Below are 64,112 nucleotides of genomic sequence, written 5' to 3'. Positions count from 1 at the left end.
CGTAGGCTTTCCGGGACTCGCATCAAACACGCTACAAGCCTCCAAACTGGGCCTCCCAAAAGCCGCAATTACACACTTGACCCACCCTTCCTATCTTGCCTTTGCTTTTAAAATCTATGTTGAGTTCGCAAAAATTAAGCCAAGTCAAAACGGTATTACGATCTATAAACAGTGCTTCTCAACCCGTGGTTGTATCAAAGGACCACTGGAAAGCACAGATATTTACATTATGATTCATAACAGGAGCAAAATTACAGTTATGAAGGAGCAACAAAAATAAGTTTTATGGTTGGGGTCGCCACAACATGAGGAACTGTATTAAAGGGTCACAGCTTTAGGAAGGTTGAGAACCACTGATCTACAAACTCATACTCAAGAATTGCTCGATCAAGTTATCAATCATCATCATAGAAAAAGACACTCAACGTCTTAAGTAAGTTTATAATTTTGTGTTGGTCACACTCAGAGCTACTGGTCTCTGTGGCCAGTAGGTTGCACAGGCCTAAGCAGGAAAAAGTCCGTAAGTACCATCCCTTCACTTCATGGGGCCCAAAGTAGACACTCTAATCTTTGCCTAGAGAAGTTTGCCACTAAGTAGCTGCTATCTGGCTCCAGTCTTCTCGATTCTGTCCCATCCAGACACTCACCAGAAAAAGGCTATCCTCGGAGAGAACCTTCTAGAAGCACCACCGCTTTAGCTGTCTGGGGATGCTATAGGTTTCACATCCGCCAGGGGGCGCTGTGTAGCAAGTCCCATATAGCACCCCCGGATGTATTTGAAATTTATTCAAGGGAGTCCCAACTGCATCCTTTAAACTCGGCCATCATCCAAGCATGAGCACTGAGCAAACAGGGCAAGGGTTTCTCTCTTAGCCTGCCTATGAGCCTGGCTAATAAAGGTATTATCTTACAGTCACTTAGAACTTCAGAATCTATGGCCAGCAGGATGGCTTAAGGATAAAGACTCCCTCAAGCTGTTCTCTGAACTATACACAGGCACACACACATACACACTAAATGACTAAACAAATGTTTAAAAAAAAAGAACTTCTAAGCCGGGCGTTGGTGGCACACGCCTTAAATCCCAGCACTCGGGAGGCAGAGGCAGGCGGATCTCTGTGAGTTCGAGGCCAGCCTGGTCTACAGAGCTAGTTCCAGGAGAGCCTCCAAAACAATACAGAGAAACCCTGTCTCGAAAAACCAAAAAAAATAAAAAACAAAAAAAAAGAACTTCTGAATCTTGGGCACCATCCACAAATCTATTCTGTTCCATAAGGGTTTTAAACTTTACCAAGATCTGGCTATGAAGCTAATTTTATGTCACAGGCTAGAGGCATCTAAGATAAGGGAGACTTCAACTGAGAAAATGCTTCCATAAGATCATGAAACCATGTCCAGCAGTGGTGGTGCATGCCTTTAATCCCAGCACTCGGGAGGCAGAGGCAGAGGCAGGCAGACCTCTGTAAATTTGAGGCCAGCCTCGTCTATGGAGCAAGTTCCAGGACAGCCAGAGTTGTTACACAGAGAAATCTTGTCTCGAAAAACCAAAAAATAAAAATAAAATATCAGGAAACCGGCAGAACTAAAAAAAAAAAAAAAAAAAAAAAAAAATTAACCTGGCCAAGGAAACCCAGATCCAGAAAGACAAACATGATATGTACTCACTTATGAGTGGATATTATCTGTAAAGTAAAGGGTATTCATGCTTATGATCCACAGACCCAGAGAGGCTAAGTAACAAGGAGGCTGTAGGGGGAACACATGGATCTCCCTGGATGAGAAGGGAAAATAGACAGGTGGGCAGTGCTTGTACTTTTTTCTCAACACAAGGATTATCACTGCCTAGGGGGTCAGTCTCCAGCAACCAGCACCACAGGGCTCAAAGGGGATCCATGGAGTCAGTGCATATTATGATTTTTATTTGAGGGGGTTAGGGAAAAAGACACACACACTCTCTTGATGGTTTCCTTCTTTATTCTTCTGTGTTCTTCATTCGGTGTTTTAGATTCTCTTTTCTTATTTCCATCCAGAAATATCCCTTCTGTCTCTCTTGATGCTTTCCTTGTCTTTCTGTCTCTCTTGATGTCCTCCTCCTAATTCTCTCATTCTTGATGTCCTCCTCCTAATCCTCTCATTCTTGATGTCCTCCTCCTAATCCTCTCATTCTTGATGTCCTCCTCCTAATCCTCTCATTCTTGATGTCCTCCTCCTAATCCTCTCATTCTTGATGTCCTCCTCCTAATCCTCTTATTTTTGATGTCCTCCTCCTAATTCTCTCATTCCGGATGTTTTCCTTCTAACTCATTCTAATGCTTTCTTATTCTTTCCCTTACAGCTTATATACACCAGCAATTATTTCAGGCAATATAAAAAGTATAGTGTGGGGACTGGAAGAGCACTGACTGATCTTCCAGAAGTCCTGAGTTCAATTCCCAGCAACAACATAGTGGTTCACAACCATCTATAATGAGACCTGGAACCCTCTTCTGGAATGCAGGTATAAATAAATATTTTTAAAAACTTATTAAAAATTATAATATTGTTACATTCTATTTTTCAAATGAGTGATTGCAATGAATGCAAATAAAAAACAGCATGTTTTCCATATCCTTTACATGATTAAACATTTTACACATTACAGGTGAAAACAAATTATTCCGAGAACCCACCTACATTCATGCTCAAGCAACTTGTTATAGATTAATGTGTAGGCAAGCAAGATATTCTTCTCAGTCAGGTCTTTTACCAGCAGACTCAGTTTTGCAGTTACAAAGAAAGGGCCAATTACTTTATTACTTATCTTGAAAGGTAATCTTGTAAGGAATCTTAAAGGAATCACAAACCTAAACTTTTGTATTTGAAAAAGCATCAAAAAAAAAAAAGCCAGGCGTTGGTGGCACACGCCTTTAATCCCAGCACTCGGGAGGCAGAGACAGGCGGATCTCTGTGAGTTTGAGGCCATCCTAGTCTACAAAGCGAGTTCTAGGACAGCCTCCAAAACAATACAGAGAAACCCTGTCTCGAAAAACCAAAAAAAAAAAAAAAAAAAAAGAAAAGAAAAAGCATCAGACAAGAGAGAGCATGTCTCTTTCCCCTCAGCTCTTTTATCCCCGTACCTTCTACGTACCTGTGACCATGCCCAAATGGGCGTGGTCAGTGCTACAGGTATATAAGATCTCTCCCTACAGTATCATTACCTGCCATTGCTCAATCCACACTCCCCCTCTCTGATATGAACCAGGCAAGTCGGCTGAATCCAAATGAAGCCCCCCAAAGACAGGTTTTTACAGATTGACGCCCAGCATGGGACTAGTAAAGATGGCAACTACAGATTGTCACAGCAACGTGGACCTCAGCACAGGAGATAGAAATGGTGGACACTGCAGAGGAATAGACACTGCTGATGTACAAGTCTGAAAAGAGCTCTCAGATAAAAGAAGTGAAGGGTGGTGAGTGAAAAACTTGGGAGTAAAAATTGTTTATATTTGTAGATATGGGACAAAGAAATGGCAGTCAACTGACTATAAAATTGATTAGAGATATTTTAAGAATCAAGGGAATAGAAATTGAGCAGCAACAAATATATAAAGTTTTAGAATTTATGAAGCAGGTATGCCCTTGGTTTTTCAACCATGGGACTTTAGACTCAAGCCCATGGAACAAAATTGTGGAAAAATTCCAACAGCATTATTACAAACATGGACCTGAAAACGTCTCTACAGGTACTCTTTCGTTATGGGCAGTTATGTAGGAGAATTTGGATTTAGGCACCAGATGCCAGGAGGTATCTCCTCCTAAACCTGTTAGAAGTGAAACAAAACCCTCCATGCCACTGTAGGAGCTGCTAGATAAGGAAGCATTTATAGGACTGTGTGATTATGATCAGGCTGAGGGAGAACCTGCTAAGTACCATAATGATGAGTTTTCATCTCCCTCACTTCTGATCAGGGACACAGAAAGGCAGAAGCCTGGAAGTGGGATTCAGTAGGAGCTAAGGGCCTTGACAAATTTAGCAGCATATTTCACAGAAGATAGAAACTCTGCAGGTCTCCTCATATCAAAAAAGTATTTCTCTTCCTTCTGTAGTGGCTGGGTTAGATCTGCCTATGATGCAGGGAACCCCCTCCTCAGGGCATGACAAACACTCACTGTAGGTTGTGCGTCTCCTCTGCAAGCTAGTATTAGAGAACCTGCTAGCAAAGGAGAAGATGTGCAGAGGTTTCAGGGGTTTCCTGTAACAGAACAAAGGGATGCTCGGGGGAAACTAATCAGGGTACATACCCCAACACCATTTAAACAGCTCAAGGAATTTAAAACTTCACGTCTTCAGTACAGACCAACAGCAGCTCTTGCCCAGGCGCTGATGGAGAATATTGCTCTACAAGCTTTACCCCAAGGAGATTGGAAACAGATAGCCAAAGATTGCCTGTCAGGAGGGGACTATCTGTTGTGGAAAACTGATTTTACAGAACAATGTCCGGACATGGCTGAGAGAAACAGAGCTCAACAGCTGTCCATTTCTTATGATATGCTTGCTGGTGACGGCAGTACAAATATACAGATCAGCAGCTAGGTTTTGAGGTGGCAGTGTATACCCAGGTTAGCACAGCTGCCAAGAGGGCCTAGAACAAGCTTCCAACTGCTGGAGCACAGACTGAGGACTTATCAAAAATAAGGCAAGGACGTGATAAATTATTTCAGAACTTTGTGTCTTGGTTAATGCAGGCATCATCCAGGTTCATAGGAGACACAGAAGTTGAACTCTTAATTGTTAAACAGCTAGCCTATAAGAATGCTACTGCAGTATGGCAAACTTCTTTAAGACATTATAGAAAGAAAGGCGACATAGATGAATTTATTCAAATTTGTTCAGATATTGGACCCTCATACACTCAGGAGCCAGCTCTCGCAGCTGCATTACAAGAGATTTCAGTTAAGGATATTTTATTCCAACCAAGGAATCGAGGCATAGGGAGAAAGAAGACCACAAACCTTCTGGAGGTTGCTTTAGATGTGAGCAAAAGAGGCACCAGGTCAGGTAGTGTCCTAACAGAGAAGTGAAAAAGGAACCTTGATTGTGCCCGAGATGAAAGCACTGGGCTAATTAATGTAAATCTAAGAAGGATGCACAAGGGAATCTCCTGCGGGGAAACTACCAGGAGGGCCACCTCAGGCCCCAAGACAAATATACGGGGCCATCCAGCAGCAGTTCTCCCACAAGGAAAATAATTCAGGACCTTTGCAGAGTCACAGTAGGAAGTGCTGGACTGGATCTCTGCTCAACCACCTACTCAGTTTTAACTCCAGAAACAGGGATATAAGCCCTCCCCACTGGTATTTATGGGCCTTTGCCAAAAGACACTGTACGATGGTTATTAGGAAGAAGTAAAACCTCCCTGCAGGGAATCTTTGCTGCTCCCAGAGTGATTGATGCTGATTTTGAAGGAGAAATCAAGGTTATGACTCGTTCACCAAATGGAATTTCTATGGTAAAGTCAGGCCAGAGACTCGCACAATTGATTTCACTTCCCCAATTGCAAAAAAGAACCAGGTTAAGTGGGATAAGAGAGGAAAATCTGGGTTAGGGTCATCTGATGCCTAGTGGCTACAAACGTTAGGACCATAGCACCCAGAACTCACTTTCATAAATGGCAAGAGCCTTTAGATAGTGGTACAGATGTGTCTGCTATCACAGCCAGTCAATGGCCTTCAAAATGGCCAAAGACATAAAGCATTATGCAGCTGCAAGGAATTCGTCAGATGCAAAGTCCTGTGCAAAGTAGCAATGAACTTGCCTGGAAAGATGAAGAAGGTGATGGAGGGACTTTTCTTTTTGTTTGTTTATTTTGGTTTGTTTTTTGTTTTTTTGAGACATGGTTTCCCTGTGGCTTTGGAGGTTGTCCTGGAACTAGCTCTTGTAAACCAGGCTGGTCTCAAACTCACAGAGATCTGCCTGCCTATGCCTCCCGAGTGCTGGGATTAAAGGCGTGTGCCACCAACACCCAGCTATGAAGGGACTTTTCAACCATACATTGTTCCTCATTTACCTATAAATGTATGGGGTTGAGACATTATGACCCAAATGGGAGTATTTTTATGTAGCCCCAATTCAGTTGTTGCTAATCAAATGTTCCAACAGGGATTGTTGCCCAATCAAGGGCTAGGCAGGATATTTTTTAGGAGAGGTCACTGAGAAGCATGCGCTCCATGCAGACCCTACCATTTGGAAAAGTGATGAGTCAGTATGGACAGATCAGTGGCCTCTATCAGAAGAAAAATACAAGCTTCGCAGCAGTTAATGCAGGAACAGCTGGACAGTGGTCATATGGTGCCATCTAATTCCTGCTAGAATTCTCCTATTTTCATGATTAAAAAGAAATCAGGAAAGTAGAGATTGATACAAGACTTGAGAAAAGTTAATGATATCATGCAACTAGTGGGAGCTTTACAGCCAGGACTTTCTATTCCTGCTGCCATGCCAAAAGATACCAATAAGATTGTTTTAGATTTAAAAGACTGTCTTTATACCATCCCTTTGGCTCCCTAAGACTGTCATAAATTTGCACTTAAGTGTTCCATCAATTAATTTCAAGGAGCCCATGTGGCAGTATCAGAGGAAGGTCTTGCCCCAGGGCATGCCTAATAGCACGACATCATGCCAGACATTTGCGGCTCAAGCTATACAAATTATTAGAGATCAATTTCCCCAGGTTTATATTGTTCATTATATGGATGATATTTTTCTTTACCTGTAAAGATAAAGAAAGATGAAGACATTTTGCTTGCAACATATGGACAGCTGCAGCAGAACCTTGCCAAAGCAGGATTTATAATTGCCTCTGAAAAGGTGCAAAGACAACTAAGTCTCAAGTCCAGCATTGGTGTCACACCCCTTTAATCCCAGCACGCGGGAGGCAGAGGTAAGTGGATCTCTGTGAGTTCGAGGCCAGCCTGATCTACAGAGTGAATTCCAGGACTGGTCCAAAACAATACAGAGAAACCCTGTCTCAAAAAAAAAAAAAAAAAGAAAAAAAAAGAAATTAAGCCTCAAAAAATTGGAAATTAGGAAAGATATCTTGCTATCTTTGAATGATTTTCAGAAGTTTTGGGGAACTATTCAATAGTTATAATCTTATTTCAAAGTGCCTACTGGAGATTTGGAACCTTTAAGCAACATTCTAAAAGGGGACAGTGATCCCAATTCACCTACACATTTAACTGAAGAGATAGACAGGTTCTCTCACAGGTTGGGAATTCTATCCAATATCAGAAAGTATGCTATATCAGCTATGCAAAACCATGAGAAGCTTTTATACTTCCTGTAAGAATTCAGGCATTATGCTGGCCTGCCCCTATCACCTGGCAGAACGCACTCAGGAGGTACCCCCTGGTCAGCTCAAGGTTCTATGGAGGTGCAAGGGACCCCTTTAAGAGAAAGACCCCGCTTCTTCTACTTCAGGAAAACACCAAATGGCGGATGATGCCGGTGCAGCGGGAGGGCCTGGAGGCTCGGGGGCCCGGGATTAGGCTTCCTCGGAGGCTTCGGCAGTGGCCTTAGGGGCCGCAGTCGTGGTTGAGGCCGTGGCCGTGGTCGAGGCCGCGGGGCTCGTGGAGGTAAAGCCGAAGACAAGGAGTGGATAAACGTCACCAAGCTGGGCCGCCTGGTTAAGGACATGAAGATCAAGTCCCTGGAGGAGATCTACCTGTTCTCCCTGCCCATTAAGGAATCCGAGATTATTGATATTTTTCTGGGCGCATCTCTAAAGGATGAAGTTCTAAAAATCATGCCAGTACAGAAGCAGACTCGGGCTGGCCAGCGCACCAGGTTCAAGGCTTTTGTCGCTATTGGGGACTACAACGGTCATGTTGGTCTTGGTGTGAAGTGCTCCAAGGAGGTAGCCACAGCCATCCGGGGGGCCATCATCTTGGCTAAGCTTTCCATTGTCCCTGTGCGGAGAGTTACTGGGGGAACAAGATTGGCAAGCCCCACACTGTCCCGTGCAAAGTGACGGGCCGCTGTGGCTCTGTGTTGGTGCGTCTCATCCCTGCCCCCAGAGGCACTGGCATCGTCTCGGCTCCTGTGCCCAAGAAGCTACTGATGATGGCCTGTATTGATGACTGCTACACGTCAGCCAGGGGCTGCACTGCCACCCTGGGCAACTTTGCCAAGGCCACCTTTGATGCCATCTCCAAGACCCCTGACCTCTGGAAAGAGACTGTGTTCACCAAGTCTCCTTATCAGGAATTCACGGACCATCTTGTGAAAGCCCACACCAGAGTCTCTGTTCAGAGGACCCAGGCTCCAGCTGTGGCCACCACATAAGGGTTTTCATACAAGAAAAATAAAGTGAATTAAGTCTGTTAAAAAAAAAAAAGAGAAAGACCCCACCCACCTAATGGTCTTTTTTGCCTGCTCATCTCTTTATGCTCTTTCCCGCTCTTCTTTTTCCACTCTTTCCTGCTCCCTTTCCTGGTGTTTCCCCTGGGCAGACGTCCAGGGGAAACACTGGACCTGTCTCCCTCTTCTCTCTTGCCTCCCCCTCTTCCCATTTTTCTTTTCCTTCCCCCTTCCATCTCTGTTCCCAGTTGGCCAACACCTATCCCTCACTTTGATTCCTTTCTCAATAAACTCAATGTGGGTTTGTTGAGTTTTGTGGCTCGTGTTTCATCAACCGCAGCAGCTGCAGCAAAAGAACAACACTTCCTACAGGGCATAGTCTGCCTACTGTCATATGGCAAGGGGACCATTATTATGGTTGAACCTACCTGTTTCCTCAGCCAAAGTGTTAAACTCTTATTATGAAGCAGCAGCTTGTGTGGTACAGAAGTGCCATATGGAATCTAGGAGATATTTTGGCAGAGAACCAAGTGTAATCTATGTTACTTATAACAAACAACAAGTTGATTGGTTATTTCAAAATAATGATTGTTGGGCAATTGCTTTTGCTCCATTTTTGGGCCAAATTGACAATCAGTTTCCAGCTGATTGACTGTTGCAATTTGCACAAATGCATCCGTTTTATTCCCTAAAATTGTATGGAGAGGTCCTGTAAAAAATGCTATGCTAGTTTTTACTGAAGGTTTTTCTAATGGAAAAGCAGCTTATGTTATTGATGGCAAGGGATATGTAGTACAAACAACTCCAGCTTCAGCTCAAATAGTTGAGTTATGAGCTGTTGCAATAGTTTTTCAGCTTCTTTTGAATAATTTATTTAATTTGTATACTGATAATCATTAAGTTTTTAAAGCTCTTCAAGTAATAGAGACAGTTCCATGCACTGGAACTAGTAATGGTCAAGTTAAAATACTGTTTCAGCAAGTTCAAATGCCATTCATCAAAGAAAATCACCACGCTTTGTGGGTCATATAAGGGCTCATTCAAATCTTGCTGACCCACTGGCTGAAGGTAATGAGTCAGTTGATAGACTAACACAGATGGTCACTTTATCCCAGGTAGAACTGGCTCAGCAGTCACGTGCCTTTCACCACCAAAGTAGCAAAATTCTAAGAAAACAATTTGGGGTCAGGCGGTGGTGGAGCATGCCTTTAATCCCAGCACTCGGGAGACAGAGGCAGGTGAATCTCTGTGGGTTCGAGGCCAGCCTGGTCTACAGAGGGAGTTCTAGGACAGCCTCCAAAGCTACAGAGAAACCCTGTCTCGAAAAACCAAACAAAAAAAGAAAAAGAAAAAGAAAATAATTGGGTTTAACAAGAGAAACTGCTCATCAAATTGTCAAACAATGTGTACTATGTGACCACAATATTTACTTGTGCCTAATTCAGGAGTAAATCCTTGAGGCCTGCTTCCTAATCATTTATGGCAAATGGATATTACTTACATTGCAGAATTTGGCAAATTAAAATATGTGCACGTGGCAGTCGATACATATTCAATTCTTTTTTTCTTTTTTAACTTTCTCACTTTTATTTGTGACAAATATTCCCCCATCTCTTCTGGTCAAAAGTTCTTTGAGACAATTCCACCAGCCTTGGCCAGTTGGAGAATAGAATCATCTGACTCGCCCATCCTGCAAATGGCCCCGTAGACAGCATAGGTTTTAAACTGACCATTGAACCGGCCTGTGCACCTGTCAACCTCGGCCACATTCATCTGGATGGATGCGTGGTCCTTGGCGACGATGATGCGGTTGCTCGTGGAGCATTTCCGCGGCACGTACAGGTCCACGAACTCGCCGGCGTCGTTCTGCATGTCGAGACCGTGCCTGCTCTCTAGGCCAGCGAAGCTCAGAAAGGACTATATTCAATTCTTAATGGTCACCGAAAAACTGGAGAAGCCACTATGCATGTGATAACTCACTGCTTAAAATGTTTTGCTTACATGGGAATTCCTAAAATTATAAAAACAGATAATAGACCCAGATTATTAGTAAAGCATTTCAGCAATTTTGCTCCCACTGGAAAATTGAACACAAAACAGGCATTCCTTACAGTCCTCAAGGACAAGGAATTGTGGAGCATGACCATAGCTCCTTGAAAACACAACTTCAACAAGTAAAAGGGAGTTGTGCCCCCAGTCTCCACAAAATGCACTCTTCATTTTAAATTTTCTGAATGTGGATGCCAGTGAGCAATCTGCCTCAGATAGACTCTGACACGGCACTTGAGTGTCTTTTCGCTCAAGTCAAATAGAAAGATCCTTGCACTGGGTTATGGAAAGGACCCAACTCTGTTTTAAACTGCGGTCAAGGCCATGTTTGTGTTTTCTCTTAGGAAGAAGACAACGTTTGATGGCTGCTGAAACATCTGGTGAGGTGTTGGAGCAGAGGAATGCCAGACCTGATGACACCATGACTGCTGGAGCACCACCCGCACCCCGCCCCAGACTGGGTATTCCTGACCCTCTGATGTCGTCATTCTGCAGTCTGAGAAAAGAAGGAGATTATAATGACGGCTGGTGATTTCCAGTTTCTTGACAAACCTGCTGCATCAACTTCCCAGACCTCTGTGAGCTTTAATTATTCTGGATCCGGCCAAGGACTGAATGTCAAGCAGTATATTCACACCACATCTTGGGACATAGAACTCATTTTTGCCAGTAGAAACTACTGTGGCCTCAGATACTTCCCCTTTGGGGTTAAAGGATTCATTAGAACAATCGAACATTATTATGCAGGTGACATGTGGCTAAAGCCCCTCTTCAGTATATTCAGGACTCAAGGACTTATCTTTGTAAATTAGAAGCAACAGTGCATTGGACTTTGACAGAGGAAAAAATAAAAGATTCAAAATTGTGGAGTTACTCATACTTCACCCACCAAAAGAACATTTTGTCCTTTGATTGAATTGAAATTATGAGAATTGTAATCTAGCCAATTATGTGTCTATTGTTAATAATCACACTGGAATTATTAATATTTCAACCTGTGCTATGCTATGTAAGTGTTAATGGATGAAAAAAGTCAGAGTTCATTTTGATAGGAATTTGACATGATGATGATTCTTTTTTTTTTTTTTTTTGGTTTTTCGAGACAGGGTTTCTCTGTGGCTTTGGAGGCTGTCCTGGAACTCGCTCTGTAGACCAGGCTGGCCTCGAACTCACAGAGATTCACTTGCCTCTGCCTCCCGAGTGCTGGGATTAAAAGCTTGCGCCACCAACGCCCGGCTGATGATGATTCTTTAGATACAATGTTTCTAAAAAGGCAGGTTTAGATTTTAATACAGCTAAAACTACTGGAAACACCATAGACCAATTTAAAAAGGGTATTTCATCTCCTTTAATAGAAGATGTTGCAGCCATAAAAGCACATGCATTGCTTAGCATGATCAAGCTTGCTGGTGAACTCTCAATGAAACGTTGGCTCAGAGGTGCATGGCATCAAGCTATGCACTCTCCCCTACCTGTTTTTTATTACAGAGGCTCGGAGTCAAAGATGGTAAGATCTCTTTGCCTGCAGGGGACCTAAGACAGGTCACGCATGATGGGATGTGTGTTCCAATGACAGCTACGGCTGGAAGGTGAAAGAAGACAACCTAAGACAGACACCGTCATCTGAACTGTGGCAGAAGCACGGGTATTAATTAAATTTAGAAGGGGGAATTGCCGAGGTCCATAAAAATGGCTTCGCTTCATGTTGACTTAAGGTCAGAGAGTTCAAAACTATTCTTACTCTTCCAAGGTTAAAGTCATAAGACCTGCAGGTCTAAGGCGTAGCTACTGTAAGATGTTTGGTCCAAGCTGAGCATTGGTGTAGCATGTCTTTAATTCCAGCACTTGGGAGGCAGAGGCAGGTGGATCTCTGTGAGTCCCAGACCAACCTGGTCTACAGAGCGACTGCCAGGATAGGCTCCAAAGCTACACAGAGAACCCCTGTCTCAGAAAAACAACAGCAACAACAAGTTTGGTCTAAGGTGTGGATATCTTATCTAAATAACAAGGTGTGGTTACCCTTAACCCTCCAAGTAAGTTAATGAGAGATTTAGTCTACTGAACGTTTAGAAAATTAAGGAAGTAAGTCTGTATCATAATAAAGAAGTTTCTTGCTCATTTTCCTCTTTTTAATTTGGATGTATTAAAATGTTGAAAGATAAACTTGGGGTGTCCAGTATTCACTGGAATTCCCTCCTGACTGTATTCAGTCGGCTGGATCCGACTGAAGCCCCCCAAAATTGGGATCCTACATATTTCAATTACTCTAGAGTCCCTTTATAATCCCATTTGACAGAAAGAGAAAAAAGAAAAAAATGGTGTTTTAGCAATCTTGAAATTAACTTGATAGCTACCAAAATGGTATATATGACTGATATTTAAACATATAATGGCCACTCTCCCTTGAGAAGGTCACATCATACTGGGTATCTTATCTTAGTCTGAGTCTCTTCCTCTAGATACCTTGCTTAAATCTATGTTTTTTAAATAATTGAGCCGGGCGTTGGTGGCACATGCCTTTAATCCCAGCACTCGGGAGGCAGAGGCAGGCAGATCTCTTGTGAGTTCGAGGCCAGCCTGGTCTACAGAGCGAATTCCAGGACAGCCTCCAAAACAACACAGAGAAACCCTGTCTTGAAAAACCAAAAAATAAGTAAATAAAATTACATTGTGATGATTTGAATAGGAATCGCCCTATAGGCTCATATATTTGAATGTTTAGTCACTTGGGAGTGGAACTGTTTGAAAGGATTAGAAAGGTTAGGAGGTGTGGCTTTGTTAGAGGTAGTGTGTCACTGGGGGTGCCTGTGAGGTTTCAAAAGCCGAGGCCAGGCCCAGTCTCTTCATCTTGCTCTCTGCCTGTTGCCTGCAGATCAGGATGTAAAGATTTCAGGTATTGTGCAGGTGCCATGTCTTTCCGCTTCCTGCCATGATAATCATGGACTAACCCTCTGAACTGAAGCACGCCTCCAGTTAAATGCTTTCTTATATAAGAGTTGCCTTGGTCAGGGTGTCTCTTCACAGCGATAGAGCAGTGACTAAGACGTGTGTGTGTGTGTGTGTGTGTGTGTGTGTGTGTGTGTATGCACATGTTCACGTGGAGGACAGAGGACTTCTTGCAGGAAGCTGCTTTCTGCTTCTACCATGTGAGTCTTGGGATCAAGTCTGATGACTTGGAGCAAGTGCCTTTCCTCCTGAGCCGTTTTTCTAGCGCTGGGAATCTTTACTAAGAAATTGACATTTATGGTTTCTGGCGTGGTTTTTCTTCCTAAACATCTTTCTGCTGTGGAATAATCCCTTTATACATTAAAGATCTGTCACTCAAATTGGTTTTAAAAGATGCTATTTGACCAGTAGCAGGGCAAAAAGTATAGATGGGACAGTCAAACTGAGAATTCAGGTAGGAAGAAGGGCAGACTGTACTGAGTTATTATTTATGATTTACTAAAGCTTGCCTGAACACAGAAGCAAAGCAGCCAAGCCAGTAGATCTTACCTCTACCAAGCTGAATTGTTAATCCTGTAGTCATGAATCCTCAGTGGCAAAAGGTTTCAGCTCCTGTCTCCTCCTCCTTATATTGCTTCCTCAGCACAGCCACACCATCCTGCCTCCTCCTCCCTAGTGCTGGGATTAGAGGCCTGTGATCCCAAGTGCTGGGATCAAAGGTGCGAGCTCTGAACTCTTTACTCTTGTGTAGTGATCTTAAACTCAGAGATCCCTCTGGCTGCCTCCTGAGTCCCACTGCTAGTATGGCTGCCGGGATTAAAGCTGTGGATCACCACTACCTGACCTCTATAGCTTGCTTTCCTAAATCATAAATAATATATCACCACAATTATCACCACAGCAGAGTTCGAGGAGATTCCAGCCAGCCACAGAGGAAGTAGGAGGCATAGAAAACTAGGTTACAAGCCATGAGCTACGTGGTATAGATAAGAAATGAGTTAATGTAAACGCAAGAGTTAGGCAGTAACAAACTTGAGCTACCAGACAAGCATTTGTAAGTTATAATTTGGGAAGTGTTTGCTGGTTGTTTGGGAGCAGCAGTCAGACCTGGAAAACTCTGCCTTCATCTATTTTAATTGACACTCAACTCTTGTTTCATGCTCGCCTGTCCTAGAACCATGTCGAAGCTACAAATATTGTCCAAGTCGTGGTCCCAAAATATTTGAGGTCACTAAGAACAGTGTGGAGCTGTGACTCTGTTCCAGTCACTGTCCCTGGAGACTAAACACCCTGCCTGACCCAACCACGGTAGCCACAGGCCTCCTTCTTGTGCAGACTTTCAAAGCCAGGATGAGTTCTCTCCTGGGGGTCTCTTCCACATCTCGAAGATGTTGGCCCTGAGCTCAGTGTCTGAGTAATTGCCTAGCTACAGGAGACCTTGGGGTTCATTTCCAGAACCAAAAACTGATGTGGTCCTTCCACCTATAACAAATATAAATCCCCCCATCTGATAAGGTTGCTTTTTAAGGGCTTACAATGTACCATCTGCTACTTGGGACTTTCTCTCATTTAATTATATAGTAATTCATTTCATCCTTAAGAGTAGGTGCTACTGTTTTGTTGATGGCGATTATTCTGTTTGTCATTGGGTCAGGATCTTAATTGTGGCTTGCCTGGAATGCCTACACAGGCCAGCCTTAAATGAAACTTTGGGCAAGTCTCCTGCCTGTGCATCACTAAGTAACGTCTGCACCCCTCCCCCTTCTTCCCTGTACATCACTGCATCTCTCTTGCAGATGGGGAAATGGACATAATACAGCCTGGGAATGTAACTCAGTGGCAAAGAACATGGCTAAGCATGAACAAAGTCTTGGGCTCTGAAGCAATACCCCAATCCTAAAGGCCATAACAAACACTTTTTGTCAAAACCCAGTAAAGTCGATATGCAGACAGTATTCTCTGAGTAGCCCCCAGCTGTCTTGAACTCATTCTGTAGACCAGGCTGTCCTCAAACAGCCTGTGCCACCACCAACTGCCTCAGAACATGCAACTTTAACTACATGCTCTTAGGAAGAGAGACAAGCTGAATTGTGGCATATGCCTGTAATCAGGACACCTGGGAGGTGGTGGAAGCAGGAGTTCAAAGTCAACCTCAGGTTTTATAGGCAGTTGGAGTTGAGCCTGGGCTACATGACACCAGGTCTCAAATCAAAACACACACACACACACACACACACACACACACACACACACACACACACACGGCAGACAGAAATAATCATCAGGTCTGTGATCCCAGCTACTCAGGAGGCTGAGGTCAAAGGATCACAAGTTCAAAGTAGCCTGAGCAACTGAATGAGTTCCATGGCTACCTGGGCAATTTCTGAGAACCTGTTTCAAAATAAAAAACACAAAGCTCTGAAGATATAGCCAACTGGGATGGTATTATAGTGTTTGCTTAGCATTCATGAGTCCCTGAACTAAAATAAACCATCTACCTGGTATTGTGGTACATGCCTATAATCCCAGCACTCAGCAGCCTGACGCAAGGGGATCAGAGGTTCAAAGATGTTTTCAGGCCAGCCTAGGCTAAAAGACAGCCTACCTATTTAAAAAAATCAACCAATCACCATGAAGATACCTTCCTTAGTCTTTTTTCGCCTCTAGCAATTTAGGGTTGGCATTTCCTACACACTGTGGCCCCAATCACTTGTTTATCTATTGTAATTTCCCAGTACAGAGAACAAAACAATTCCCTTGAGGGCCATAGGTGGCCCCACCACAAGGGTTTCTTTTTAATGATTCATTTGTTTTTCATGTTTGGATGTTTTGTCTGCATGCATGTCTGTGTAATACATATATATGCACATGGTCTTTGGAGGCCAAGAAGGCACTGGGATCCTTGGGAATCAGAGTTACAGGTATGAGCCACCACACCTGGGTTCTATGCATACTGTGAATTAGGGAACCATTTCTCCAGCCCCACTTAAAAGAAAGAATTGTGTATTTGTGTGTTTCAGGAGGGAAGAGGATGTACATGAAAGTTCAGACTAGAAGAGAATGTTAAGACTCCCTGGCAGTAGTAAGCTACCAGGTATAGGTATTGAGAATTAAACCTATGTTGCCAGTTAGATAAGCACTGCTGTTAACCGCTAAGCCATCTCTCCAGCCCCTCATAAGGTTCTCTTTGCTTGTTTTTTTACATTTACATATTGGTGGAAGAGCATGTGGGTGAGCCATGGTGTGTGTGTGTGTGTATGTGTGTGTGATTGTCTTACTGTTAGGGTCATGTGACCCAGCAAGTTAAGGTTTTACTCACGTAGCCCAGGCTCTCCTAGACTTCACGTTGATGCACCTGGTCTGGGTTTAATGATAGTAAAACCTGGCAGTAAACCAAGCTCCACGACTCAGAGAACACATATTCTCCATGCATGTTAGCACACATTGGCAGGTGAAAACACAGGAAATTATAGAGAAATACGATTTTAATCAAACAGAAAGGTAAACTCTAGGCATCTATTATCTTTCTGCCTAAAACAGTGGAGACAAACTGTTGAAACAAGGCAGTTTCCCCACACTTGTGACACCGCTCCAGTTACCAAAGAAAACTTTAGTCAAATTGTTAAACATGAAAATAGAAGTCTGAGAGCCATAAAAAGTGTATAAAAACCCCCAAATGTGTCAAGGTTGTCCTTTTTCTACAAAATAGCACCAGTAATTAGAGTAAAAGGTGTTAAAAACCACTGCGAAGCATTTCTGAAATGCAGCTTCTCATCTCCAGTGATGCACTAAAAAAGAATGCCCCTTAAAAAGATAATACATCATAGGGTAAAAGGGTTTTAAAAATCTCCAGAAGATTGTGGTTTCCCCATCATCTCTTAGATAAGGGAAAATAATGTGCTTCTGGCCATAGCTTCTCATAAAGTATTAGAGGACCATACTTATCTGGGGACCTGAGCTTGTGGGGAAAGAGGTCCATCATTTGGAGAGGGCATGGCAAATGGTTTAGCCAAGCTCCCTCTTCCTTCATGTCCCTCATACATAGAAGAGGGGCCACACCCCCTTCCTGAGCTCAAAACATTCTATTCCAGTCTTCTTGAGGATTAGCTACACGGGCCCCTGCCCAGGGAAATCTTGGGGGAAATAGCCCTGAATGTGATGATGATATCATCCCTGCTGACATCATCATCCTGGGAAATGCTACAAGACCAACAGGACTCCAGCCTTTGTACCAAACAAGGGGAAGGTGCCAGTAAGCCTTACATCATAAACATCACCTTTTCATCTTCCACTATCCATAGGGAAAAATTAAAAAAAAAATTCTGGCCCCTTGACCTTGTTCATCTGAGCCCACACTGATATTAGCATCCTCTAGCAAATGTGGAGTCAGGTTACTTAAAAACAAAAATCAAGTGATTTTGCAGCATTACCCCTGAGTACTGGGAGAGCTATCGTTTTGGTATCTTAGCCATCACTTCTGACTGATTAACCCAGGAGGGGAAAAAAAGCCATTTTACTATCTACTTCAAGTTTTAAGGTTTCAGGATAAGAAAACATGAGCACCATATTGGGCTACTCTAAGCAGCCAGTTCTGAGTTGTGCACATGGTGGGAGCACCTTGGCTCCCCTGCAGGGGCCAGGAGGCTCTGCTCCCACTGAGCAAGAGAAAGCTGAGGTACACAGTGAGGTGAGGCCCCGACAGGTGAGCTGAGAAAGGGGACGTGAGGCGCCTTCAGGAAGGGGTGACTCTGGGGACCTGGCTCAGTACCCCAGTCCTGAGTAGAACTATTCACACGCAAAGTAGTCCTTCAGGGGGGCAAAGAGGTGTCTGATGACCGGCACACTCCAGGACCTTCCCAGCAGCTTCTGGCGGGCGCCACGTCCCATGTTGGACACATCTGTGTAGTGTGCAGGAAAACCGAAGATCCTGGGAGAATACAGAGCGAAAAGACATGAGGTTAGAAGGGCCCATGTCCCCAGCACACCCAGAACAGCTGTGTTCTGGAAACCCAGGCCTGGGAAAACCATGAGACTTCAGTCAGGACCATTGGGCTCAAAGGACCGTCTGGACCACCAGTCCAATTGTTGGCTCAGCTAAGAGCTGACGGTGACAAGGACCCAGTGCTGTGTATCCTCCTCACTGGGACTATGCTCCTTACAAGCCATGCAAGGACACTTCTTAAATGCCTAGTGTAAATTAATGCATGAGTGATCAGTCAGTCAGCAGACATGGTCCAGGACCATCCTTCAATGCATAGTGTGCACTGGTCTACGATGATCACCAGGCAGCCATAGATTTGGCTTGAAAACATGAGCAGTCAAGCATGTTTTCAGGGTGAAGAAACAAAGACAAGATGTAATGACAAACACAGGGGGCTCATAAGATACCAGTTTTTCTATAACCAACTGAGCACATATACACACAGCACTCTCGCTCTCTCTCAAAATGAGAGAAAAATAATTCCAAAGCTTGCCCAAGGTGCTTCATCAGGATGCGGAAGAGGACAAAGAGCGAACCTCAGCATTACAGGGTTTTGACAGCTCTAAACTCACCTGTAGAACAGACCTTGCCATTCCTGCCATAGACACAATACCAATCACCCCTCAAGAACCACTTTAAACATTCAAATTCCACAACAGGCTACACAGCATGGACATAAGAACAGTGTTCCCAGCCCGTGGCCCAGGGACCTTTGCAGAAGAGGGCACTGAGTCTTTTAAGAGCCCAAAGAGGTTATAATATCCTGAAACAGTTTCCAGACATAACAGGGCTTAAGCACCAGACCTATGCAAGTTCCCACCATATAGTGGTAGAAGGTAAGAATCCCAGTATTAGGGAAGGGGTAAATATGCTCAAATTTGGAAAAAAAAATAATTGGTTAGAAATTTTTAAAGCCATTTTTAAGGCCAACATTAGCACAGGAGAGCCTAGACTATAGGGAGTCCTTGCTCTGCCAGATCAGAAAAGAAAACATGCAATAAAATATGGAATATTAACTTCTTCATGAAATAATAAAAATATATGGAAAAGGGGACAGGTGGTGGTGGTACACACCACCCAGCACTCAGGACGCAGAGGCAGAAGGATGTTTGCGTTCGAGGCCAGCCTGATCTACAGTGTTTGTTCCAGGATAGCCAGGGCTACAAAGAAACCCTGGATCAAAGCACCAAAAGAAATAAGAATGGCCATATACATAGTCAGCCCAAGGCCACCAGATGTGTCTCATCCTCCCTCTCCCACCTCCCCCACCCCCAAGCCCCACCCACTCCCCAGGAAAAACATGCACAACTGAAATCCAAGAGATGGCTGCTCCATACAAGCAAGGTAGAGATGAGAGAGACCGGGGAGAGAAGGAACCATTGGAGGAGAAATCCTGGGACAAAGGCCGAGTTTCCATAGCTTTCTCATTTGAAGCAGATTTTGGGACCGGAAAATATCAGGGAAGGCAGACAAGTGTTCACCGTCTGTCTCCCACACCATGTCCCCTTCTTGCCTTTGTTCCCATGGCTTCCCTCTCCACGTGCAGCTCACCTTTCGAGCTCAGTACACCACAAAACATCGTCCTTGCCATTCATGACTACAGGTAAAAGCTGGTTTTTCCCCTGTCTGATGGAGTTCGACTTGGTGGTTATTGTCTGTACCTTCTTTAACTGGAGAACAAAACAACATCGACGGGTAAGCGCAGAAGGCTTCCAAGTGGAACCAGGCTCAAGGGCATCCAGAGAACAGAGGGCGGGAGACAGGAATTTGGAGAGGTGGCATATACGAAGAAAGGACAAAGAGACTTGGACAGATTCTTTATGCTTCCCTCAAATACCACATATATTTAGCCAAAGGTAACCATGAAGGATCACATAGTGGCCAAGACACCAGTTACTGATGAAAGGGGTCATTAAGAGCAAAAACCATCCAGACTCAGAATGGCCAACTAGAGCTTGAGCAATAGGCCTTTGCTTTTCACAGACACGGAGGAGCAGGCACCAGACTCTGCACTGTGCATCTGTGACTGTGCACAGCCTTTTGTAACAGCGTCCACCACTGTTGCTACTGCAAAGACCACCTGCAGCACAGCGTCTATGCCTCCAGCCTTAACCAATGCAGAACCCGGTCGCATTTTCTCACTGGAATTATTTACCAAGAACATCTCCTACTCTGCACTTGAAGAAGAGACAGAACAATCCTGTGGGGAAAGAGGCCCAGCACCAGGGGTCTGTGAGGGAATGAGCGGGAGCCACGTGGATAGAGCCAAGGTCACAGTTTTCCAGAAGGTGCAGCACAGACCACTCAGCGTCTTACCTTTGCTGTCCTACTGAACTCCAAGCAGTCCTGCAGCTCGAGCTTATCATTCTTTGAAGCTATCACAGGCCTGGGAACAGCCAAAACCCATTACTCTCCAGCATCTGCCCTGGAGGTCTAAGCTAGAGATCTCGCAAGTCAGATGAGGAGAGAACGTAGCTTTTTAAATAAAATTTTTAAAAACTGTGTATGAACATCTGTCTGTATATGTAAGAACCATGTGCAGACATGGTCCTAGGATGTAAAAAGAATGTATAAGCTGAGGCTACACAGTTGTGAGCTGCCATTTAGGTGTTGGGGGTGGAACCAAGAGCAACGAGTGCTCTGAACTGACAGTTCAGAATCTGCTTCCTAATTGTGCTTAGGTAATGATTAAGTCACAGACATTGGATGAAAACCATCCTGGTGAGAGCACAAGGATATGCTGAAGTCCCCCAAAACTGCCCATTACCCACAGATAGTATAGTGCCGATACCACTGAATGACATGCATTTAGAGGAAACCAAGTCCTGTGCAAACCAGAAAGAATTCCTCCACTGTTACATATAGGCAGCACTATCACCTTGGTCTAGATCACCATGGACATCCTTACTGTGAGTCATGCACTGCTAGGAATGGAACCTCAGGCTAGCCTAGTAACAGTAAATATCGCCCTCCCATGAAAGTGATTGCTCTTTCTAAATAGCACCAACTGATCAGCAAATGTGGCGTCAAACATCATGAGCTGGATTTCAAAGCAGAAACTGTCCACATCTGTACATAGAAGCCATGAACTATGGCGGCCCCATTAGAGGCCCCAAATACCTGAGACCTCACAATGGAAGCAGTTTAATTAAGGAAATCACACATAGCCCTGACAGCCTTCTAGCCACGCAATGACAAATACGGGAGCCTAAACCTGAGACCAAAAAGAAAAGAGTCAGAGGAAGCCTAGATCTGTACAGGGATCCACACAAACCATCCACACAGGTAGTGGAGTGTGGACAAGTCTAACCCCAGGAAGCCCTTAGTGGAGCGTGACAACCACAAGATTTCACAGACTCACAGGTACACATAAGTATAATTTAAAAAAATAAGGAGTTGCACAAACTACATTTAATTCTCAGATTGACTGGTGGATGATGACCACCCAGCAGATATCAGCTAGTGAAGTCTGTCTCTGCCTAGACCTCAATGCTGATTCTTCAACAGAGAATAATCCTCACAACTTCCATTGTGTATCTTCTGCCTTCTTCCTCTTTTCCTCCAACGACAACGTAAGTATTCGTTACCATGTCTAGACAGAATTACTTACACCTACAGTTTAGTTTCATTCCAAGGTGTTCCTAACCTAAAAACACTGATTTGGAAGCTTATGTAGGGAAACCCATCAACCCTGCAATCCAGAGCCCCAAATCACTCATAGGATGCTCATTCTTCACACAGCTACATTCCTTCTGATTTGTTGAATGAGCCCTCCTGTTCCCATCCACATTTGAAAAGCTACCTTCCCAGCCCTGAACGTACCTACTAACCTCCTCTGTAGCTTGTCCACTCCACAAAAGCCATCAATAGAGTTACCATTGAACGGGAATCACAACAGCAACGAGCTTGATTGCTAGGTAAATTAGTATAGGGTATCCCAAGAATGAACATAGTATGGTACCCAATAATTCAGCAAGCTTTGGGGATTAACGATAACTTCCCACAAAACTGGAGCACCTTACACAGGCTCTTCCCACCCTTGAGGAACACTTGAGCAATATCAAAATAGGTTTTTCACCAGATCCCTCTGCTTGATTATCCCTCAGATACGGTTAACACCATTACATTTTGCATCTTCATTAGCAAGGTCTTGAAAGCAAAGACAGATGAGATAAGCAGGCCTGTACTAGTACGATTGACTAAACAACTTCTGGTTCATGATTAAAGGGTGGGAAATACTGTCTGAGAAAACTAGAGGGTTAGGGTTAGAAAGCCAGACTATTACTTTTAAAATAAATGAACTTATTTACTATGTATATCAAAGTATGGTCTGCATTATTGTCTGCATATCATATGCATACCTGGCACCCTCAGAAGACAAGAGGGCATCAGATTTTGTGGAAAGAGACACTAAGGCCAATAATTTATATGTGGGAATGCCATTAGCTTATAAAACTTTTATAAGGCAGAGAGGACGTCATCTTGTGGCAAAATTGCAGCCTATAGAATGGGACAAGATCTTAGAAATTATATCTAATATATCTAATAAGGGTTAGTATCTAGAATATATAAAGAACTAAAAGATGGGGATCAGAAATAGTGAACTAACCCCTCAAAATATGAAGTATAGACAGCTGAGACAGACTTAAAAAAATATTCAACATTTCTAGGCACCATGAAACTGTAAATTATAGATGAACAGCGGTGGCACATGCCTTTAATTTTAGCATCTGGTAGGCAGAGGCAGACAGATTTCTGTGAATTTGAGGTCAACCTGGTCTACAGAGTTTCGGGACAGTCAAGGCTAAAAAAAAAGGAACAACCAAAAGAAACAGAAAAAAAAATCAAATGCAAATTGTAACTGAGATTTTTGCCTTATGACAGTCTGAATGGACAAGATGAATACAAATGATAGCTCGTTGTAGCAAGGATGTGGGCATGCAAATTGGTTCAGGCATTGTGTGCAGTGTGGCAGTTCCTCGGGAAGTTGGAAATGGATCTGCCTCAAGATCCAGCTATACCAGTCTTCATGATATACCCAAAGGTGTATCATCCTACATCCTACTAGAGTCAGTTACTCAATCATGTTCCTTGCTGCTCTATTCACAATTGCCAGAAGTTAGAATCATACATGTTCTGTCAATTAATGGATAGTGAAAATGTCATTCATTTACACTATGGAATTTTCAGCTTTTAAGAAAAACAAAGTAGGGTGCTGGGGAGATGTCTCAGTGGTTAAGAGCATTGGCTGTTCTTCCAGAGGTCCTAGTTCAATTCCCAGCTACCACATGATGGCTCACAGTCATCTGTAATGAGATCTGCAGGCATACATGCAGACAGAACATTGTATACTTAAAAAAGAAAAGAGCCAGGCGTTGGTGGCTCACGCCATTAATCCCAGAACTTGGGAGGCAGAAGCAGGCGGATCTCTGTGAGTTAGAGACCAGCCTGGTCTACAATAGCTAGTTCCAGGACAGCCTCCAAAGCCACAGAGAAACCCTGCCTTGAAAAACCAAAAAAAAAAAAAAAAAAAGAAAAAAGAAAAAAAAAAAAAAAACAGCTGGACAATGGTGGCACAAGCCTTTAATCCCAGCATTCAGGAGGCACAGGTAAGTGAGTTCAAGGCCAGCCTGGTCTACATAGTGAGGTTCAGGACAGTTAGGGCTAGAGACCCTGTCTCCAAAACACAAAAAAAAAAAAAATTAGAAGGAAAAAAAAAGGAAAACAAATGATGAAATGAAAGGAATCAGGAAAAAAATATTCTGAGTGAAATAATCCAGACCTAAAGGTCAAATATTGTCTAGTCTACTTTATATGTGCATAATAGCTTTTAAGCCTTTGTGTGCTACAACACACCAGAGTTTAGGTATACAGGAAGCAGATGGAGGACTCCTAAGAAAAAGGATATAGAATATATTGCTATAGAGAAGTAGAGGAAAAAATATAATAGATGGATTGAATAGGGAACATGAGGAAGGCAAAAAAGATTTTATTTTTATGAATGGTTTCTTTGTATGTGTTATTCCATACCACATGCATGCCTGAAGCCCTAGGATGACAAGAAAGTATCAGACTGTTTGAGTTACATGGCTGTGAAGTACCATGAGTGCTAGGAAACAATCCCAAAGAATCTGCAAGGGTAGCAAGTGAGCTTAACCACTGAGCCACCATGCTAACATACCACCTCAGCTCTGCCAGCCCTATTCATCACCAAGGGCCTAGTACAGGACACACTTCATCTTAGGGTCAGAAAGAACGATCTTTGACATTCCAACATTTGCCATAGAAGACTTAGCACAGCAGGATGTTAGTTCTCAGTTACAATGAGCAAGACAGCTGCCCAGTGCTCCAGTTATTCAGAGCATCCTAAAGCCATGACCTTCTAGACACTGATTCTCAACCTTCATAATGCTGGAATCCTTTAATAGTGTCTCAGGCCAGAGATGGCCCAGTGGTTAAGTTAAGAGTGCTTGGCACTCAAGCAAAGGACAGTTGACAGTTTCTATGGGCTCCAGCACACACGTCATACACATAAATTAAAGCAATAAAGCCCAAATAACATACAATCCACTTCTGAATGGTGCAGCGGCCTCAAGAAATTATTTCATTGCCACTCCACAACTGTAGTTTTGCTACTGTTATGAATCATAATATAAATATTTGATATGTGAACCCTGTGAAAAGGTCATTGGACAGGCCCCCCAAAGGGGTTGCTTCCTACAGGTTGAGAACCATTGTTCCGAAAATTGGAATGTCAGTCAGACTTTGCTGTCTGTTACCTGTCCCTCTCAGGTCTCTTACCTGTTCATCCCAGGCAGGTTGCCCCAGAAATACCGGGCCCTGTGTGCAGCAGAAACCTTGATGGCATCGATCATCACTGGATTACACTGCAGGAAGAGAAAGGGAGCTGCTGAAGACACTGCAAGACTCAGCTGGAGCTGTCAGTCAGTCCCTGTATGACCTGTCAGGTGACAAGCCTTTCCTAGCTAAACAGACTGAGCAGTACCCACCCAAAGGCTGGCTGGAGATAGCTACTATGCATGCCGGTGGGCCAAGATGATCAAACCTGCCCAAGCTGATTCGTGACAAAATCATGTCCGCAGAAGTTTATGCAGGCAATGAATGAATACCTAACCAGGGCTAAGACAGCTCTATCACTTAAAGCTAGATAAATCATAAGCCAGCTGTGGTGGTGCACACCTGTAATCCCCGCTCTCTAGAAGCAGAGACAGGAAGAGTAAAGGTTCAAGGAAAGCCAGGGCTTTGAGACCGTCTTCAAAAAGAAGCACAGAGCCAGTAGGGTGGTTCAGCAGGACTGGGTGCTTTTATGCTGATGCCCAGAGTTTGATATCCAGAAGCCACATTGTGGAGAGAATGGACTCCAAAGTAATCCTGTGACCTTCAAACATGCAGCATGGCAGGTGTGCCTGTGTGCACACATACAAAATAAAGCTTAGAAATGAAGGAAAACACACCAAGAACTGGAAAGACAAAAGCCTAGTAACCTCCCCACAGACCTTAAAACAGCCATTATCAATGCAAATAGAAGACAGGAGAAGTGTCAGCTAACAAGGATGGGGTGAGCAAAAGGATCACCGAAGTTCAAAAAGGCTGCCCAACTATTCATTGGCAGATGTAGCCACACTGTCCTCTAATCAGGCAATCATGTCCTCAGCAATATAAGGAGGCCATCAGTGCTAGCCTGCCTCCCCTGCCTAGGCCCCCCTGAAAATCCACTCACCGCCAAGAATCGAGAGATGTCCTTCTTGTCGTTAACCTTCATGGCCACCACATTCTCAAACATCCAGAAGAACGGACGGTTGTCGCCCTCCTTGGGGCGGGTATAATTCAGCAAGTGGTAAAACTCAAAGAAGAGTCTGCCGGTGCCCTCTATTGGTTTAGAACATTGGAAAACAGAGTTCCATCAGGAGATACATCAACATGTGACTCAACTTTCCCAAAACCAAGGGTTTTTCCAAGGACACGGCAGTAAGCATGTACCTGTCGTGCTCTGGAATTCCAAACAATAATGGGGTCTAAGCCATGAGCAAGGTGAACAAGCTACCAATAGGTTCTTTGCAGCCCGTTTCATCGGAACTGACTTAGTGGCCCTGGGGTGGGGAGGGTCACAAACCAGTCATTCTCCTCACCATATAGGCCTTTCCTGGCTGGATTGACATTGGAGAGGTCATTGCAAGGGCTTCCACCAATCACCAAGTCAAAGGGGCCCCACTCATCAATCTGAGGTAAAGAAACAGAACTAGGATAAACCTAGGGAAAAACTAAAGCCTTGAGGGGAGAGGGTGGGAAAGAGAGAAAAAGAAATCATCAGTACTAAAATCACCCTTGTCAACACTAAATGTTTAACCTAAGACACCTGAGTGCTCATGTTCTAACAGAACTAAGTAATCTTGAACTATACCACAAACTGTCCTAATTGTACTTTTTTCTGAAGTGGCAACAGCTTCCCCCACCTGCAACCCTGGACCTGAGGAATGGGGACAATATGCCTTGAGACCAGGGAAGGTCCAAGATGTAGAAGAGAGATAAGCAAGATGAGATGAAAAAGGTCACCCTCACATTTTTCTTTGTGATTTTCCTGACGTCGTTCACGTATTTGATTTGGCCTTCGTGCTTAACAGTTCCCACAGCGATGGACTCTGAACACACTTCAGAGGCAACGTACTTTTCCACTTTGATACCCAGCTCTTTGAGCACCAAGTACCCTGTGAGGGATCAAATAGAAATATGAGGCCAAGAGGCCAAGTGCAGAGCCATCAGCCCACCCAGGGTCCTCCTGAAGCACAATGAGAGCCCCTTACTCCATCACTGTCACTTCAGGGTGTCTGTGTCGACTCCAGGGGACCTCACAGCACTGCCTGTAATGGCTATGTTCATTCCTTCTACATATAGGACATCTCTCAAAATGGAAAGGAGCCAGAATTAAGGAAGGTAGTTGTTGCCTAACTGACCACAAAGGAAGGTAGTTGTTGCCTAACTGACCACAAAGGTATTCATGAGTATAGAAGGAAAAGTTTAAGAAAGGACACACATGGGGCTGGACAGATGGTTCAGAGGTTAATAACACTACCTGTTCTTCAAGTCCTGAGTTCAATTCCCAGCAACCATAGTGACTCACAATCTATAATGAGATCTGGTGCCCTCTTCTGGCCTGCAGTCATGCATGCAGGCAGAACACTGTGTACATAATAAATACTTTAAAAAAAAGGGGGGGGGGCATACATGACATCCTAACTACTACTAGCTATTGCTTCTCAGTTATCACGGGAGGGACACCTTCAGCCCGCCTAGAAGATTCTTTCATTGCCCTAACAGAGCATCCTCAGAGAAGCCTCAAACTCACCTGTCGCAATTCCATCAAACAGGGACAGGACTCTAATGGGCCTCCTCCTGGCTGCAGGAATTGCTGGGTACAACTTGGGTGGCTCCTACCAGACAAACAAAGAGTGATGCCTCCAGAGTGTCCATCTGTCCTCCTGTACTCAGAAGCATCGATGGGAACCAGTAAGAGAGTATTGGGCACAGGCTGGCCATTCTGTCCTTAGATAGGAGGCACAGTCACCTCCTACAGATAAGCTTGACCGCTAACAGCCAAGGCCTCAGAACAGGAGATAAACTCCTACATTGTGGGAGCAGCTGCCCTCGTCACTCATACGCTCAGATGTTTCCATCCTGTTCCCTCCTCAGAAGGTACTGGAAGGGAGAATTGTCTGCTAGAGATGTTAGCTAGCAAGGGCTCTCAGCCTCTGGCAGGCACCGGCTCTGGGAGGTACAGATGGTATAGCAGAGATGGAATCTTGCTGTACATCCCCAGCTGCCCTTGACCTCACTATTTAACACAGGCTGCCCTTAAATTCATCACAAAGCTCATGGCTCGGGTAGCTGTGCTGTGATTCTAGCCTATGTCACTATGCCTGTTACTATAACTTGTTTTGTCTATTTTGACACAGGATCTCAGTACGTAGGTACCCTTGACTGGCCGGGAACTCACTTGACTGACCAGGCTGTCATTGGAGTCAGTCATATGACTGCTTGTCTCCTACGGGCTGAGATTAAAGGCCTAACCCTTGCTTTTACAGATGCACAGGATTCCAGATTCTCAGGGACTGTAATTGCAAGGGGCTGCACAGAGCCCATGGCTTACGAATTCTTCGAGGTCAGGATCAGAAGTGAAGAAGTCTTGCAGGCGCATGTTCCAATCCTTCCTGCGCCTGAGGACCCCATGGCAGCGCTGTGGGAGGCACATATAGCAGCTCCAGGGTTCCTGCAGCTTGGCATCCTCAGCTGTCCCTGTACCCACCAGCACCTCCAGACACTCCACACAGAAGCACCTGTGCCAGAGCATCCAGAGAATGGATCAAGGTTAGCAGACATTTGTCCAGCAGGTTCAGTTAGTTCTCCAGGGCATGACCACCCCTGCATGATGTTCCGCCTCCTGCCTCCACATGTTTTGAGCTATAGGGTAACCAACCATTTCAGAAACCTCACAGGGCTGGCCTCGCAGGCACACCTGGATCAAGTCCAGCACTATGCATCACTGCGGTCCATGCCCATGCACAACAGACTCCACAGAATGGCCCCTGGGTGCTCATTTTCTATTTGATTTTTAGCTGCCTACAGGCTGCAGGAACTGTAGGGTACAACCGGGGACCCTAGGCCCTCTTGTGCAGCCCCCATGGAAGGACACTCACCTGCAGCAGCTCGTGTTGCTGCACAGAAGTAGCTCACGGCCCTCGCAGCACACAGTGCAGTAGGACTGATAGCCGTCCTCGTCATACATGTAGAAGAGCTCCAGGAAGCGATCCTGACCACCAGAGAGAAAGCCCGTGAGACCATAGACCTGACCCCAACCAGGTCTGGCTAGCAAGCTGGCAGGGGCCCTAGCTGATAGCTGGGGTGCTTTTCAGTGACAGTACATATGAGCTGAGTGCCTCATGGAGAGCCTTCTCTGCTGCAGCACCTGTCCCCCAAACAGGAAGGGTGATGGGGATGTGCCCTGGGGATGTTCACTAGGGCCTGGAGCAGGAACTGTGCTGGGGGCCTGTCTGGGGAAGGATGTGGCAGAGCAAGGGGCGGGAAGACTTACCCGGCAACTCTGACAGAGCCCACCCTCAAAGAGGGGGTGGAAGGATACAGGGTTCTTCTTACCGCAGGACAAGCAGCGGTCTGAGAAAAAGACAGGGTGTCAGAGTTTATGGAGGTCAAGGGTCTCCTAATGAGGCCTTAAACATGCCAGTTCTGAATCCCTGCTTTGTCAACAACTCTGTTCTTATGCAGTGATGTGTTTCAATTTAACTGTTATTAATTCAAATCAACAAAAAGGAGCTACATATGGTCAAGGGGTTTGCAAAGAAAAAGACCAAACAAATTCTCATACCAATGGTAACTGCAATTTGCTTTGTAGATGACACTACAAATCCTACCAATGAAGTAGCATTAATGTGCCTACAGACACCAGCTCTTCTCTACCTTAAATCAATCAGCACATTTTAACAAATTATGTCTAATTCCAGGTCTGAATGCATTTGTTATTCATGTGGCCCTTATAACCCTGAATCTGGAAGCAGAGCTATGGGGTTTTCCTGAACAATGTGGTCTACATAGTGAGTGTCCCTGTGTAGCTTTGTACATCAGGCTGACCTCAAACTCAAGAGAGATCCGCCTGCCTCTGCCTCTGCTAGGATTAAAGGCATGCGCCACCAACTGACACCACTGCCTGGCAGATTCTCTTGTCTTGTCCTGTCCTCTATTTCCTTCTAAAACTCCATGATTGCCAATGGTGGCTTAGTGGTACTGTATTTCTGGGAAGGTAATTCCCTTTCCATGGGAAGCACATTACCCTACATCATATTCATGAAAGCTTGTATCTAACCCGTCTCAACAGGGCCATGTTACTGGTACACACCAAGCTTTTAAAAACTATTTCCTTGTATCCGTCCACTCAGTCTATGTGCCCACACATGTCAAGAGGACAGGGCAAGTCTTCTTGACCTGGGATTGTAGGTAGTCAGTCTTACCTACATCAAGGCCAGCTTGGCTTTTTCCTATGATTTTGGCAGGACCACAGCACAGGTATATTTGAGCTATAAGCACTTTACTGACAGACATAGCTTAAATTCAGGGACAAAATTTCCTACCCAATACTAAGCAACTATCTCTAAGGACTCAAGAGAAGGAAGTTGGGAAGGCAAATAGGGAGTTTCTCACACATTCAAAAAATAGGTTAGTTCTGAGCCAAAATGAGTGCAAGGAAAAATAGTTACTGGGACAATACCAGAGTAGTTCGTGGAAAGCTCAAGGTGCCAATGCTGGTCAAAATGTTGAGGCTCACATTGTCCCCTACTATGCTCTCCCTGTTCAGTAACTTCAGCGACAAGATCAGATTCAGTTAAACATGGGTGCAGGAATAGGTCCTGATGTAGGACAATACTCTAGACTCTGGATTGAACCCATGTAGAAGGTCAAAGCCAGGCTAAGACAGGCCTGGGGCACTCCAGGAAGGAAGGACCGGGGAGCAACAGTACCTTCCAGATTGCCCTTGTTGTTGGTGACATCAGAAGCCATGCGTTCTGTTGAGGAAAGAGGGACAAGGTGTGAGATGAGGTGGGGAAGTCTCTCCTTTCCCATGCAGCCATGCACCTCTGCATTCCACACAGCAGTGGTCTGAGGACCTGCTGCCCCTGGTATGCACCATGCTTGGCCAGACCTGTCAGCACCCGACCCCAAATCACCTCGGCTCTCATCATCCTCCCCTCGGTCTTTCCCACCATAGCTATTTGTCTTGAGGCGCTTGGGTGGGGGATAGGACTCAGAAGCAGCAGGGTCATTGGTTGTGCGTCTTCGACTTTTGTTCTCTGAAAGGTAAGCAGACAGATCTGATTGACGGTCTAAGAGACAAGACCTAGGACAAGATGGGCCTAGGACAAGACCATGCTTTGCCTGGGATCCAGCTGCATCTAGAGCAGGGGACCCTGATGGGTGCAGAGAACCCAGAGGGGAGCCCAGAGCAGAAGCCAATTCAGAGCTCCTCTCACCCGGGAAGCAGGCAGAGTCACGGTCATGGGGTTTACACATCTGGATGTGTACGAAAATTCATCCTTCTAGAGTGAGTCTAGAGCACATGCTGGGCCACAGCTGGAACTCTTGAGGTTCCTACAGTGATGCCCACCACAACGCCGGATGGAGGCAGGGAGCTATTTGAAATGTCAGGAAGGACAGGATTTCACACTGATGGCCAGGTCCAAATTGTAAAATGAAGCCACTGTCTGGTTCAACTGAATTTACTTAAACAATGGAATCTACTTTAGTCAATTTTATAATATTAGTTAATGAAGAACTAATTAGGTGATATCTATTGCCAACATACAGTAAGATTTAACTAAAAACTGAAATATTTTAAGTAATAATTTACAAAGTAGATATTTCAAGTTTTCTATTACTAGAAAATTATTTTTTATTGCTGAGTATGATGGTACATTCCTTTAGTGACAGCATTCATAAAGCACAGACAGGAAGTTCAAGCCACCCAAATCTATATACAGGAGCATTGAGAGTTATAGTTAAAAACCTATTTTTAAAAATATTTTATTGTGGCTCACATTCTTGTTTTTACATTGACTCATAATAGAAATGATTAAATTTGATTCCTCCATCTTGGGAAAGAATTTTTTTGTATTCTAGGACATGGTTTCTTGGTGTAGCCCTAGATGTCCTTGAATCAGCTCTATAGACTAGACTGGCCTTGAACTCCGAGATCATTCTGCCTGTGACTACTGAGTCCTGGGATTAAAGGAATGTGCCATCATGGCCTGGCAAGGAAATAAAATTAAAAACCCATCAAAGTCCATAAGAAAGGTGTGTGCAATGACACACTCCTATATCCAAATGCAGCCTAGGGTGTATAGTGAGGCCCTGTCACAAGAAACAAAACATGGCCATTGTGTACGCTCTGTGTCAACGTGTTTGCTGTTAAGTCTAGCAATCTGAAACCAGTCACTCAAGCAGTAGAGACTATAGTCATGAACCCTGTCCTCTGATCTTCAGCTCCACACATAAAACATCAACACAAAAACAAAGACAAATATCTAAAGGATATCAAAATTCAAAGAGCCTTTGATGACAAAGTGGCCGTTTCCAGTGCTTATACGTGTCATTAATGTTAAGAAACAAGAGAGAAGGTGATAATCCAAAGAGTGTAGAAAGTCGGATGTGCACCCATGGTTAGCCTGAGGGTCAGTGAGGGTGGGGAGTGATGGGGAGGGATTCATCTCAGCGTAGGAGACTTGATTCGTCTCCAGTGGGAACTGGAGATGCCAAGAAATTGCAGGACAGAGGAAAGAAAACAGAACACTCAAAGATGATAAGGGAATACCGTGTTTCCTGGGTTCTAACTTCCTACTGCCTGCACGATGCACCTTCGACTTATTAACCACTTTTGCAGGAAAACAAAACAAAAGCATTTATTAGATATGGGGGCTGGCTGTTCAGGCGCACCCTTCACCTCATTATGTTGAACCATGTGCATATGCAGGGAAATAAAATACCAGTCAAAATGGCAGGAAGCCTAATTCATTTTAATTTTTTATTTAAAAAAAAACTGGCCACAAAGGTAAAAGATGAATTTGAATATGTGGAAAAGATTAATTGCACTGCACATACCTGTGGCAGCAATATGGCCAGGGAAGCCTGACAAGGCAGGTAATGGCCCTCAAGCTCCCAGAGGCTTTTAACAGCCCTGGGGTCCACAGGGCACAGGTTGGCACAATGAGAGTGCTCAGGGTACCAGTGTGGCTATGCCACCAGCAGAGGTACAGAGGTACAGATCCATCCCCACCTGGCTGCTTGTTATTCGGTTTGAGGCCCTCGATGCCAGTGGGCTTGAAGCCCCCGTGGGCCCACTCCAGCATGGGCTTCAGCTTGTCCTCCAGTGAGTCTCCAGGGCTGCTGGGGAAGGTCTTGCCAGCTCGCACCCTGGCTCTCTGCCAAGACACAAATAAAGGCAAAGTCTGTCCATGAATGGGAACAGGTGAATGAGGTATATGCCAGGGTGAACCCAGGGATTCCTCCTGCTGGGGCCTGCATTCCCTAAACACTGGAGTCTTTCAGAGCTGCACAGCTGTCTTGGCCTGTCATGTGACAAGGGTCTGCTTTTTGAGGGATAGGTAAAGAAATAATAGGAAGGGACATGGTGACAGACATCTTTCCCTATATGAAGCAGATTATGTTCAGATCCTTGATGGAGATTGATTAAGCTATTAAGATGACCATCCCCATCCCCAACCGCTTATCTGGGAAAGCAACCTTTGGCTTATGTCTTCTGATGGGTTGTAGCAAAGCACCCATTACTTCAAGGGCCAAGAGAATCTGTACATCTATGTACTTGCCTACATGGCACAATGGAGGTTAGGGTTAGAGGAAGTGAGGGGAAGGGCCTAATGATTCCAGGAGACAAAAAATTATCTACAAACTATGGTAAGAGCAAACTAGCCACTGCCTCCTCTATGGTTAGAAATCCTGTTCATGGGTACGGGTTGGTAAAAGGCCCTTTATAATGTGACTCTGTGACTGCACAAGCCATGAATCTTCCTGTCTTATATCAGTATTAGCAACTTACTAGTAATCCCCTTATAACCGGTTAAACCCAGCGGTCAGGCCCCATCTTGTTGCCATTCACTTCCTTGGTATCTCTGTCCCAAGTCAGTCTTGAACGGACCTTCTACTAGCTTTTTCTCAGTAGGTTTCTTCTGCCCTGCCTATAGGGTGACACCCTAGCTAGCACCCACACCCATGTTACCTCCAGAGTGTGATACATGGCCTTCCTATAAGAAACCAGCTTATTGAAGGTGGCCAAGTTAAAGTGCTGGCTGAACAGCCCAAGGGCCACAAGTTTGTCAGCAGAGACCTAGGAGAGAAAAACACGACTATGATCACCCACACCTGAGATTAATGTGTACTGGTTCACCCAGAGCCCAATGAAGCAACAACTTACAGATGCCAACTGAAAAAGAAAGGGCAAATGAGAAACTCCAGATGTGGGTAAGGAGGATAATTCAAGTAAAACTAGATATATTCTCAGCATCCCTGCGCATACATGTGTACATACATGTGTGTGAACAGAGTGAACATCCCTGGTGCAGACATGAGTCTCAGTCCTGAAACTGTCCATGATGTATCTGTGCCCGGTCCTTTCCTTCCTGAGCACCACTGCCAATCAAGGAGTTCCCACTACGCACAGGTTGAACATATGCTTGAGTTCTTAATATTCACAACAACTATGTAACTTATGTCCTAATCACTGAAGGCAAATTGCCTTCTGTCAATGCAGAAATGAATTATGGGTGGGATTCCTAGTGAGTACAAAGATAAAACTGGGTGACAAGGAAATGCCAGCTGCTTGACCCAACATGAGCAGAACAGTGGATGCTATATAGCCCTGGGCAGGTCTTGGCCTTTTGCCAGGACCACGGCACACTGAAACACCACCCTACAATCCTAGCATACCCGTGTTACCACTTATTGCCATCTGACCCTGTCTAGAAATGAGTATATTGTGTCTCACTGGATCAAAGCAATGGCAAATATCTCTGTGGTTGGATGCATAGGCCCAAGTCACAGTTCCTCCTGCTCCCTCTGCTGTTGAGACAAGACAACTGAATGTAACCTCACAACAGTCTTCATGTCCTGCTGTTGTTACCAGGGAAATGTAGGATATACTTCAGGAAAAGTCAAAGAAATCCAATTCACAGGAAAGGAAACTTGAAATGGACAAGTCCAAATGCCACTTCACTCTCGCCTGTTTGCTGAGGACCGCATCCTGTCTGAGGTTGGGAATCGACCTAACACTGACTAACATTCCTAAGGAAACCCCCAGGATATGCCCTCTGCAGACCTAGAAGCCAAATCAGGTATAATTCCAGGGGATAAAAGCACAGTGGTGGGCTGGAGAGATGGCTCAGAGGTTAAGAGCACTGACTGCTCTTCCAGAGTTCCTGAGTTCAATTCCCAGTGAATATGGTGGCTCACAACCATCTGTAATGAAATCTGGTGCCCTCTTCTGGCCTGCAGGGATACATGCAGACAGAATACTGTATAAATAATAAATAAAAATCTTTAAAAAAAAAAAAGCACAGTGGTTTCTCCTCTAGAGGCTTAGGTTAGATCCCCAGTTCCCAGATGGTAGCTCATGGCTGTCACTAAGTCCAGAGTCAAGATCTACGAGGTCTATAGACCTGAAGTCCCCCTTCTGACCTCCCATGGTATACAGAAATACATAGAGAAAAAGGCATACAGATAAAAAAATCTTAACGCAGATCTCAGAACGTGTTTAAAGGTAAGAGTCAGGGAGCGGCACTCATGGGATAGGAGAACCTGCTTTAGCACATGTGAGGTACTTGGGCTGGATCCATAGCACTTCAAGACAAAATAAACTCTAATTTATGCTGAGAAGACACTCATTATAAAGATTCATTTCTAAATGCCTAACACTAGAAGCTCATACTGTCTTTTGTTTTTAATGAGATGGGGTTTCTTTATGCAGCTTCTCTGGCTGGACTTCACTGTGTGGACAAGATGTATCTAAGGTATGATTCACAATACCAATTGTATGTGTGGATGTGGAGAGGTTATCACAGGGCATTAGATAAAACCCTGGCACTGGAGTGACAGGCAGATGTGGGAAGCTACCTTTTTAAAATGCTATACCACTTCCTTATTTTCCAGTACACAAGTCACAGGTTTGGCTGCACAGACCTTGAGTCTCAGACCTCAGGAGGCAGAGGAAGTCAGATCTCAGAGTTCAAAGCCAGTCTATAGTTATAAGCCATCCTGAGTTATAATCAGAGGGGTTACACTGAGCCCCTATTTAAGATCAAGAATAAGCAGTTTATCTCTTATCCCACAAGCAGGCATCTAAGACAGGCAACCAAGGAATCTTTCTTACTCCAGTTTCAGTGCCAAACTTACTGCATTCTCGTGCAGAAAGCTGACCTCAGTCACCCAAGAAGAGAAGCAAGGCCTCAGGCATGAAGAGTCAGCACACCTTGCCATGGACTCACCTCAGAAAACTTGCCATCACCAAACCACTGTACCCATCGCATGCCGGGCATAGCCTGGCGCTTGGAGGTGGCTTTCCAGGACACCACCATGGCAGGCCACCAGGAGAAGCCCTTGATTTTTCCCCACACAAGGTCACCTATTCCAAACTCCTTGTCATCCTGGAAAAAGAACCAACAGAAAAAATTGCAGTCACCAAGGCAGGTGAACCCTGAGAAACTCCACTGACCTAGGGCAAAAAAAAACTGTTGGGCAAAAAAATGTGATGAATGAGTTTGAGAAATAGTACATATAAAAAGGTGCCTAGGAAAAATAAGTTGGTTTATGTATTTTTTTACAACTTTTTGGGTGTGGAGGAGTGTCCATATTTGATTGTATGCAGAAACACACATGTGTTCAAGTGAAGGAGGTCATCATTTTAGATGACTGTCCTTTCCCAGAGACTGAACTCAGGTGAGGTTTAGTGCCAAGTGTCTTTTACTGCCGAGCCAGCTGACCATGCCCACACTTGAGTACATGTTCCTTGGGCTAACAGCTTCCCCCTAAATGACTTAACTACAACTTTGCTTCACAAAAAAAGAAGCAACACACAGGACTACCTCAGAAAGTATTCTGAAGCAACACAAAATTTGGCTTTGTATAGATGCATACATCTACATGTAGGAAGAAGGGCATTAATTGGGAATATATATCAACAGTCTCAATCCACTAAATACATTCAAGAGCCTGAATACACCCAGTGTGAAAGCAACTATTGCTTAAGCCATTTTACATGCCTGAACAGGATCAAAATTTCTAAGACCATAAATATTATGCAAAAAAATTAGTTCATATGGGAACTACTAAAATGCTGAACTGATAGATGGGTTATATTATATTTGGCAAGTTCTTAGATTATAACTAGTAAAATTAACAGAAATTCTAGTAGTATATGCATATATTCCCAGCATTCAGGATTTAGAAGTCATCCTTGGGTACACAAAACTTTGAGTTTTTTTCCTTGTCCCCACCCCTTGGGTTTGTTTTGTTAGTTTTGTTTTGTTTGTTTTGAGACAGGATCTCATTATATAGCTCTAGCATGGAACTTCTATGTAGATCAGGCTTGCCTCTGCTTCATGGGTTTTATGATTAAATATGTATGCTATGAAACCATCTTTATGTAAACAGAAATAAAATACCAGTTGGATGTGGCATACAAAAGCCTTCAATCCCAGCACCTGAGAGGCAGAAACAGGAGGATTTCTGGGAGTTTGAGGCCAGGTTGGTCTACAAAGTGAGGGCTGTTAAACAGAGAAGCCCTATCTCAAAAAAGCAAAAGGGAATAAGGGGGCATTGGAGAATAAATAATTTATGTTTTCTTTTCCCTGTATTTTGCATCTTGTGCAACCTGGGACAAAATCCCTTCTCAGCGGCACCTGGTACTCGGTGCTGTCTCCATCTTTGCTCTCTGCATCCAGTTGTGTGGTGTCCATGCTCTCCTGCTGGCTGTCCTGACTCCAGTCAGTAGATGGGGTACTGCTCCTCTGAGGTGTCCCTTCTTCTATGAGGTCGATACTGGGGTAAGGGCTGGCGGGGGATGACCATGGTGTGCTTGCTGAAGACGATGCTCGCCTTCTTCGAGACTAGATAGAAAGACAAGATTGAGACCTAGTGAAGCAAAGCAGGAGGTACATACAGTGTCTCAACAGATTCCTAAAGCTGCAAGATTCAATGAGCAAACCAGCACCCCACAAGACAGGGTGACAGGGCAGGCACTGGCAGCCATTTGACCCCAAGACAGAAAGGAGACAGAATAAATAGCGTGAGAGAAATGACAGATAATAACCAAAGGCTCTAAGCTGAGCTCAGAGAGGGTGGGGTCTCTGGGAAACCAGCTCCTGTGCATCTGGAAACAGAAGTAGAATGTGCAGGACCTGCTGGGGTTGCCTTAGGACAACAGGAAAAGACAAAAGAAACATGCATAGTAGACACCAGTGGCTTTCAGCTCAGCTCCAAGGTGGATCAGAGACCTAAGCAGTCGGGAACTCTTGACTCCCCAAAGTAGTTCTAAGTACGGTGAGTCAGGAAAGAAAGATGCCAGACTCTGGAAAGTAGGTGTGTGTGAAGAAAGCACAGGTTATATGTACACGATAGCCAGTGTTGCGCAGATGAGTGAAGCAGATCTTTCAGAGACAGGACCAACCCTGGTAGCTGGGAATTCCACGGGGTATTCTTGCACATGATGGCGGCCCTGGCGGCCTCGGGTAATTCTGGGGGAGGCTCTTTGCCTCTCCAGGCTGGAGGTACTGTTGCTATTTCGGGTTCGCACCTGAAAGTAAGAATGGATAAACACAGGGCTTTAGGTGACTGGGTACATGCAGTCCAATGAAGGCTCCCAAAAGGATTGGGCCTTGAAGCAGCCTCAAGTAAACCTGAAGTGGAGAAGACAATTGGATATAAAGGTGGGGATCCCTTTAACAAGGTTTGTTGGGGAAGTCCTGTGTATGTCAATAAAGTACTGTCTGGCCAATAGGAATCTAGATAGGTGGGGCTAGGAGTCCAGGAGGATTCTGGGAAGGAGAAACACAGGAGAGTCAACATGTAACGCCATGGGGTAGGAGCCCGGAACTATTCTCCGGTAAGAGAAATACTTAGATTTAACAATTATGGGGTAATTACTTAAGTCAAAGCTAGCCAGTAAGAAACAAGCAAAGGCCAACAGCTTCATAATTAATAATGCGTCTTGTGTGTTTATTTGGGGACTACAATGCGGCAGAGCCCCGGCGGCTGGCGGGGGATAAACCAAAGCGGCTAGCAAAGAAAAAGCTTCTCCTTAACAAAGGTTATCTTTGAAGGGGACAATCACAATGACCCATGTCAAAGATTTGACCACCTGAATTGGCAGCGCAAATGGAGAGTAAGCAATTGTTTACCTTAAACCAGTATGTTTCTCAACCTTCTTAACACTATGATTTTTTAATACAGCAACTCATTGTTGTAATTTAAAAAGTGGTGAGAGAGATAGACACCATGTGACAAAGTTCACATGGAGGGTTTTATTAGAGCAAAGGGAATGGTGCTCTAAGTGGCTGCAGCTGAGGGCGTTTCCCGTCAGAACCCCAAGGTCAGGAGAATATACTCATGTCATTGTAACCCAACCATAAAAATAATTCATTACTACTTCATAACTGTAATTTTGCTACTGTTATGAACTGTAACATATGATAAGCAGGATATCCGATATGCAACCCCTGTGAAAGTTTGAGAGATGCTGCCTTAAGCCAAGGTCAAGCCTAAACACTGCCTTATTTAGGAAAGCACAGATCAGAAAAGCTCGATTTCCTCAGAATGGTGTTTACTTGCCTGCTGCTGTCACTTTTTCCAATTCTATACAACGACTGATGGTTAGTTAATCACGTGTGGCATTGCCTGCCTGTAATTCTATCATTTAAGAGACTGACATAGGAAAGCCTGAGACCCAACTTCAACTCAAAAACAGAGTAGAAGTAACTGGATGCCACACTCTGAACTGACCAGCAGTGACTTTCCATTTCAATAACTCTGCCTGTTTTTTGTTGTGACTGATATACATTTGTATTATTCCTCTTTGGTCAAGGGTGGATTAGAACTCACTTGAGCCAGGGCATGCACTTCTAAAAGAAAAGGACTCACATAAGCCACAGGGAACTGAGTCAATCACCCAGAAAACTACAAATCCATTGCATCGATGGTAGTCACAAATAAGCTTGTTATCTCTCACGGGAAAGAAATGACATGTTGAATAAATAAGATACCATCAATGACTGGGGTTTGCAGATAATTTCCAAAGGTCAAATCATTTGAGAGTTGTGAAAATAGCTGAACTGGTAGAATGCTTATTTCATATAAGCTCTCAGTTTGAACCGCAGCCTCACACATAACCAGGTATGATGGTGCATACCTGCAATGCGTGACTACAACGCTTGTCAGAGGATTACACTTAAGATCACCTTGCCCTAGCCCAGCACTCAGGAGGCAGAGGCAGGCAGATCTCTGTTGAGTTCGAGGCCAGGCTGGACTGACAGCCTCCAAAACAGAGAAACCCTGTCTCGTAAAACCAAAAAAAAAAAAAAAGATCACCTTGCCCTGAAGACTGACCCTGCCTCCAGTTCCCAGGCACCAATATTACAGGAGCTCCACACAGCCACGAGCTAAGGCTCATTCTCACCCATCAGCGGGATCTGCACTTGGATCTGATCACATAGTGAGGGTGAAAATACAGCCTATTGTTGCATTGGTGACATTAATCCAGTTCCCTGGAGTTTTAGCAGGAGAAGCAAAAGACTGCAAAGCCTTCCTCAGTGGGACTGTAATCAGAAAACATTGAAGACAATCAAAAGTAAAGCGGTCATCAAGATCTTGGTGCCATGCTCAGTGTAGCGAACACCATGACTCGTCTACTCCTTGCTCTATCAGCCTTGGGTAAGGATCTGAATTATTCTGTTATGGCTGAGGGATGTGAAAATTTTACCAAGGGGTTCAGTGAATTAGGGAACTTGCCAATCCTTGAATCTGGTCCCCAGAATCTACATGCTGGAAGATTACCTACTCTCATAAGTTGTCCAGTGACCTATACACATCAAACACAACTAATATCAATTGCACAAAATTTTCTGAATAATTGCCTAAGCCTTATTTTCCATGCAGGTCCAGGCATGGTGGGAGGTACTGGAGTCAGCAAGTGGGAGGGACTTACAGCTGGACTTTCAGAGGGTGACCTGGTCTCCTTGGTCTCACGTGTAAGCTTTGGCATTAGTAGAATGTCTGAGCCATCCCCATCCTCTGCCTCACCATCTCCATCTCCTGCTAGTTCCTAAGGTAAGGAAAAAAGATGAACTAATGCAATCAAGGTACAGAAATATCATTACTTTGACATTACCCTAGGAGTCCAAAATACAACCTAAGGTCATCAAGTTTTTCTCTAGTGAAATTTCACTCCTGCTAATCACATGTTCACAAATTCAAACTGGGTTGAAAAGTTAAATCCCAGGCCACCAGCAAGTTATGGAAATGAGACCAATGCAGAATGTTGCCTGCCAGGCATCCTCTCAACTTATTCACAACACATGTAAGAGGACATGAGACAAGGGGTTTGCTGCGGCCACCCTGGCTTACAGTGACATCCCAGACATCCAGATACTGTCTCAATCAAACCAAACATCAAGCATACCATGGCCAAGGTGAACTCATTTCAGAAGTGTCTTTTGTTCTATTTGAATACTGATTACAGATAGGGAGGTATAACTTTAAATACACAGGAAAGATCAAATAAAAGACTTTCCAGTGGAGTAAAGAATCTCATTTGTCATTTTTCTCATGCAACCAAAAGTAAAGGTATAAAACCACATGAAGAGAAGAGATGGTACCTGAGTGTAACTCAGCAGGTTGGAGACCTCCCTCTTTGACAGCCGTGAGCTTGATCTGCGGCCTGTAAAGAAGATTTGGTGGTCCACGTTTGGGAACTAGGACAGTGGTCACCAGCCTGGGGAGTGGCCTTGCTTTAAAATGCATCCTTATCACTGTCATTCTAGGAAGCCAGTGCACCCCTTCACCACCATGGACTCAGGGCAAAGGGACAGGGCCTGGCTCATGCCTTCCTCTCCACAAGACAAGCGTTAACATCTAAGGAGGAAAAGAAGCCCATTCCTTCACAGTCCATTCCATGAAACTGGTTGATACTGGCTTCTTTTCAAACGTTCCCATGTGGCCAAGAAGCCACTTTTATCCATTTCAGAAAGTCCTAATAGACATTGTAGATGTCAAGGACAAGAAGGGACAACAGAGAAGACCCACAACCAATGGGGGAGGACTTTCAGGTAGTCTGGGAGCTTCTAAGAGGAAGAGGCAAGTTGGCCGCATCTCCTGATCATTATGAAGCCCATATCAACAGAAGAGAACCACTGTTTAGGTCTCCACCTGCTACGTCAGAGCTTTGACACCCACCTCTGCTCTCGGGTGTGCTGACTGCCTCTGTGCAGATTGCCTCCAAGACTGGGGGTGAAGGGGCATCCTTAGTATCTGAGGACTGGTCGCTACAGTTCCCATTGACTACGACACAGTCCTCACCCCCACTGGCACCCTCTTCTTCATTCAGATGTCTGCTGTCTCCCTTCATTGTTTCCTGTTTGGAAAAAAACTCAGGGTAAGTAGGAGAAATGGTGGCACGAAAGTTTCATATCACAGGTTCTCTATTTCCAGCCCAAGAGACCCCACCAAATCTGTGGCTGACAGCCTGTCTCTATTCCCACTAGACTCCTACCAATAGCCTGTCTGCTCACCAAATTTGGAGGCTCAGGACTTGGTTCCATGGGGCTGATCAAACGAACCCCCACGCCCCTGATGCCAAGCCCCAGGACAGAGAGGGAGGATGGTGCTAAGGCTGGGGTCTAAGGCTAGGGCTGCTCTGCAATTGGCCAGCCCTTCAAATGATGCCATTTAGGGCATGCTTGCCTGGGCCTGCTTGGGACAGCCTAGGTTCCCTTCTGTCCCTGGCCCTTTCTCCCTGCCCAGCCTCTGCAGAGCCTCAAGAAGCCAGTGCACTCTCTCCTCATGACCGCTTTGTTTGCTCTCTCCAGGTCTCCTTCCCTCTGCCCCTCCTCTCAGAGAGGCTTCTCTCTTCTCCATGACAGCACAAGCCCCAGCCCAGCCCATCCTCTGGGGCCCATTGGTCAGTTGGCCTGTCACTCATTCCTTCCCTCATCAGCTGGGGGGTGAATGCTAAGTTCTGAAGGGAAGAAGAATGCAGGAAAAGCAGTGACAAAGAGCTGTACAGTCACCAAGAGTGACAGCTCTGGCCTACTGTGGCCTTATGAGACCTCCAGGACTTGTTGTGTCATTGCTGTCTCTCTAGTAAGCCAGCTAAGACAGTGAGTCAGGTCCTCACCGTTGGGTCCATGGGCTTGTGTGACCTTTGCCCTGACTCACACAACATTGTGGACACCAATTAAGCATATGTACATGTAAGAACCAGTACTCATCCCAACCCATACCCATCCAGGTAACACACCCCTTCAATCCCAATACTCAGGAGAGGCAGAGACAGCAGGATCTGTAGGCCACACAGTGCTACATTATAAGATCCTGCCTCAAAATAAATAAATAAATAAATAGGCAAACAAACAACAAAATATACCAGAAACTGTGGCTTTCTAACAGACAACTGTGAGCCCACCCTGGAAAGAGCCTGAGGTTTCAACACGAAATGCAGCATGCCCCTACAGCAAAAGCACTGGGGAGCCTGAGGGACAATCGAGGGCAGCCCGGGCGGGACAGAGACATGCTGCCTCAAAAGACAAAGCATGCTGAGAATGTGTTTCAGAACTAGTTCAGTGCATCCCTAGCACTTCAGGAACCAGAGCTGGAAGCCGGCACTGCAAAATGTCATGAATGGTAAGGGTGGCCCTGACTGGAAACTGTGAAAGCGTTCAGGGCCAGGGAGACAGATGGCTCAGGTGGACCTAATTTCAACACCCAAACCCATATGGAGAAACTCCTGTATTTCCCCCTGATAAATGCAAACTCTTGTGTACACACACAAGTAGACAAAACAGAAACAAAACAAAAACACATAAATTTGGGGGACTGGAGATGGCTCAATGACTAAGAGCACTGGGGGCTCTTCCAGGTCTCTTTACAGCCCCCACATGGTGGCTCACAACCATCATAATGCGACCTGGTATCCTCTTCTGAGCCTGCAGGCATACATGCAGACAGAATACATATATAATATATAAATGCAAAAAAAACTAACTTTATACTGGCCGGTGGTGGTGCGCACCTGTAATCCCAGAACTTGGGAGGCAGAGGCAGATGGATCTCTGTGAGATCTAGGCCAGCCTGGTTTGCAAAGCTCCAAGACAGCCAGAGCTGTTATATACAGAGAAACCCTGTCTCAAAAAACCAAAGACAAAAATTAAATTTTAAAAATTAAATTGAAAAAAAAAAGGAGGCCAGCACTCAGGAGGCAGAGACAGGTGGATCTCTGTGAGTTTGAGGCCAGCCTGGTCTAGAGAGCGAGTTCCAGGACAACCTCCAAAACAATACAGAGAAACCAAAAAAAAAAAAAATGAAGAAGAAGAAGAAAGGAATATACCTAGGATAACGGAAGATTTGCATAGCTAAACCCTTAGGGAATTTTTATCACCATGAGAAAATTAAAGCTATCTATAGCTGTTCTAATTTGTAATTCAAGAATTTGATAAACTAAGGAACAACAGCTTCAAGAGTTAAAGCCAAAGCTCGGCATTGGTGGCACATGAGCCAAGTAGTAGTGGCACACACTTTGCTTTAATCGAAATACTCAGGAACCAGAAACAGGTGGATCTGAGTTCAAGGCCAGCCTGATCTACAGAACAAGTTCTAAGACAGCCAGGGCTCCACAGAGAAACCCTGTATTCAAAAACAAAAACTATAGCTCCAGCACTAAGAAGGTAGAAGAAGCAGGTAGATCCCTTTGAATAAGGCTAGCCTGGTCTACACAGTAAGTTCCAGGATAGCGAGGGCTATAAGACCCTGATAAATAATTACAATACTGAAGAGATGGCTCAGTGATTAAGAACACTGGTTTGCTGTTCTTCCTTCCAGAGAACCTGAATGAATTCCCAGCACCCACATGGTGGCTCACAATACTCTGTAACTAGTTCTAGGGGATCTAACAACCTTCGGAAGTACTGTGCACATGCACAGACAATAATGCAGGCAAAACACCCGGCAACCAAAATAAATCTTTTTAAATAAAAGTATAACTAGTCTAGAATTAAATATAGACAAACATGCTTTTATACCCAGGAAATAAAAGTCAAGTTTGCTTTTTCATTGTGAGAGAGACAGGTTCTACTGTATCCAAGAATCCCTAGACAGCTCGGGCTGGCTTTGAACACCTAGCAGTCATCAGTCTCAGAGAAGTATTGAGGTTGGAGGCATGGACTATGCCTAACTTGCTTTGTGAGTCATGATCCTCCAACTGGTGTGTCTACCCTTTTGACACTGAAATATGTTGCTACAAATCTAAGGCCTGAGAACTGGATAATCATCTCCTTCCCTTCCCCCTCCCCCCTCTTACACACATCCCTCTCTCCCCTCCCCCCCCTCACACACACACACACACACACACACACACAATCTGTTACTGTTTGGTTTTTCAGTTGTTGCTCTTTGGTTTGTTGTTGTTGTTGTTGTTTCTTTGACGCAGGGTCGCTATGTAACCCTGACTGTCCTGAAACTCTATGTACACCAGATTGGCCTACATAGTGTTTCAGGACTCAGATCTGCCTGCCTTTCTCCTGAGTGTTAGAATTAAAGATGCACATACCTTTGTATGTTTCTGACTTTGAACTGATTTTACAGCTGTCCATGGGCATCAGGTTGCACCCGGCCTGGATTCTCATCCCCTCTGTTCATGCTGTACAGCCCAAGGAAGCCACTCACCACATACACCAGCGCTCAGGAACTCTGCCTAGAGAGCAGTTGCCCATCTGGTTTCCGGTCTCCTCCTTGCTCTTGTTTCAAACACTTACCACCAAAGGCTATCTACCCAGGGAACTTTCTAGAAGCAGCACCTGGTGCTGCTGTCAGAGTACATAATAGGCTTCTTGTCCACCAGGGGGCGCAGTGTAGCTCAGGATGAACCGGCCCTGAGGCAACCACAGGTGTATTTGCAATTTATTCAAGGGAGCCCATTCTGCATCTTTATACTTGCCCAAGCATGAGCACTCCACACACAGGGCATTCAGACCTCTCATTCCATCCATAGGCCACAGCCAGTACCTTGGATTTGATATGCGAGTTTTTGCTATAGTCCCCATCTCAAGCTAAACCTAACTACCCTGTACCACGAGGGTTTTATTTTATTTTATTTCTGGTGTTTCAAGACAAGGTTTCTCTGTGTAGCTTTGGAGCCTGTCCTGGCACTTGCTCTGCAGACCAGGCTGACCTCAAACTTACAAAGATCCTCCTGCCTGCCTCTGCCTCCCGAGTACTGGTATTAAAGGCATGCACCACCACTGCCCAGCTCCACCAGTATTTTAAACGTTACCAAAATCCTTGGCTGATTAATCTGCACATTAAAGAATCATTATTGTGACACAAACAAACAGAAAATGAGACTCTTCTGCCAGACATGGCCCACACAGTGTTTGGTCTTTCTCAACACAAGGATAGGCTCCCCACAGACTGGCGAAGCGTCTGATTCAGCCCCATAACCAGGAACCATGACTTGATACAACAAACTCGCTGACTGTGGCCAGTTCCTGAGGCCATAAAGGCAAACTTTCAGGACAGCTGCTGGAATGTGTTCAGAATAAGCATTTCCCCCCAGACCATATCATGTCACTAAGTAAGTAATCTGAGTGGCCTGCCATGAGGGGGAGGCTGAACCCTAGAGGGACACTAGAGTGTTCACTCAAAGGCACACTATGGGGGTGGGGGACATAGTCAAAAAGAGCTGGTGTGGAGAGGGAGGCCTAAATCCAGGGCATGCATGACCTCATGCAGGGTCAGTGGTGGGTTTTCTCACACAGCCTTGGACTTCGGTCCCTCAGACAGGCCCTAACTGGGTCACCAGGGGCCAGACAGGAGTGTGCCCTCTTCCTACACATGTCCACACAGACCTGCTGCCCAGAGCTGACAATGATTAACCCTCAGACCTTCCCCTGAGGCATTAGCAGTGCCTGGTAGGCCAGTGTCTGAAAGGTGGGCAGCATACCTTCCCAAGAGCACATCAGTATCCCACAAAGCTCTTGCTGGGACCCACAGCCAGGGCCTGGAAATGAGCCCTGTCATTTCCTGGGTACACAGGGATGAGCTGTACAGGGGAACTGTCTGTCCCCTTACACATTGGGGCTGGAAATGACAGTTGTTAAGAGCACTTATCTGGCAGAACCCCTGGGCTGCCCTTCAAGGTTGCTTATAAGTCCCCTAACTCCAGTTACATGAGACCTGACTCTCTTTTAGCCTCAAATACCAGGCAAACTCATACTGTGCCCACATCTATGCATATACAGTGAGTTCCAGGCCATCCAGGTCTCCAAGTTAGACCCTGTCTACAGAAACAAAAGGTCGGGGGAAGGTGTTACACTGGATATATAACTTGGGTAAAGAAAGCTTACCTGCCTAGTATTCAGAGCCTGGCACTGCCAAAAATTAGTTCACCCTCAGGGCTTGGTATGCAATGCCAGATACAAATCTTTCCCAGGTACCTCATTTTGGCTTCTGGCAATTCAAAGCTAACATTTCCTGAGTAATATGACCCCTATCACAAGCCAACTACTTCATATACTGTGATTTTTCCAGTAGGGATGCTAAACTGACTTTCTTCCCAGGGGAGATACTAACTTCAAAAGGATTTTCCAGAATGCTTAACATGCTATCACACTGTCTTGTCAGACTGAACCCAGGTAGTGTTCTCTGGGGTCTCTGCTGTACGCAGCCTAAGCAAACACATGCATCTCCCTCTGCCAACCATGCAGAAATTAGGATGCCAAGTGACCCTGCCAATCCTAATGCAGACAGACCCCATAAATGCTATTAAGGATGCATCAGCCACCCTGGAGCTTGGGGACACTTCATGGCACAAAGCACGATCTAGTGTTGTGTTTACCTTCCCAAAAGTGACTGCCTGACCTCAGGAGCAAAGGTAATCTGACTGTTTCCCAGAGACTGGGGTCCAGCATGTGACTCGGGTGGGCAACAGTGCAGGAACCAGGTCAGAGGAGATCAAATTCAACGTGGCAGCCAAGAGGGATAAACGACACCCCCAATTAGACTCAAAAGGGGGCCCAGGAACTCCTTCCAACCCCAGCAATGCAGCTGAGAGTTGAAGTCATCCATTTCCTCCAGGCTGGCCAGCAAAACAGCTATTCCATAGCAATTTGTAATGTTAATCGTAGTCATCAAACCTCCCTGGCAGGAGATGAGAGTGTCAAGGGCATAAAGGGAAAGTAAATGGAAGTCTGTGTCTCGCTTACAGCCCCAGGACAGTAACAAAGGAAAGTGGGAGTCGAAAGACTCACCTGCCTTATTTAAGAAGTTCCTGTATAGGAACATTGAGAATCCACAGCCTTCCTGAGTGTCCACACACACACACACGCACACACAACAGCAGACAAGCTACTTTTTACAGGAGTACACACTAATGCTCAGCAGAAGCAGAGCCTCATCAGCTCATCAGCTGCAAGAGCCAGAGACTTAGGCCACTACAGGAGTTCTTATAAGGCCTGGGGATATAGCAGTTATGAGGAAAGTGTGTGGGGCTACAGGGCTCAGAAGGTAAGCTAGCACTGGTTGCTCTCCCATTGGACACCCTCTTCTGGCCTCTGAGGATAATGCATATGTGGTACAGACATATGCAGGCAAAACACCCAAACATAAAAAACAAATCTTGACTAAAAAAATAAATGCAGAGGGCCAGAGATGGTAGTCAATTAAAAAAAAAAGCAACCAAGCCTGACAATGTGAGTTCAGTCCCCAGGATCACAGAAAGGAGAGTTGTCCTAACCAACTGTGCTACAGCATACATAGGTGTGTACACACCACTTTTGGGGTTTTGTTTGGCTTTGGTTTAGTTTGTGAGCCTGGTACACCCCTACGTAGACCAGGATGGCTTTGAACTCAAACCTGCTTGCCTCCTGTCTGTCTCCAGTACTAGGACAAAAGGTGTATGCCATCCTGCAGAATAAGGGACACCCTTTACCCAAAGCAGTCATGCTACTGCGCTGGTGCAGAAGCACCGGAACTCGTCTTAGAATGTTCTGCCAACTTCCAAGAATCCCATCAGGATGTCTTCATGTTCACCTCACACCAGCATGTCATCTGTGATTGATGTGGCCACTGATGGACATGGTTTCAGCAGATGTTTAAAAACTAAAATTCTAGGGGTTGGAGAGAAGGCCCAGCAGTTAGGAACAGTGGCTGCTCTTTCAGAGGTTCTGAGTTCAATTCCCAGCAACCACATGGTGGCTCACAACCATCCATAATGAGATCTTGTGCCCTCTTCTGGCCTGCAGGCACGCATGCAGACAAAACACTGCACATGATAAATAAATCTTAAAAAATAAAATAAAAGCCGGGTGTTGGTGGCGCATGCCTTTAATCCCAGCACTTGGGAGGCAGAGGCTGGCATATCTCTGCGAGTTTGAGGCCAGCCTGGTCTAAAGAGTGAGTTCCAGGACAGCCTCCAAAACAATACAAAGAAACCCCGTCTTGAAAAACCAAAAAAAAAATAAAATAAAGTAAGAAATCTAGCCCAGGATATGGCTTTCTCATCCTGCCACATGCCTTATCTCTACCTCTGGTAACCAGATGTCCCTGAAGCCAAACATGATAGTGAATGACTAATACCAGTACTTGGGACAAGAGGATTGGGGGTCTTAAGCCACTGAGCAGTAGTCAGATCCTGTCTCTAAAATAAGGCAAGTGTCCTTCATCCTCTGTGACTCAGGGTACCTGTAATGCCAACATTTAGGGGCCAGAAGTTTGCCAAGTTCAAAACTACATAAGGGCTACATAAGAAGCTAGCAACCATCTCCCACCAGGTCCCTGAGGTCAAGTGCTTCAGCTACATGATGCTCATGAGCCAATGCCCACTGTAGCAGATGAAAATATCAATATAACCCATTCGTGGAGCCTGAGTGCCAGGAAGCAGTGATAGCGATTGTTAATGTCACCCCAAATTAGTGTTATAGTCCCAGCACTGGCCCAAGCAAATATACAAGGAAGCTAATGTGACTGTTTGTCATGGAAATGAGACTCAAGATTGGCTAGACTTTCTCTCTTCCAGGTGCCCTTCCTCAATGTGTTGCTGACCTTCACACGGGCTCAGCCCTAGACAAGAACACAAGAGACTGACATCCTTTCTGTGCTCCCAGTAGACCAGAGAGCAGCCGAGCCCTCAACAAGCAGAACACCTGCAAGTTCATGGACCTGTATGTGCCTCAAAAATGCTCCATGGGCAACCGCACCATTGGCATCCAGGACCACACATCCATCAAGATGAATGTGGCCAAGGCTGACAGGCCAGTTTATTGGCCAGTATAAAACCAAGGCTACCCTCGGGGCCATTCACAGGATGGGTGAGTCAGAAGATTCTATTCTGATTGGCTAATATTTGTCATAAATAAACGTGAAAAAGCTTTAAAAAAAAAAAAAGGTAAGAAAACCCTCTCCCATATCTTAAGCAGAGCACTGGAAGAGCCCACTGCCCAGAAACAAAACCTACCAGGAAACCCAAAATAGGTTCATTTGTTGCCCCATCACAGTTGGGTTGTTTCTCCTTTGAGGGATGCTGCCAGGTAGAGATCAAACATGACCAGGGCCTCATGCATGTCTCATGTACCCCACGGCAGAGCGCCTAGGTCCCATCAACCAGTAAGTCCCATAAACAACTGGCCGTGCTCAAAGAGGTAAAAGGTTAAACATCGTATGTTGAGTTGAGCCAGGTGATGGTAAGACATGCCTTTAATCCCAGCACTCTGGAGGCAGAGGCAGGCAGATCTGTGAGTTCCAGACCAGCCTGGTCTACAGAGTAATTTCCAGGACAACCAGGGCTACAAAGAAACCCTGACTCAAAAACAAAAAAACCAAATCTAAAACATGTTGTATTTTGTGTGTGTATACAGTACAATGCATTAAACTTAGGCCCTCATACTGGCTGGGGAAGTGTTGTACCATTAAACTACATTCTGAGCGTTTGGCTCAGGTTCTTCCTTCTATTAACTTCAGCATCTCCAGGAATTAGCCAGTAGGCAGCTTTTAAAATGAACTCTTACAGGTAGAACAAGGGAGGCTCAGGGCATGGCTTTATAGGTAGAATGTCAACCCTGGGCCCTGCTGCTGTTGCCTAAGCTCATTCCCCACCCTACAGACAATGGATTTTAAGGACTGACTGGTACTCTTTTTTTTTTTTAAGATTTATTTATTTATTATGTACACAGGGTTCTTCCTGCATGTCTGCAGGCCAGAAGAGGGCACCAGATCTCATTACAGATGGTTGTGAGCCACCATGTGGTTGCTGGGAATTGAACTCAGGACCTTGGAAGAGTAACCAGTGTTCTTAACCTCTGAGCCACCTCTCCAGCCCCCAGACAATGGATTTTAATCTGAAAACATCTTGGCTCCCATTTGATCATTCTAGCCACGAAGGGTAAAGGTGCACCCGAATCCACTTCTCAGCTGGGAGGGAACTCAGAGAACTAACACAAAACAGCAGCCAATGTGCATGTCTCTAGCCAGAGAGACCCTCCTGAAATTCTGCACTGAGCTTCTATCCTTCTGCCAGGCAATACGTCCTGAGATGGTGACAAGTGTTAACGTGTAAAGGTCCCTCATTAAAAGCTAGTCACATTCCAAGATAAGCTTCCAAAACTACAGAGAAACCCTGTCTCAGAAAAAAAAATTAAAACCTAGTCACAATAAAGGAAGTGACTACATCTCCCAGAGCCTCGGCCCCACCATCTATAAAGGAGTCCCCGTGACACACAAAGTGACACTTTGCAAAGGACATGAGGAACATTCAGACATGACCTACTCAGAAGTACTGAGGGAGGCAGTGAATGGAGGTTAGGGCTGAGAGGGGAGGTCAGGCCAGACCATCCAACAGAACACACCTGAGGCCAGACCTGGTAAAACATGCCGGCACTTGGGGGCAAAGGAAGGAATGCTGTGTTTGAAACAGCTTATGCAACATAGAAAGCCCTATTTCTTAAGGAAAAAAAAAAATCCACCAAGTCTGTCTGAGAATACCCATGTACCACAATATAGGACACAAGAAACTACAGATTTAGCAAGGGGTATCTCAGAAACGGTTTCTAAAACTAGAGGCAGAGCTGGCATGGAAGCTGTTCTGGGTCATTTCCCTGGATGGACTGCTTGTCCGAATGTCCACTAAAATCGGGTGCCTCGGGCTGCAATAATGAGGGGGTGACAGGCATCTCCGGGTCACAGGCACCACATGGCTGGAGGAAGGGCAGGCAGGGAAGCAGCCTCCCCAGCCCCACCTCCCTTCCCCCTCCCTCAGCCCCCTGCAGCTCCCAGATCCTCTTCTCCCCTCCCCCAACCTTTGCAGGGGTAAGGGTTTTGCCTATGGCTTTAAAGAGCAGCCTCACCAGCCCCTTTGTCTTGGCTCTCCCCACCCCAACAGGAAAGGTAAAGGATTTGGCTTAGCTTCACAATTACACCTTCAGCTAGCCTCAAGCTTGGAGGAAAAGCGGCAAAAAGTGGCCCAAATCATAAAAACACACCCCCTTTTCAAAGGAAACAAAGGGGGCTGGTGATGTAGATGGCTCTGCAGGTAAAGGCACTTGCAGTCAGGGCTGACTTGTTTGCTCTCCAGATCCACATGTTTTCCTCTGACCTTCACAATGGTGCCACGTTCGTGTACACACATAAAAATAAAGTATAATTTTTTAAAGGAAACAAAGACAGCGCTTCCTGCCAACTCCCCAGTCACAGACAATGATGGTTTAGAAATGCTTCCATAGCTGAGAATGAAACAGAGTACCTCAGGAAGCCAGGAAAAGGAGGGGCTGGCAAAGGTGACTCCATTCAGCTCGCAGCACAGGCTACCTCAACATCGTGTGTTGGGGCCTACACTAGGTGCTGTGCTAGTGAGTGTTTGTCCCTACCTTAAAGATGGAGGGTTGAAGTTCAAACTGGCTTCATCCCTAATCTTGAAGATTGTTCCTACCGCACAGATGTAACGACTAAGACACAGGGATAGAACTGCAATTGCTTTGCAATAACACGATTTAAGCACAAATCCAAAACTATGCTTGCCTGAGAAGGGCAGCCTGTGCTGGGAGGTAATGAGGCCAACTACAGTACACACAAATGCTTGCTGTATTAACAACCCTACAAACATTTACCTTGGAGCCTGAATTAAGGTCCTGGTTTTGGTCCCAGATCACCAGGAGTTGGGATGGGGATATTCCCAAACCTGTTAAAAACATATACCTGAGGTTTCCAAGGGCCAGCACACACAAATCTCAGCAGGCCTAGTGGACGAAGGAAGGTTAGTCCACCAGTCCACCAAATCCCACAACATCCACAACTCAGGAAGCACTCTACTGGGCTCTGAATTCCTTTTTAATTCATACACTGCTTAGCGGGAACCGAAGGGGCTCCACGCCGTGAGCCTCAGGGATGCAGGGCTTGCAGGCTGTAGGCAGAGGCATGGGGAGAGTACAGGACTGCAGCCGTAGTTGAGACTAGCAAAAAACTGCTGCGCCTCTTAGCAGTCCATCCTTGTGATGGAAGTTAGGTCTCGGCTTCCTAACTGCACCTTCAAGACTGGAAGGACTCCACAGGCGTCCTTAAGCAATCCCTGAAGCACAGAAGCTTGCACGCTGGGAAGTAGAGGCAGAGGGTTTTTTGTTTTGTTTTGTTTTTGTTTTGTTTTAATTAAGGCCTCAGTGCACAGATTGGGAAGCGGGGCCACCTCACCCCGGAAGAGAGCTAAGAAGAGAAAGTGAGCCCCTGGGGCAGCCAGCATGGTGTGGCACCGCCCCCGGCCGGCTCCTCCCTGGCCAGGTGTGTTCAGCTAGTCCCTCCCAGCAGCCGGCTGCGCCTTAGCTCAGGTAGCTCTACTCCGGAGGACCCCGGGGACAACGCCCATCTGGCATCCCCACTTGCTGGTGGTACCCAGAGCACCATCCCAACCTGGGGGTGTCCGTCAAGCGAAGTTCCAAATCAGAAGGGATCCACATCCACCGCCACCTTGACGAGACAGCGTCTTTCTCTATATCCGGATCACCCCTCCCTGAGGAGGCTCCGGGTGATACCTGGGCCAGGTAAGGACACTGGGTCTCGGGGACAGCCACCCCTCAGGCCCCATTCTGGCCCCAAGTGCCCTCAACTCTGGATTCCAGAGAAGCTGCACGTCTCCTCCCCTCAACTCTGCAGAGTGGTGGGGTGCAGCGGAGGCGTCGCTTCCTCGGTCCCCATGCCGGGTCCCGTGTCCCCGTCCCGCTAAGCACCACGCGCCCCGTTCCCTCCGGGTCCCCGCAAACCTTCAGGAGCTTCTAGGCGACCTGTCGCCCCGGCACCCACCCAACCCCAGCTTCTAGGTTGGGGTCCCCTAGGACCACCCTCGGGGCGCGGGGCGCTCACCTGCCCCGAGGCTTGCTGTGGCGCGGCGCCGCGGTCGCGCCGCGGGTCCTGGCCAGCGGACGGCACGGGGTGCCGGGCTCGCGAATCTCCGGCGCCGATCGCCGTGCTACGTTTACTTGGGCCGCTTAACCCCCGCGCTGCCGGCCGGGAGCGGCCGTGCGCTCGCCCGCGCGCCAGTGGGCCACCGGGTTGGTTGGTACGAGGGGCTCAGGCGGGAGCGTCCACGCGGGCTGTAGCTTCAAGGCGAGGGGCGGCGGCGAGAACGCTGCGGGCCAGGCGCTCACGGGAGTGGGTGGGGAGGGGGCGGCGCCGCGGCCCTTGTAGCCCCGGCCCGGCCCGGCCCTTGCCCCGCCCCCACCCGGGGGCGCCCCCGCCGCAGCCACTCACCGACCGACCGGGCCAAGGGGACGGAAGAGGGAGATTTGAAATCCCTCCCGAGCCTCCTCGCCCCGCCTCCTCGAGCGCCTCCCCTGAGCCCCCTATGTCTGGAGGGTCACCCTCCGGAATGATCCGAGTCCACGGGGACTCCACCTGAGACACCACCCCCCCATCCATTCCCTAACCTCGAGCGGATGCACACAGGCCCATGCAAGCACACACAGGTCTGGATGCACTGCCCAGAGAAGGAAAAGTCCCAGCTGGAGTCACACAGCAACCCTGCATCCGCTTTTCCACCGTCCCTCCACTGCAAGGCTGGCTAGGACCCTGTGGTGGCCTTGCAGGTCACCCGCTGGGGACCCCACTACTGCTTCCTGCCTTCACCCAGCTTGGCCTTTGTCAGCCATTTTGAAGGAAGAAGAAACATTCGTGTTCCCCCGACTACCTGGGTTCCCGTGCCAGCTGGGAAGAAGTCCCACGCCGCAGTTTAGGGACGCCTCGGCCATAATCCCCACTCTGAACCATTGGAAAAACACTAATATTTATGATAGGCACCTGGCGTTCGTATTTATTTCCTTATTTGCTTGTTTACCTGCTTATTGTCTGTCTCCATACATTAGATGGTGAACACTAAAGTAGATAGTAAATAAATGTTAAATGGATGAACAGAACGAATGACTGCAGTGACTAACTACAAGACCATGCATGTGCAGGCCCCACTTGGCCTTCAGGAATCTCTGTTGGTTCACTGTGTGGGCTCCCTGACTTCACTCCAAACTCTTCAACGCTTTGCTGTTCCCCCCCCCCCATGCGCCACGCATTTTCCTACGGCTGGACACTCTGGCCCCTCTTTCCTCCTCTTGGACTTGTTTCCTTAGCTGTGCCACAGGAAAATGCTTTCTCGTTACTGCACAGAACAGTCTTCGCATCCTTGTTCTTGACTCGTTGTGTTCCCATAACACTTGAACCTTTCTGAGATTGTTTTGTATATTCTTGTCTGCATTTCCCTTAGTGGGGGAAGGGCAGGGGGCCTCCCTCTAGGAAGATGGAAGCCACATCTCTCAGTCTCTATGGCCCACAGGGGGCCCAGCATCAAAAGGAACTAACTCAACACAAGTTTGTTGAATGAATGAATCTCCACAGGTTTCCTGCCTCTGGGGCTCCAACTTGAGTCAAGCACAGCTTTCTTCCTGCACCTCTTCCTGGTTAGTGAGTAAATGAGCCAATGGGGACTACTTTGGGAACTTAAAGTTTCAAAACTTTCTTGGCCTTTTTCCACTTAAAAAAGAATAGAAAGGTCAAAAGACAGAAGGAGAAAAAGTCCTTAAAACAGCCTGGGCCTGGCCCTATGGGGAGGACCAGCAGGAACTTCATGGCACTCAGGGCAAACAGCTCTAAAGTGTGACCAGCAAGTTGGTGAAGAAAGGATGCCTTGAGCATCCAAATTAGCAGGCGGTCTTGGTCTTGTCATTTGGAAAGGACCATAACTATCAGGAGAAAAGCTGGGAATGGTGGATCTTGCCTGGAATCCCAGAACTTGGGAATTAGACCATCAAAGCCATAGCAAGTTTCAGGCCAGCCTGAGCTGAATTAGACCCTGTCTAAATCCCCCTCTGCACCACCCAGAAAAAAAAAAAGGTCAGGGGAGTAGGAAACTACCTACAGGACTGAACAGATTGCTCAGTGGTTAGGAGTACGTGCTAATCTTCCAGAGGATGGGGGTTCCATTCCCAGCACCCACATGGCAGCTCACAGCACATCTGTAACTACAGTTCCATGGAATCCAACACCCTCTTTTTGCCTTCCACAAACATACATGAAAGCAAACACCATACACACAAAATAATAAACTTATTTTAAAAGAAAGAACACTGTCAATAGGGAAGTGTATTAGTGCTTACCTTAATCCTAGCACTTCCGAGGCAGAGACAGGAGGGTCTCTGTGAGTTTGAAGCTGGCCAGCCTGGTCTCCATTACAAGTTCCAGGTCAGCCAGGGTTATGCAGTGAGACCTTCTTGACAGAAAGAAAATAGTCTCCAGAGAGCACAAAACTTACCATTTGAAAACCCATTGTCAGCCAGTAGGCGATGGCTAAAGAACAGCCAGGGGCAGGTGAAACTCAGAGAGTTCAAGGCCAGCCTGGTCTACAGAGAGAGTTCCAGGATAAGCTCCAAAGCTACACAGAGAAACCCAGTCTCAAAGATGAGAGAGAGAGAGAGAGAGAGAGAGAGAGAGAGAGAGAGAGAGAGAGAGAGAGAGAGAGAGAGAGAGAGAACCCATGACCATATTGGTCAACTTACTTGAGACTCCCAGGGGAAAAGGAACAGAAAGGAGCATCAGCAGAGTTTGGAGTGAAGCGAAGCCCGGAAGAAGGAGGCATTTATATAACACGACCTTGACTGAACACCTGTATGTGGAGGCCTGCCAGCAGTGTTTATTGTAAAGTGTAACTGATCGTAATTATTACAACCATGCTGATAATCACCGTGCTGTAAGGAGATTAGGGTTGGGTGTGTAGCTCTACTGTGTGTGCAAGGCCCAGGGTCTCCATCCCTAACACAGAGATCTCTGATTAAAGCCCATTTGTTTTACATTCAAGAGACAAAAAGAAACTGGGGTTGGTGTCACACACTTTCAACTCTAGCTCTTGGTAGGTGGAGCTGGCAGGATTGCTAGGAATCTGAGACAGACTGGGCTACATAGTGAGTTCAGGATAAGTCTGGACTATATAGTGAGATACCTCTCCCTTCAACAAAGAAGGAAGAAAGAAAACACATATATAAAAGGATATCCTTGCTCTTAGCATACAGGACATTTCTAGGAAAATATAATGCTACCTGTTTACTCTCTCATACAGGAAAATACATCTGCTTCTAAACTTTGCATATTCCTTGTACTTGTCTTTTTTTTTTTTTTTTTTTTTTTGATTTTTCGAGACAGGGTTTCTCTGTATTGTTTTGGAGGCTGTCCTGGCACTCGCTCTGTAGACTAGGCTGGCCTCGAACTTAGAGATCCACCTGCCTCTGCCTCCCAAGTGCTGGGATTAAAGGCATGCGCCACCAACGCCCGGGCCCTTGTACTTGTCTTATGATATTAAAAAAGTGTGTGTTTCATTTATTTATCTGGGGTGGCAGTTGGAGGCAGAAGACAGTTTTTCAGGGCTTCCTCCCTTGCCACTGTGTGGGCTCTGGGGCTTGAACTCAACTCTTCAGGCTTGACAACAAGCACCTTTACCCACTGAGCCATCCTACCAGTCCTCTTAAATTAAACTCTGCTATTCAAGAGTCAGAATTGGTACTTGGGAAGCAAAGACAAGTAAATCTCTGAGTTCAGTGCCAGCCTGGTCTACATTGGGAGTTTCAGGCCAACTGAGGCTACATAGTAAGACCGTTTCAAAGATCAAACAAACAAAAATTGCCTTATTCATAAGGGATTACAGAAATAAAGTTACAACGTAAGACTTATATTAAAACTAGACCTGGTAGCTGCCTCAAAAAACAAACAGGAAAACCCCCTAGGCCTGGTGGCATCTAATTCCACCACTGGGAGGTCTGGGAGGTGGAAGTAGGAAGGATTAGGAATTCAAGTTCCCCCACATAGGGACACCATCCTGGTCTACAAGAGACCCTGCCTCAAAAAGCAAACAAGGGGGCTGGAGAGATGGCTCAGCGGTTGAGCGCACTGGATGTTCTTCCAGAGGATCCAGTTTAGATTCCAGAACCATTTGTAATTCCAGTTCCAGGAGATCCAATGCCTTCTTCTGGCCTCAGATATGAAGCGCTCTTTTTTTTTTTTTTTTTTTTTTTTTTTGGTTTTTCGAGACAGGGTTTCCCTGTGGCTTTGGAGGCTGTCCTGGAACTCGCTCGGTAGACCAGGCTGGTCTCGAACTCACAGTGATCCGCCTGCCTCTGCCTCCCGAGTGCTGGGATTAAAGGCGTGCGCCACCAACGCCCGGCTATGAAGCGCTCTTGAGCTACACAAACATACATGTTGGCAAAATACTCATGCATATAAAATAAAAATAAATCTTAAACCAAAAAAAAAAAAAAAGGCCAGGTATTGGTGGCTCATGCCTTTAATCCCAGTACTCGGGAGGCAGAGGCAGGATCTCTGTGAGTTTGAGGTCAGCCAATCTACAGAGCAAATCCTAGGACAACCTCCAAAGATACAGAGAAGCCCTGTCTTGAAATACCAAAAATACATAAATGAATAAACCTTGAAAACCAAACAAACAAACAAAAATATGCTCATCAGGGAAAGGCACTTGTAATGATATATTACTGATGATTTATTAAAGCTAGACTGAGGATTCAGAAAAGCAAAGTCAGCCTTAAACTATAGAGATCAGGCAGTGATGATACTCACCTTTAATCCCAGCAGCCAGAAAGTAGGAGGTGGTGGTACACACCTTTAATCCTAGGACTCAGGATTAAGAGGTAGACAGATCTTTGTGAGTCCAAGGCCACCTGGGGGAATCTACACAAGATTGAATCAGTCTAAAAGAGAATTGTAGCTCACACCTTTAATCCCAGCACTAGCGGGGTATAAAACACAGGAGCAAGCATTCAGTAGGGGCATTTAGTCTCCAGTCACAATGAGGAAAGGTTATGATCTGAGACTTGGTGAGAGCTCGTGGAGACAGGACCATCTCATTCACCCTGAAGTAGAGGTAAGAAGATAAGTGGCCAGCATCTTTGCCTTTCTGATATTCAGCTTGAAGTTTGAACCCCAATTGCCAGCACGCCATGTGCGTGGGGCAGAGAGACAGGCCCTTGCCACCAAGCCTGAGGATCTGAGTGTCATCCCTGGACCCACGCCCATGATGGAAGGCACAAACCAACTCCACATCTGTGCTGTGTCAAACACCTGTACACACACAAAATAAATAAACACATGTGATTGGGGGGGTGTTCTCTCTTTTTTTTTTAAGTACATAAATCTAAGTGTCACATACCTGTCATCCCAGCAATCAGAATGTAGAGACAAAAGAATTACTAGGGTTTTTAAGCCAGACAAGGCAGAGCAGCAGGATCTCAAGCAGCAGTAAAAATAAAACTCAGGTGTGGTGGAACCCACCTATCATCCCAGTACTTAGGAGACAGAGCAGCAGGATCTCCATGAGTTGCAACCCAGGTCAGCCACAGCTACAGCAAGACTCTGCCAAAAAGAGCAAAAAGCAATAACCAACCTTTCCTCCTTAGCCAGGTGTAGTCACCCCGGTCCATAATCCTAGGTTTTAGCTTGTACAAGAGGACCAAGGATAGCCTGGGCTACCTGAGACTGTCTAAAAAGAAAGCTACCTATGCATACACATGTCCTACTTATCCTTCTGCTCATGAATGAACACTAATGGACTTCCACTCACACTAAGGATCAATCATTTGTGCTCAGTCCTGCTATCTTAGAGCAACTGTGGGTACTTGTTTTTGTGTTGTTTTTTTTTTCAAGACAGGGTTTCTATGTGTAGCCCTGTCTGTCCTGGAACTTACTCTGTAGACTAGACTGGCCTCGACCTCAGAGAGATCCACTTGCCTCTGCCTCCGGAGTGCTGGGATTAAAGGGTTCTACCAGCACGCCAGTTATTAATTAATTAAGTAATAAGCAGTACTGTGAGCTAAACTCAGAACCTCACACATGCTAGGCAAGCACTCTACCATTGAGCCACACCCCAGCCAGATGATGAAGTCTTTGACAGAGTGCTTGCCTAATACATGCCAGGGCTCACTATGGGGTGGGTATTTTAATGAGTACCCAACATTAGATTCTATATACCTCAATCTTCTGTAAAGCAGAGATAAGAATTTTAGCTACTTCAAAGTTTGTTGGAGAATTATGTGATTAAATAAATAGCATCTCACACAGTGCCTGAGCCATTAGAAACTCATTAAAGTGTTATCATATAAAACCATAGTGGAATCAAACCAAACATAAAGGCTCATGCCTGTCATTCCAGCACTCCTGACAGAGACAAATGTATCAAAACTTCAAGGTTGGCAACAGGGAATAGTGCTATATGCCTTGAATCCCAGCACTCAGGAGGGAGAGGCAGGAGGATCTCTGTGAGTTCAAGACCATCCTGGTCTACAAGAGCTAGTTCCAGAACAGCCTCCAAAGCCACAGAAAAACCCTGTCTCAAAAAAACAAAAAAACAAAGTTCGTCTATTAACTTGGCTCATCAGTTAAAAACACTCCCAGGTCATCAAAGTGGATCCTGGTTCAGTTCCCCAGCACCCATGTCAGGCAGCTCACAACTGCTCGTAACTCCAGTTCCCGCATGAACATGGTGCACATAATTCATGCACATAGGAGTAAAAAGTAAATTAATTAAAAAAATCAAGGTCATTCTCAGCTATGGGAGATGGAGAACAGCTTGAGATACCTGAGACTTTGTTTCAAAATGGGGTCAGGGTGGGCTCCGCAGGTAAAGGTGCTTGCCACCAAACCTGATGACCTGAGTTCAATTCCTGGGAATTATATGGGAGAAAAAATGACTCTAGAAAATTGTCCTCTGATCTCCACACAAGCAGTGGCAGGAGACTATGCATGCCAAACACACACCCATGCGGCCGGGCGTTGGTGGCACACGCCTTTAAATCCCAGCACTCAGGAGGCAGAGGCAGGCGGATCTCTGTGAGTTCGAGGCCAGCCTGGTCTACAAAGTGAGCTCCAGGGCAGCCTCCAAAGCCACAGAGAAACCCTGTCTCGAAAAACCAAAAAAAAAAAAAAAAAAAAAAAAAGACACACCCATGCAGACCCATGTCCACACACAAAGAAATAACAAAATGTATGAGAATTTTAGTGGAGCTGCTCTGCTCCACTGAATATTCACCTGGCTCTTTCTTGCCCCTGTTCCATGGGCACCTGGCTTCCAAGGCTAGCCCATTTTCACACAAGGTCTTCATACGGCCTCAAATATGAAGAACCCTGTCTTACAGTTGAGGCAACTAAGGCTCAACAAGGGGAGACGGTTTGCGTGAGAGTCACAGCTGGGTTGGTGACAGAGCTGGGACAATTCAGCTAGCTTGATCCCCTACCTCCGTGTGATTCCCCCCCCTCCCTCCTTGTGTACCAAGCAGAGGAGTTAGACCCCCATCCCAACTCTAATTGGAATAATAATGAGAGTGAGGCCCATTTCCCAGAGTGACAGCAGGGGCTCTCCCAGCCCTTGTAAGTAAAAGAATCCCATTGTAAAGTACTCAGGCTTGATTGCTGTGTCATTAGACACATTAGCTTGCTAAGCATGCTCCTCACTTTTCATTTGCTACAGAAACACGCATGCCTCTTGCTCTGGTCCTTTCATTTAAACCCCCTGCAGCCCCCCATGGGCCACTGATGGTTTTCTTAACTAGCACTGACTAGACTACAGTTCATCAGTTTGTTGGTGGTGGTTGTAGTACTGGGGGCTGGAACCCCAGGCCTCACACTTACTAAGCCAACACTCTGGCCCCCTGATGGGACTTCAAGTCATCCACCCTCCACCACCTCTATTCCAAATTATGCACTCAGTAAACACCTGTCTCCTGAATCTCTCCATCATCTTCTCCCCACACAAACCAGGAAGTATTCCAGAAAGTACTTGGATGCTCAGGCTTGAGCCCCAAGGGGATGATGGCTTAGGACAAACAACAGCAGTCAAGTTTATGCTCATCCCCCTGGAGGCCAGGGAGGGACCTAGGGGGTCGTGTGGCATCTCTTCTCTGGGTGCAAACATCATGGCCGGAACTGAGACCCTGGTCCTCACTGATGCCCTTGGCTGCCTACCTGTCTTCATATCCAGTGTCTACTTCCTGCTCCGTTCTGGCTTCAGACTCTGCCTGCTCTGGAGCAGTTTTGTTTTATTTTTGTCTTATTTTTATAGTGTTAGGGAGAGGTCCAAGGTTTTGACCATGCCCAGCAATCACTCTACCATTGAGCCCAGCCCTTGACTGCTGAGAATCCCCGTGTTCAGATGGGCAAGGTGGTTAATGTTTTTAATCCTAGCAATCCAGAGGCAGAAGCAGACAGATCTTTGTGAGTTCGAAGCCAGCTTGGTCTACAAAGAGAGTTTGAGGCCAACCTGGGTTACACAGAGAAACCCTGTCTTGGGGAAAAAAAGAAAAAGGAAAAGAATCCCCCAGTTAAACCAGTCCTTAACTCTTTTCTGTAGTAGGCCTTTCTCCTCCAAGCTCCCTAAAGTCCACATTCACAGCCTGCAGATAACCCTGCTTAGGCTGAGCCTAGAAAAATGACCTGGGAGAGGGGGTAAGTGGGAGAATGCCAGGCCCTGCACCTCCCACCCTTCCCACCCTCACCCCTGTCCAGGACCTGACAAGGGTTAAGGACTGCTGTATATTTGCTCATATTTCAGGCCTACCCACAGTTCTCCTCCCCCACCCTGTCTCCGTGCCATAAAACTTGCTAACAGCCTCTCCCCCCCCCTTAGATGTCTTCTCCTTTGCAATGGCTTTAGGTGACTTTTCAAACAATGTGTGCTAAACACTTACTTGCCTAGCATGCAGGAAGCCCTGGATTCAACCAATCCCCAAGTTAAAAATAAATAAATCAAACAGTGTATGTCAGCCTCATTAGACACAAAGTCACCAAAGAGAAGAGTAATTCCTCTTGTCCCCGTCATAGTAGGTGCTTAATAAATAGTTACTGCCTTCCTGACTGAGTGATTGAAAGGGCTCTGCCATATCTCAGGAGCTGAGAGGATTTTAGAGGGAAGCTTCCCTCAGGTAACACTTTCCAGGTTAAGCCCCCAGCCAGGTTCACAGCATCCAACAGAGACCAGCTTTGCAATTCTCCATGGGGCACGCCAGGCATTCACTTTATAATTGTTCTGAAGAGAAAAACAAAGCACACAATGGAGACGCCAGGCCTCATTTTCTCAGGCAAAGCAATTCCTCCCATGAATTTGAAATGAGGTGTGAGATTTCCGAAAGGTACAGGCTTTATTACCCCTGCCCTCCAACTCTGAGCTGGCAATAGGTCCTTTAAAAGGCAAATTTCCCAGGTGGACAACTTTAATGTCCCATGGCGCTTAGGCGAAAGGCTCTTTTATTTATGTATTTATTTATCTATTTATTATATTCTTATTTTTTTATTTTGAGACTGGGTTTCTGTATAAAACCCTGGCTGGTCTGGAACTCACTCTGTTGACCATTCTAGCCTCGAATTCACAGACATCTTCCTGCCTCTGCCTTTCCAGTGCTGGGATACAAACTTACCAAAGTAATTCAACTTCTTTTT

The 64,112-nt window shown here is 45.7% G+C and overlaps 2 protein-coding genes and 1 pseudogene across 6 annotated transcripts; 1 reads left to right on the top strand and 2 right to left on the bottom strand.

Annotated features, from left to right (window-relative positions):
• Positions 1-7,470: 7,470 nt before the first annotated feature.
• LOC121140567 lies at positions 7,471-8,323 on the top strand (annotated as a pseudogene).
• Positions 8,324-9,958: 1,635 nt separating this feature from the next.
• LOC121140270 (40S ribosomal protein S21-like) lies at positions 9,959-10,249 on the bottom strand. The gene has a single exon (XM_040744966.1). It carries the CDS (start codon positions 10,208-10,210, stop codon positions 9,959-9,961), a length of 252 nt encoding a protein of 83 aa, XP_040600900.1. The 5' UTR covers positions 10,211-10,249.
• A 6,551-nt stretch (positions 10,250-16,800) lies between these two features.
• Dnmt3b (DNA methyltransferase 3 beta) lies at positions 16,801-54,597 on the bottom strand. Of its 5 annotated transcripts, XM_040746525.1 has the most exons (23): positions 54,504-54,597; positions 42,348-42,525; positions 41,771-41,832; positions 41,101-41,217; positions 38,569-38,694; positions 37,802-38,008; positions 36,389-36,547; positions 34,129-34,236; positions 33,169-33,313; positions 32,707-32,766; positions 31,067-31,189; positions 30,860-30,904; positions 29,422-29,501; positions 29,027-29,139; positions 28,480-28,666; positions 27,679-27,763; positions 26,895-27,040; positions 26,465-26,555; positions 26,056-26,204; positions 25,116-25,201; positions 20,631-20,700; positions 19,866-19,984; positions 16,801-18,260 (listed from the first exon to the last, which is right to left on the bottom strand). In XM_040746525.1, exons 2-23 carry the CDS (start codon positions 42,517-42,519, stop codon positions 18,119-18,121), a joined length of 2,592 nt encoding a protein of 863 aa, XP_040602459.1. In that variant the 5' UTR covers positions 42,520-42,525; positions 54,504-54,597; the 3' UTR covers positions 16,801-18,118. The 5 variants fall into 5 exon arrangements, 4 of the variants coding, with proteins under 4 accessions (XP_040602459.1, XP_040602455.1, XP_040602456.1 ...); XR_005877490.1 differs by lacking the exons at positions 19,866-19,984; positions 20,631-20,700 and adding an exon at positions 25,515-25,741 and having other exon boundaries at positions 18,207-18,260; positions 54,504-54,595; XM_040746521.1 differs by lacking the exons at positions 19,866-19,984; positions 20,631-20,700 and having other exon boundaries at positions 54,504-54,594.
• Between the last annotated feature and the right edge of the window lie 9,515 nt (positions 54,598-64,112).

The sequence above is a fragment of the Mesocricetus auratus genome, unplaced genomic scaffold (assembly GCF_017639785.1).
Source record: "Mesocricetus auratus isolate SY011 unplaced genomic scaffold, BCM_Maur_2.0 Super-Scaffold_100004, whole genome shotgun sequence".
Taxonomy (NCBI): Eukaryota; Metazoa; Chordata; class Mammalia; order Rodentia; family Cricetidae; genus Mesocricetus; species Mesocricetus auratus.
This window is presented reverse-complemented; position numbering and strand designations above follow the sequence as displayed.

Excerpts from the sequence above, each read along its gene's own strand:
- LOC121140270 (XM_040744966.1), bottom strand. The coding sequence starts at position 10,210 with ATGCAGAACGACGCCGGCGAGTTCGTGGACCTGTACGTGCCGCGGAAA.
- Dnmt3b (XM_040746525.1), bottom strand. The coding sequence starts at position 42,519 with ATGAAGGGAGACAGCAGACATCTGAATGAAGAAGAGGGTGCCAGTGGG. Across the intron at positions 34,237-36,388 it reads GTGATGGCAAGTTTTCTGAG|GTCTCTGCTGACAAACTTGT; the intron begins GTGAGTCCATGG and ends TTTCTCTCCTAG. Across the intron at positions 29,140-29,421 it reads GGCTCTGTCAGAGTTGCCGG|GATCGCTTCCTGGAGCTCTT; the intron begins GTAAGTCTTCCC and ends TCTGGTGGTCAG.